We start from the raw sequence: 72,089 nt of genomic DNA on the forward strand, positions 1-72,089 counted from the left end.
TATTTTTTTGGTTTTAGAGTTTGTACTGTTAGTTGTTGCTTAGATCTCTGTTGAAACTGTTTTGTCTCACCCACCCTCCGTATTTTTAGCTTGTAGTTTAAATCACCCACCCTCCGTATTTTTGGCTTGTAGTTTAAATTTGGTGGCTTTTGCAGTTGCCCGCCCCACTGTAGATTTGATCTGGGACACTCCCCCAGTCCCATCTCTTTACCACATTCTACCTAATAAACTCTTTCTGCAGTTGCTTTTATTCCTTTTTAATTTAATTACATTTTTAAACTATGTTTGGTCTAATATTGCTACATACTCAAGTGTGCTAGCTTGCACTGCATGTGAATTGTTTTTAGTACTGTTTTTGCTACTTTTCTGTAAAAAAAAAAAAATGTAAGCTGTTTCCTACCTTTCTTGTAGCTAGTGTTCCAGATACAGATTTGCTGTTTCCAGGACTGTATGTAAGCTTCTGAGCCCCCCAAGCCTTTCTGTGTTGGAAGGAAGCCTTCTAGCTTATCAGTGGGAGTGGTAAGCACTTGGTAACCTGTCTACCACATAAGGAGTGGTTCTGGCCCAGAAATTGTAGTTATTGGCCGTTTGGGCAATCTTTTCCATCTCTCTCAACTTTCTGATTTGAAAGCCTGCATTTGCACTTGTTTCTGTCTTGTAACTCGTCTAGTGCAGATACAGATTCTTAGTTTTAATACTTAAATTTGCTTATTCGTGCGCAGCACTTGTTCAAAACTTGTAAGCACTAAATAACCTATTAATTACTACAGCACTCACCCTTCCTCATTACCTAGAGGAAAACAGTTTCTGTACTTACTTTTCTCACTTGCTTAGAGAAAAACAGCTTTTGTACTCACTTTCCTCACTTATCTAGAGGAAAATAGTTTTTTTTTTTATTCAGGCATGTCCAAGGGTCAGCTCCCAGTGTTCTCTCCTGTCTATCTGATGAATCTGGGCATCTTGAGGCAATGCAGAAATTGCTTCATGTACACAGACAACCCTCTCCTCCTACCACCCAACACTACAACCTGTGAAAGATGCACTTATCTAGCCAAACTGGAGGTAAAGCACTCTGCAACCAAGACTGAACTTGACAGTCATGAGGAGAAGATAAACATTATTTGCACCACACCACACCACACCACACTCATCACATCATCTCATTAAATCTACACCACCAAAATCCACACATAGTAACACAAAAACATTTGCGGAGGCTCTCAATAATAAACAAGTACCAAAGAAAACTGCAAAGTTACCAACACTCCACAAAAGGCAGCAAGCAGATGAGGAGAATCCACAAGGAGAATGGAGCCAACGGCACTATAAGGCACAACAATACTCCAGTAGATGAAAAACCATAGAAAGGCAAACTGCACGAAAAAGCTTTATTTTAACGCCACAACAAATCCACGTTTTCGTCACCAATGCAACTTCATCAGATAAAAGCCTAATGAACATCCCCACATTTATATACAATAGTTAATTAATTAATTGAATAAATATCCATATAAAGTGAAGCATTCTTAAAGCTGTAGCTACACTTACATTGATGTTAAGTAAATGTATGTAGACATAGACCTTACAAATTTCAAGCAAAAACTGGACTTGCAATGATAGTAAATAAACAATCTATTTTGACATAATTTTTTTTAAAAAAACAGATATATCCACAGTTATGCTGAATAACTTCCAAACATTGAATTGCACAAAATTAAAAATGAAAATAAAAATTAGGATAAACTGAATGTAAGCCTCATACCTATAAAAATACATGCAGACTGCTAAATTCCATACTAAAGTAAAAATATATAAAATGCAATATCTAGGCATATTGTTTTGTAAATGAATGCAGTGGTATTCTGTCCATCTACCATATATAAATGCAATAATGCATGTAATGTAGTTAAAATTGTACTAGAACCTCGATGTTACGCATATAACATCCTTACAATTGTTCTGCTTTAAGTTTTAGATAGGGCATAATAGAGATAAGGTCGTTAAGACCCGGAGGTTTGTTGGAAGCTAGTAAAATCTGCCAACAAGTCTCTCTGTGGGATAGTCTAGCTTCCCAATGCCCTCCCCTAATACTTTTAGGAACTGTTTCCAACACAAAAACGTGAAAAAAGCAGATTCGCACACCACTGTGTGCCTATAAAGGGCGTTGGTATTGCATTGTTTTTGAATTTCATAGCAATGTTCATAGATACGTCTCTTTAACTGTCTTTCGGTCTTGCCAACATAAAATGCTTGGCAAGACCGGCAAACAGCCAAATAAACTATACCTGTAGAGTTGCAATTGTGAAATCTCTGAGCACAAATCTTCCTTTTCCTACTTTCTAAGTAAACATATTCCTGATTAATGACATATTTACACTGCCTGCAGTGTCCACAATGAAAAGTGCCCTTTCTAGGTTGGTTGGAAATACTATGACTGGTGTTGTGTTCCAAAACCCTCTTGATGTTAAAACCCCTTCTATATACAAATTTACATGACAAGTCCTTTAAGTTGTTCAAATCAGTAAAGTCCTTGAAGGTATTCAGTTCTTTTTGAATAGCATACCTAATGTGCCCTACATCTTCACTGTGTTCAGTAACAAATACCAAATTGGAACCAAGTGTGTTAAAAGAGGAGGGAGAACTTTCATCAGATGCATCAAATCGTCCCTTCCCTAAAATAGGAGAAAATCTAGTACCCCTGACAGAACAAACCTCCTCACGAACCGAATTGATCAAGGATATAGGGTATCCCCCATCCACAAATAGGGAGCTCAATTTGTCCCCCTCAGTATGAAAAATATGGTCATCTGATGTCATGCAGGAGACCCTAACAAATTGACCCTTAATTATAGACCTTTTTTGGAATTTAGGATGTGAGCTGAGGTAGTGCAGGTAACTATTAGAAAATGAAGGCTTTCTATATATACATGAACTAAAGCTGTCAGCATGTTTGTAAAGGGTGACATCTAAATAATTGACTTGGTTGGCTGAGATGTCATGTGTAAACTTCAAAAATTTTGTTGTTGAATGCAGGTAGGTTACAAATTCTTCTACACAATGCCTTGGTCCTATCCAAAAAATACAGATGTCATCTAAAAACCGGGTGTAATGAATCCAGTACTTGGAAAATTCACTGTGAAATACATACTTTTTCTCCCATACTGACAAAATGATGTCAGCATAGGTTGGAGCACAATTAGCTCCCATAGAAACACCCGATGTCTGCTGAAAATATTCCCCACAAAAGTATACATAGTTGTTACTAAGAACCAGCTCTAGTAAATGTAAAACTAGTACTACGTCATTATTTGTGACACCTTCACATTCCCAAAGAGCCTCCTCCATCCAAGCCAACCCAATTGCATATGGGATTACTGAAAAAAGGTCTACCACGTCAATGGTTACAAACAATAGGTTGGGCCTATGAAGTTCATTGGTGATCCCCCGCAAGAATTCCCAGGAGTCCTTGAGTAAATGTTGTTGCTTACCCCACAGCTGCTTTAGCTTCCAATCCAAAAATTTAGAAAGGTTGTGGGTTTTGGACCCCTGGGCAGCCACAATTGGTCTAAGAGGAGGGTCTGTTACATTCTTATGTATTTTAGGCACCCCGAAAATTGTGGGTACTTTGGGATGTGGATTATCCAGAAAAGTATAAAGGTCAAATTCGATAACTTCCTGGTCCAAAAGATCCTGAATAGCCAGGTCAATTTTTTTATATGACATATGGACCTCGTTTAAAGAAGCAATAGTGTATTTTGCCATATCATATAGCAAATTGTGCATTTTAGCCTCATAAATTACTTGGTCCATAATAACTGTGCCACCCCCTTTGTCAGGTTCCATAACCCTGACAGAGGGATCAACACTAAGTTCAGTCAAAAGGGTACTCTCAGCCTGGTTAAGGTTAGAATTATATTTAGACTTTCTTACTCTACTCCGTATCATGTGTACAATCCTGTTTTCCAAATTACTAATTTGTGGATGTAGAGGAGGGTTGTAGGTACTAGACTTTTTAAGCATTAAACATGGGCCCATGGTAGTGGATCCAAACAAATGCTGAAGATTGAGCTTGCGTATAAAAAGTTTAACATCAAGTATGGTGTTAACAATACTACTACACTTACTAGGCACAAACTTAAAACCCTTTGTGAACAAAGAAAACCATGTGTCAGAAATAACTGCATCACTGTAATTGTAAATGTGATACCCATTCAATGTATGCATAGAATAATTACCAATGGCAGTTACCTCAATAGTCTCAGTTTCTACCAGTCCTGTTTTTGATTCCTTCTCCACCCCCTGGTTTTGACCCCCCCACCTGCCGAGGGGAGCGAGGTCCCAAATAATGTTGCTGCACCTGCTGGTTGTGAGGTTGTTGACGAAGGCGTTCTGATCTCCTGGGTAAAAAATCAGTGTCAGAATTAGCCTCGTCATCAAGGTGATGTTGTGGTGGAGGAGAGGGATACTCATGGGCAGGGGACTGTAAAGCATGTGCATTAGGAATATCCCTAGGGGCTTGCTGAAATGAAATACCACCCCTAAAATTAGGTGGATTGGGATACTGCCTGCCCTCCTGGTATTCCTTGATGTCCCTGTTAAGTTTCCTATATTTTCAATTCAACACTGTGTTACATTGTTGATCTATTTGTTTCCTTAAATCATAGTATTTTTGTTTTTCAGAATCAATGGTAAACATCAAATCAGAAGTGACAGTTTCATTCAACTTAAAAATATCCTTTTGCAAAGCTTTAATTTCAATGTCATTTTTTTTTTATTATAGCCCTAACAATACCAAATCCACACTCATCAAAAATCTTAACCAATTCAGAGTGAAAATCACTCCCACTAATAACATTGTTCGGGTATTTATGTACCCGCAAACCTTTAGGAACAATCTGTTTGTTAAGACATGCATTCAGGTAAAGATTGTCAAGCTCAAGAGTCTTATACCTGTATAGTTTTTGCTCAAGTGTCCGCATGTTGTCAGCAAAAGAAAAAGTCACATTAGAATTGCTTTCGTTGTTTTCAACAAATTGGAAAATAGGTTTGTGTTTTACCCAATCGGAAAAGGTAGAACCTAGGTTTGTCCCAGAGCCATTGTCGTTATGTCCAGAACCAGCAGGAACGCTTTCAGTGGCCTCCCGAAATACTGCGGGAGTTTTCAAAAAGTTAGAAAGTTCCATATCATCTGGGGCGTCCGAATTACATCCCATACCGTTCAAACTGCCTTGTGAAAAAGAACCCGTGGTTTTTAAATTAAGAAATTTAAGAAGCTCTCATTGTTCAGCCAAGACCGACTGTAGTCCTTGACCCAAAGGCGTAAGTAACTGGACCAATAAAGTGAGTTGACCCGTGAGTTGGCATGTGTCAGCTGAGGTTAACTGAACACCCTCTTCCACACAGGCGCTGGAAGTGCCAGAAGTGGTAGACCCCAAGCCTGCCTCCATAACAAACAAGTACCAAAGAAAACTGCAAAGTTATCAACACTCCACAAAAGGCAGCAAGCAGACGAGGAGAATCCACAAGAAGAATGGAGCCAACGGCACTATAAGGCACAACAATACTCCAGTAGATGAAAAACCATAGAAAGGCAAACTGCACGAAAAAGCTTTATTTTAACGCTACAACAAATCCACGTTTTCGTCGCCAATGCAACTGCATCAGAACTTGACAGTCATGAGGAGAAGATAAACATTATTTGCACCACACCACACCACACTCATCACATCATCTCACTAAATCTACACCACCAAAATCCACACATAGTAACACAAAAACATTCGCGGAGGCTCTCAATAATAATCTGTCTAAGCAACAGGGACTTCCAAAGCAGAAACGCAAGCAACCTCCATCCCCCAACACAACCCAAATGACACATAGGCCACAGACTCAGTGTGCCACTCAACCACAGCCAATAAGGCAAAACAACATACCCAACACACTAGTCATAGGTGACTCTATAGTCAGGCACACTGATGTCCCTCTCACTAGGCTAAACAAGAAGAAGGTTACGGTCAGCTGCCTGCCGGGTGCAAGGATCCGCCACATAACCCATGAACCAGGTCACTCCACAACAAGTACAAATATGACTCTGTCATTGTCCATGTTGGTGTGAATGACCTGAGATGTACCTCCCTGGACTACATGAAAAGAGACATGGAAGAGCTCTCCGATCTTGTAGCCCAGGCAGGTATGACCCTAGCCCTGAGTAGCATTCTGCCATCACCCAGAATTATACTGCAGTACAAGGACAAAATGATTGATTTCAACAATTGACTAAGCTCCTGGTGTCATTCTCATGGGATCCAGTATCTGTCTGCTTGGGATGACATGGTCGACAGACCACGATGCTTTGCCACAGATGACCTGCACCTGTCGCCCCTGGGATTCCGGATACTGGCTAAGGTTCTTGCTGCCCTTATAGTGCCTTTTTTAGGCAAGGTTCAAATAATAAATTCACTTCTGCCTTTGGTGTTTCAGTCTAGGTTACATGGCCGAAAAGTGTGGTATGAGTTATAGCCTGGTAGTGCAGGGGTGCTCTCTGGAGCCATGAACCAGGTCTCAGTCACTGCACAGATATCAATGTTCTCCATTTTAAGGAGTGCCTCGAGTGAGTGCATTTTGAGATTTAGACTTCTAGCATTGAGTAGCATCACCATCAGTTTTTGCTTGCCTGTTCCTGTTATGGTGGTGAATTTGTCATTTGAACCTTGCCTTAAAAAGGCACTATAGGGGCGGCAAGAACCTTAGCCAGTATCCAGAATCTCAGGGGTGACAGGTGCAGGCCATCTCTGGCAAAGCATCGTGGTCCGTTGACCATGTTATCCCAGGCAGACAGATACTAGATCCCTTTAGAATATCACCAGAAGCTTAGCCAAATGTTGAAGTCAATCATTTTGTCCTTATCTTGCAGCATCATTCTGGGTGATGACAGAATGCTACTCAGAGCTAGGGTCATACCTGCCTGGGCTACAAGATCGGAGAGCTCCAGAAAGCACCCCTGCACTACCAGGTTATAACTCATGCCACACTTTTCGGCCATGTAACCTGGACTGAAACACCAAAGGTGGAGGTGTGTCCATATTCATTAAGAATATCCACACCTCCAGGCTAGATGCTCAGCATAATGCATCCGAGGTTATCCAAGTGCAACTAACTCCGGGCAAAACTGCAATCCAAATTGTAGCTTGCTACAGATCCCCCACCATGCCCCAGGATTCCCACTCCTCCTTTCTTGATGTACTGGAAAATATTAGGGTTCAACCAAACATCCTAATAAGGGGTGACTTCAACTACCTCACAATCAACTGGGAAAACTACTCATGTACCAGCTCCTTAGCTCAACACTTTCTGGAATTCATAAACTCCAATGCCCTGGATCAACTTATCCACACCCCCACCAGGGGCAACAATATCCTAGACCTAGTCATTACCAACATGAGTGACTGATGTTCCACACCTGAAGTCAACTCCCCGTTGGTCCTATCCGACCATAAGCTAATCACCCTTGATATCCACATCCCACCCCCCATTAAGGAAACCATTGTAAAAATTTCACCAAAGCCCACTTCATGCTTCTTAAGACAGAAGTGGTGAACTTCATGACACCCATGCAGATGGACAATACAGCTACAACTGCTGAATCCTACACAAATGCACTCTATTAGCACACAAGTGCATGGATCGTGCTATCCCAAACAGAACCAGGACATTATCCTCCAAAAAAAGGAAGCCAATCTGGTGGTCCCCTGCCATAAACAAACTATACAACAGAAGGAAGAAACTGTTGCAAAAGAGAGTAAAGTCCTATGAGTGGAGGAGCTCCCTGGTCAGCCTCAGTAAGAAGCTGAGATCCCTTATAAGATCCTCCAAACTAGCTACGAAAACAAAATCACCACTAATTCTAAGGACAACCACAAAGCATTCTATAGCTATGTCAAGAATCTTGATTCCAACACCCAGATCTGATCTGAGTTACAGCACAATGGCATGAAAATTACAGAAGCAACTGATATTGCCAACATCCTGGCAGATAGGTTCAGTACTAACTTTAACCCCCCACCCCCTAAAGGGCCCATATCTGTACAGGAAGAATGCAGAGTCCCTGTAATCACAACTACGCAGGTAAAATCTGCACTCTCTAAAGCCAAAAACACAGCATCCATAGGACCAGACATCATCCCAGGCTGCGTTTTACAAGAACTTCAGAACAAACTGGCTCCCCACTTAACCACCATGTTCAATAATAGCCTTGCATCAGGCTTTGCGCCCACTAAATGGTGCACAGCAACAGTTATCCCACTCCACAAAGGGGGAGCCTCCACTGATCCGGGGAACTATCGACCTATTAGCCTGACGAGCCTGGTCTGCAAGGCCATGGAACGTATCATCATGGAACTCATAAACAAAGACATTGGTAACCTCCAAATTCTGGATCCTACCCAGTTCGTGTTTGTAAAAGGCAGATCATGCCCCCTGAACCTGATCTACTTCTTTGAGGCAGTCACCAAAGCCGTAGATGAGGGTAAGGTAGTTCACACAGCCTATCTTGACCTCGCCAAGGCTTTTGACACCATCCCCCATTCTGGAATTCTAGCTAAACTCACTAAACTAGGTATAAATCCCTACGTCACAAGATGGGTTGCCAACTGGTTCACTGACAGACTCCAAATCTGACCTCAAAGCAGTGATAAGTGGAGTACCACAGGGTTCCATCCTGGGACCTCTCCAGTTTGGTATCTACTTTTCTGAAGTATAGGCTAACACAGAAGGCCTCTGGCTAACAAAGTTCACAGATGACTGCAAACTAGGAGCCATAGTCTAGTCCCCAAATGATGTGGACATCCTACAGAAGGTCCTCGCTGAGACAGATGCCTGGTGTCAGAGCCATGGCCTCAATCTCAATGCCAAAAAGTGCAGTGCCATCCCCTTTGGTAAAAACTTTGTACCCATGAACTACCACATAGGTAGCAATCTACTTAACACCGAAAGTGTGATAAGAGACCTTGGGACCCAGGTGGACAGTAGTCTCTCCTTTGATAGTCACATCGCCACAGTAGTCAGGAAGTCCTTATATGTGCCATACCTCATCATAAAAGGGTTCTCATCCAGGAAAAAAGAGGCCATTGTTCCCCTCTGCTCGACGCTCATTAGACCCGTTATAGAGTACAATGCCCCTTTTGGAATGTACCTCACAAGACATCTGCAGCAGCTGTAAAGGCCACAGAAATACCTCACAAAGAGGATTACTAGCCTCAAACAAATGCCATACACTGACCGGCTCAAAAAACTCCAGCTTTACTCTGTAGTATATCGCCTACTCCAAGGTGATCTCTGCCTAACATATAAAGCTATGTCAAACCCAGAGCTGTTGGACATGCTACACCTAAAAAAATCCCAATCCCTCTGAGCTACACTCTCTAGGGACCTAAACCTTGTCACCACAATAATCAGGACATACTGGAGGGATAGATTCCTGTCCCAGAGACTTCCCATACTCTGGAACAGGCTACTCATCTATGTCAAGCAAAGTTCTTCATTAGCACTCTTCAAGAAAAATCTTGATGAGTGGATGGGAAATAGGAAATACACCCCGGGGATCACCTCTGTGTCTCTGCTCAACAGTGGCACAGGAAAATAACTTTCTTGAGTGGCGTAAGCCAGGGAACCTTGTTGGCTAGGCTTATGTAGGCCTTTGGGCCGATAGCCTAGTACCTACCTATGAACCTATTAACCTATGAAAATGAGATGTATGTCATTATTTGCTGCCAAAAGTACTGAGATCATCCCACTGATTTGCCAGGGGGACAGGGTAACAGGCAGAAAGTATGAGCCAATTATCTGGACATTCAGAACAAATCTGTACAGTTGAGAGGTATGATTATGCATACAGCTTACTACCACTCCCAGGATTCAAACCATGGCTGTGTCTGCTAAAAATACAACAATTTAAGTCACAGTAGAGTGTGCTATTTGGATATTGCTATTTATCTCTTCACTATTTTCTGTCTAAGTCTCTCTCGGTTGTACAATCTGACCTTGTAATTACAACAGTCTTATACAGACATTCCTAGACATTTTTAAGTAGCACAGTGTGGGTAACAGTGGTTAATACAATATTACTATTCACAGAATGCAACATTAAAATGCCATACGATACCAGAATAAACACAACCAGTCCGGGATTTAGAGCTTTATTGCCAGGCAGTTACAGTTTTATTTAAATGCAACCTATATGGAACTATTACTGTCATGTTGTCTGGTTTATTCAGTACAACCCATACACAAAACAGTTTTTATACTGGCAGCTGACTTTCTACTACTTTTATATTTATTTGGTATGACTACTACAAGCAGGATTGTTACTCACCAGCCTCATGACACAGCCTCTGCAGCCTACTCACATGGGCTTCCTGATTCACAGCTCGCTCAGCTGCAGCTGTAAGGGAAATAGAGAAGAAATAGAGAAATATTTATCCATACCTATCCATCATATACCTAGGCTGGACATTATTAAACAGTTACTGGTATGAGTACTTACATACTGCTGGGACATCACCCCTCTGCCTTGATTCTTGGATCCACTGGTCCAATATCTCCCTCTTCCTCTGATTCAGGTCAGCATAGTGTTGCCTGACCTACTCACCAGTCTGAGGGATACCAGTGGCACTGGTGAGGTCACGGGTGAGACAGTCCTAGGCTTCCACTTTATATTGGGAGCCTTGGTACTGGCCCTACAGCAGTCTCTTGTCATGTTTTTTTACCAGGAGTCCTACCATGACATTGAACTCCTGGATGCCCCAGAGCTGCACCCGGAAGTACATTCCCTCAACGATACCAGCCATGCTGCCTACAGTGGGAAGCTGCAACCAGTTATGAGCTGTATTCCTGCCTGTGGGGTTTAAATATGGCCAGTTTCCCACCCTTTGCTGTGATTTGAATGTTTTGGATATGCTGAGCTAAGCTAAGCTATGTGTAGACCTGCTTAGCTAAGGTTGGCATTGCTTAAAGGGACATGTTCAGCACTGCTTACCAGTGGGCAAATCCACTTAGCCTGGCTGCTCATTGCTTAGCAGTCATATTTACACAATGCTTACACCTGGTAAGCAGAGCTGTGCAATGCCTAGCATTGCTTATTTTTCATTTTATAGACTATCTGTTGTATGGCATTGATTCATCATTCATTACATATTATATATTTGTTTACTGTCCCTAACATCCCCCAATGTGCTTTCATTACATTTATTCATGTGTGACTATACTGTATGGGGCACTTGTGTTTATATGGAATTCCACAACTTTATTACACTGACACCTCACATCTGTACCTAACGCAGTACTCCAGTTAACAAATATATGTTATTTAGTAGGTAACAATAAAAAAAAATTGTTTATACACTGCTGTCACATTTAAAATGTAAATTGGTTGTAGTGGGGATCAAACCAGGAATGGCTGCTCGCAAAGTGTACACTGTAACCACTACACTATTGCAATACTAAGTATGTTGGATGTCTCTTGATGTTTAACTTCTTGTGGTGTTTAAGTTGAACTAGGCATAGCTAAGCAACGGGTACACCCACAAAGCTATGCTTAAACTTTATAGCATTTATATAAAAAAAGTTTTATTGTGTTATTTTAGCTATACCCTTCAGAATATCCCTGCTAATGCTACAAATTTAGATAGTTGATATACTGATAGATCTCTTGCATTAGCATGGATTTTCTGAAGGATGTGGAGTCTGTTAAACTCAAATGTTTGTCATTATTTAATGACTTCAATCCTCAGCTATTTTCTAAAAAGGTACAGATTTTAGGAGGAACACACCAAAAATATGAGACAAACATCTGGACATTCTTCGAAAATCTGTACAGTTGAGAGGTATATTCCTGATGTGTTGGGAGTGTTATGAGCATTCTCGCTCATTTTGATTGCTGAAAGGAAATTCTGGAGTGCAGGGGCATGTGTATTGTGAGAGTTCTGCTCTCAGACACCCCCCTGTACTCATACACAGCTCATGTAAGTTTAACAGCACAGCCAGCGCGCCTTCATGAATATGTAAATCACGCTGCCGTGTTGTACAGGAGCAGTCTCTGCTGTGCAGGAATAACTTATTCCTGCATGTCTGCTTGCTGAATCTCAGGGATAGATATAATTTAGCTTAAAAAAATTATATATGGGTATATACTTTTAATGTGAATAAGCTAGATTCATAGATTCACCTGTCATGATGTATGTAGTACACCAGGTGAGTTACTTTGAAATAAAGACCTCATGAAGGTTAGACCACATTTATCACATCTTTATGCTATTTACTAAGCCTTTTTACACACTATAACATTTTTAAGAAGTTTATTTAGCTAATTGTACAATGTTGTATATGTTTTTACTTCTTACTAACCTAGATGTAATTATTATGGAGATTTTCTCCCTGAGCTTCCAGAGAAAATGGGCCTAGCCCAGTGAACAAGATTGTTACCAAATGTAGAATAAAATACAATAAATAATAAAATACATACTGTTAATGATTCATTAGAAATATACTCGATATATGTTAAAAAGTATTATTTTCACAGTGATGTTCACTGTAATTTACTGATATACAGTGACAACGATTATTTTCTTTAGGGAAGGTCAGTGTGACAAATTCTGAGAACTTGTGGTAGAGCCAGTCACTTGTTATGATCAAAGAAGATACTGAAGGAGGTATAATGTAAGTAATGTCACTATGCCTGATACTGTTTGTGCAAACCTGCTCTCCAGTAATCTTGTACTAAGCAATACTACGTGACTGGATATGCATTACAGGATTAAAATGCATGCACTATGGTTGTATTGAGAAAGACAGATAAAAACCAAGTGCAAATGAACAGAATATAGAACCTCTTAAAAAGCATGCACTGGAATTGCATGAAATAACTCACTTGGATAAATTAAAGTAAAAAAGTCACTGACTGAGAAAGTACACTCTGAACCTTGAGCCAAAATGAGATTCCTCTTTAGGGGAATAAGAATACAACAGCTTCTTTACTGTCTTCTCCACCAGATTGAACTACAAGCCTACTTAGTCACATTAATTAGCAAAATGCTGAATCCAAGCAACCAATTAATTATGATCCATTGCTGATTTTGCTAAAAGACTTTCCTATATTCTGTATAAGTAATTTAACACTAAGTCAACCAAATTACTTTTAGACATATCATTCCTTGTTAAAAATAATAAATGTATTCATCATTGTACTCTTTTAGAGCTATTCCCATGCATTAAATCCTACAACAGAAATTGAGCAGATTTATTATAGCATGTAAAACTATACATTCTATTAGTTTTAGTACCTATAATTTTACATTTAATGACCATGCTAATGCACTCATAAGTCAGGCATAGATTTTTTTACTTTCTTTTTGAAATTGGATCATTTTCCAAATATCACTGAGGCCTGGAAGAAATGGTAACCATTTGAAGAAGCATTCGTTGCTGCCCCAGAATGACCACATAACTCTGCTGTAATCTACTTTATAACTAAACTTTGTATGAACAATAACTCTAGCAGTCACAGTTTTATTACTGAACTTGCAGGGCATGTCTGAATTTTATGTCTGTTTGTTTAGATTTATTTATTTGTTAAACGTGTAGTTGCATGGTCATATGGACACTTTTCATTCATGTCCTATGCCATTGGCTGATGCAATATTAGGCAAAACAACAAATATTGGTTCATTATAACTGCTACATTTAAAGATGTGCATTTAATAAGTTCCCTATTGATTCTGAGGCAGTTAATAAAATGAATAATGATTAAATGCTAAGCATAATTTGTCACTTCAGCTGCTTTGTAATTTTTTTCCTGCTTGGTTAACTTTTTATTGTTATTTACACAGTCTTGGGAGCTATTCTGTGTATTTCCTGTGCATATTCATAGATAGGTACAGAACTTAGGGCTGATGTTCATCGTGTTACCCTGCTGCAGTCATCACACTTGTGTTATCCTGCCATCAGGCGGTCCCGCAGTCGGCCTGAGTTCCAAAGTCTTGGTCCGGCGTCAGTTGCTGTCGCTTCTTCCCTGACGTCAGTATGCCAGGGGTATATAAGAGGCATCCGATGCCATTTTCTCCAGTCTTTCTTGCCACGCGGTGCCCAAAGCAGAAGCAGTTCGCAAGTGCCAGTCGGCCAACACCTGAGATTTTCGATTCGAATTTCAGTCCGAAGTCTTCAATAAAGCTAAGTACCCCGTTGGGGAACCTTTTCTTGCCTTAGTCCGATGTCAGAAAAAGTTAACAATTGCATTTCTTTTGGGAAGCAAATACCTCATAAGGACTTCCATTCTTATTGTATTCCTTACCTAGGCCCAGACCACGACGTCACAAGTTGTTGGTTTAATAAACGAACCATCAAACGCCGTTTTGACTTCGCACGACATTACTTTGGTAGGAAATTTAATTATATCATGCTGTCGGAGCAAAAAAAAGATAGCATACCTTGACATTTTATTGGTCAAGGATGTTAATGCTTCCTGTTTTACATCAAGGATTCATAGGAAAACTACCTACTCTAATACTTTGCTGCATTATACTAGTTGTCACCCCTTCAACCAAAAACGAGCGGTCGTTAAAGGTCAACTTGTTAGGGCCGCTAGAATTGTGAGTAGGGATGATGAATATGATGAGGAATGTATCAATCTAAAAAAGATGTTTGCGAGTCGAGGTTACCCTAACTGTCTGATTGAGGATCTCATAAACGAAATTACAATGAAAAGAAGGTCTAATGTTTATGTACCATTACTGCAAGTGAGAAGAAGTAGTGTATCTATGACATCAACCCTTTATCTTAACAGTTCGGTTAGTGAGAATGTGGATAGGGTTGATGTGCTTGACCTCCCTAGGTTTATCACCACCTTTTCAGTTGATAGTGCTGGCTTGTGGTGCATTGTTAAGAAAAACTGGCACTTGTTTCGAGCTGACCCTGGGGTGTCATTAAAATTGGGATCTTCTCCGAAGGTAACATATAGGAAGGCTAGAAACCTCAAAACTTGGTTTGAGATGAAACCACCTTCTGTTAGATGCCCTGGGATGTTCAAATGTCATAATTGCAACTACTGTAAATTTATAATTGAATCTAATAGGTTTACAGTTAGTAAGCACGAATTTAAACTTAAGCACAGATTCAATTGTAATTCTAGGATGCTCGTTTATTTAGCCCAATACCAAAACTGCTCTGCCCACTATGTAGTGAAAACTGAACGTAGGTTCAGAGAACGCATTTATGAGCATCAGTACGCTATAAGGAAGCAAAAGGTTACCAACGCACTTGCCAAACACATTCTTGACTTTCCCTCACATCAGTTTAAATTTATTGGGATTGACCAGGTAGCGTGTGACATTACGGGGGGGGGGGTCCTACTGCACTTAAATTGTTAGAACTTGAACTTCAGTGGCAGATTACGTTGGAATCATATCATTTCCCTGGTTTAAATGAAGCATGTTCTATTGCTTGTCTTTTAAGTATATCTAGTCTTAAAAGATAGATTTATGTGGTTATATACCACTCAGTAGCTCTAACATTTCTTTTAGAGGTTAATATTTTAATAGCACATTTTGCTTCTGATAATACATGTAGTATTTACTATTGCTGCATTGTTTTAATGTTGTAAAAGTTCTTGAATTTTAACTTTTAGTATTTGGTTATATGTACCTTTTTAAAATGTTAATTGCCTTTCATTGTGGGGCTTAATTGTGCCTAATTAATGTTCATTTCTGTATTTAAACACAGCACTGTGATGTAGGGTTATTCATTCTGAAGAAGTTTGCTCATTTGAACAAACGAAAAGCGCTTCAATTAAACCTGTTTTTGGACTTTATTCTTGGACTTTTTTATTCGGTTACCTGGTGGTTTGTTCCAGTATCATCTGTATGTTTTCCTACATTTGGTAGGATCGTTGGGCATCTGGTCTGCTGGCTCACATTTTGTGTTTTACTAGTTGACAGTCTTTTTGTTTTATGCTGTCGAAGCAACCGACGACTGGCATGCATAAAAAATGCAAGGATAAGGACAGGCAGCCTAGGAACAAGCCAGACGCCGAGGCCTCTGCTGGGCCTGTTGCTGGTTCTCCGGTTTTCAGTGAGGCGCCTACGCAGCCCCTGACGACCGCAGAATTGGAACCCCAGACAGCTGCGGATTCTCAAGCGGAGTGTACTAGGCCAACGCAGCCATCTTCATTAGGCCCTTCTGACACCGGAGCAGGAGGAGACCCCGATGCAGTGGAAACACCTTTGGTTGCAGAAGGTGTCTTCAGACTGACTACACTCACCATTAAATTTTATGCTAAGCTTAAAACTCCTTTAAAACCAAAAAAGACTGTACATCAGTCTACAGTTCAAGGCTCCATGCCTAAGAAACAGATGCTTAAGATGGCTGAAGATTTGATTACCCTAATCAGGGGTTCCCATCCCCCTCCAGATAAAAGACCAAGACAAGAGGAGGATTATGCTTCCTCTGACCAGGTTTCAATTTCCTCAGATTCTTCTGAGGAACAGGATTACACTTTTCCTCCTTATGAAGACTCTGATGCTGAAGACTATTCCCTCAGCATCTCCCCCTGAAGACTACTCCTTTGGGGAAACTTTACATACCATGAGGGAACATTTCTACTGTGAAGGCCAGGACTACTCTGATTCTAAGAAAAAGCTCCGAGAGTTCCTTTTACTACCCCAGCACAGTCCACTTGCTATCCCTCCAGTTTTAGATATTGTGGATGATGTTTACTTGGAGTCTAGTCTAAATCCAGACTCACTACCTCCTGCTCCAGCCAAATCAGACAGATACTACAGAGTACCTGACTCACACAAATTCCTTTATAAAAGCCTGTGGCTGACCCGGAAACAATGTCCCAGGGTCCCAAGGGGGCTAAAGCTTCTATGGCTAAAAATCCTGTGCCCTCTGAAAGGGATTCCAGAGCCCTAGATATATGGAGAAGGAAAATATACACCTCAGCAACTCTGGCTATGAAAGCATTAAATTGTCAGTTTCACATGCTAAAATATCAGCAATTCCTAATGTCTCAATTAAAACAAAAAATGAGCACATGTACTGAACAGTCTGAATTCAAGGAAATGCAGGATCTGTTGCATGCAGCTGAACAGGTGGGCAAACATACTTTACAATGTGGATTTGATTCATTGGAAGCTTCCTGTAGAGCAGCTGTTACTGGGTCTGTCATACGTAGACATGCTTGGTTAAAAGAACAAACCCTACCTGATCAGGTTAAAGCAAAATTATTGGATACACCTTTACAGCAGGATGTATTATTTGGTGTCAAAGCAGAAGAGGTTTTAAAGAAAATGGAGGATAAGGCAAAGTCTATGCAAACGGTCAAGGATTTTTTACAGGAACAACCCCCTCGTTTCAGCAGAAATTGGCCAATAAAAAAACTGGTCCTTTCCAGCTTCTGACAGATCACAGAGGGGCAAATACAGATGCCCAAGGGGCAGAGGTCAATCACAAGGCCCTTACAAACCTTGCCAATGGGGTACTGCTACCCAGAAAGGAGGAGAAGACAGGCCCCAAGCTAGCAGAAGACAAACACAATGACTCAATCCTCAAACTACCAAGCAAATCTCTCCTGGCAGCTCCTTTGGGAGGAAAATTAGCATTTTTTGCAGACAACTGGCACATCATCACAAAAGACAAATGGGTCCTAAACATTGTCTCACAAGGATATAGATTCCACTTTCATATCTTGCCAAGGATAAAAGGAATACCAAACCTGCCACCAAATCAATGGGCAGAGGCACAAAAACAAATTACAGCTCTCATGGACATGAGAGCCATTCAACAGGTACCTACACAGGAGCAAGGACTAGGATTTTACTCAAGACTCTTTCTAGTCCCAAGAAAAGACAAAGCATGGAGACCCATTCTGGATCTTTCAATTCTGAACACCTATCTGCAAGTACCAAAATTCAAGATGCTAACACTACAGTAGCTTCTTCCCATGCTGGGCAAGAATGCTTGGCTAGTAACGTTGGACCTCAAGGAGGCATACTTGCATGTCCCTATCAGACAAAATTGCAGAAGGTACCTCCTCTTCATTGCAGGTTCAACGCATTATCAATTCTCTGCACTGCCCTTTGGCTTATCTACTGCGCCCAGGGTCTTCACAAAATGCCTGGCACCATTAATTGCATACTGCAGACAAAGAGGAATTCAAATATACCCATACCTGGACAACTGCCTTATTCAAGCAGAAAGCAAGGACATTCTTTTAAAACATCTGGCATTTGTCAAACACCTTCTAAGTTGCCTAGGGTACACAGTAAACAAAAAGAAATCAAAACTAGTGCCCTCACAAAACATAATATTCCTGGGTGCCAACTTGAATACACCGGCCCATATGGCTTATCTCACGCCAGACAAGCAACAACAGCTGACTCAATATTTCAATATTTCAAAATAATGGCAACAAAGACTCAACTCCCTGCAAGAAAAATTCTACAGGCCTTGGGATTCATGGCATCTTGCATACTACTAATACCATTTGCAAAACTGCATATGAGGAAATTACAATGGCACCTGAAAAGCGTATGGACTCAGCACAGTCACAGCTTGGAATCAATAATACCACTCATTCCCTGCCTTCAACAGGAGTTTCTATGGTGGGCACAGGCATGTCACCTGAACAAGGGTCAGCCTTTAACCTTACCCACAGCCAGGCAAACTATGACAACAGATGCATCGGACTATGCCTGGGGAGCAAACATGGCAGGACAGTACATTCAGGGCAAATGGACTATAGATCAAAGACATCTGCATATCAATCAAAAAGAAATGCTAGCAGTACAGAATGCCCTAACAGCTTTCAAGGACCTCTTACACCCAGGACAACTAATAATAAAGACGGACCATACCACAGTAATGTGGTACATAAACAAGCAAAGGGACACACATTCCTACCCTCTATGCAGGCAAGCAATGACCTTGTGGAACACAGCACTGTCTTACCAGGTTCAATTGCAAGCACAATTCCTGCCAGGAAAGAAAAACACATTGGCAGACGACCTAAGCAGAAACATCATGGATCCACATGAGTGGAAACTAGATCCACAAGTATTTGCAATTATAGCTCAAAAATGGGGCCGCCCAGACATAGATCTGTTTGCCAGCCCCCAAAACTATCAACTTCAAAAATTTTGCACAAGGACATTCCATCCACAAGCTTGGAAAGTGGACGCCCTCTCATTCAGTTGGAAAACATTAACAGTGTATGCCTTTCCTCCACTGCTTCTTCTAGCAAATGTACTGCTGAAAGTCAGATTAGAGAGGCCACAAATGATACTCTTTGCACCAGACTGGCCATGCCAGCATTGATATCCAATTCTAAGGAACATGGCCCACAGCCCACCATGGATTTTACCACAAATTCCTCACCTGCTCACCCAGCAAGACAATCAGATTCTACACAGCCAGCTCAAGACTTTAAACCTGGCTGCATGGCAAATTACCTAAACAACCAGCCAACACCTCTACCCAAAGCTGTTATGGATGTCATTCTGGAGGCCAGGAGGCCCAGCACCAGGAAAACCTATTCAGACAAATGGAAAAGATTTTGCGCCTGTAACCAGGCTAAAGGCCAAAATCCCCTTGATCCAAACATTTCTCAGATTCTACAATATTTAACTGAGATGTTGCACAAAGGACTTTCCTTTTCATCTATTAAGATCCACGCCTCAGCAATTTCAGCTCATTACAACACGGATCCTCCTTTATTCTCACATCCACTCCTAAGACAGTACCTCAGAGGGGCTAAGAACATAAGACCGCCCAGGAGAGCACCAACACCTACTTGGGATCTCAACTTTGTTCTGGAAAAGCTTACACTGCTGCCCGTTGAACCAGCTTTTTCAGCTGATTTACAATTTCTTTCATGGAAAACTGCCCTGCTACTAGCAATAACCTCAGCTAGAAGAGTCTCAGAGCTACAGGCACTAATGGCAGTGGAGCCTTTCCTCATTTTTCATCAAGACAGAGTCTCTCTACAAACTAACCCTTCTTTTATGCCAAAGGTGGTATCCAGTGTGGCCCTAAACCAAACCATTCATTTGCCCACCTTTTTCCCAAATCCCCAGAACAAAGGAGAAAGACTCCTGCACTCTTTGGACATTCACAGGCAATTACGTTACTACTTGGATAAAACTAAGGCTTTCAGAAAATCTGACCAGCTCTTTGTAGCCTATGCTGCAGCATCACAAGGAAAAGCTATCTCAAAACAGACCATTTCTAAATGGATAGGGCATTGCATACGTTTCTGCTACACGCATCATGGGAAACCGGTACCTGCTAACATTAGGTTCCACTCCACCAGGGCTACAGCTACATCAGCAGCCTTTCTCAGGGGAGTGCCAACCAAGGATATTCTGGAAGCTGCAACTTGGAGTTCAGTGCACACCTTCACCAAACACTATCACTTACCTCTATATTCTAAGACTAGAGCTGGTTTTGCCACTACAGTTTTGCAGGGCCTACTAGCTTCTTCTACCCCTGTTTAACTCCACCACCCATCCTTAGCTTTGGGATTCAACCCAAGTGTGATGACTGCAGCAGGGTAACACGATGAACATAGTACAGTTTTGTACCTACCATGAATATAGATGTTCGAATGTTCACCCTGCTGCAGTCCAGGTTACCCTCCCTCCATCCCCTCTGAACTAGCTGAACTTATCTATACCACTCTATCCTATACAACCTCTGTGGTGTATTTGCTTGTGCCTGAAGGTATTGTTTTATTTTTATATAGTTATATACATATATATATATATATGCCTACCTATTGGGGGCACCTGACATCTGGGGCAAGAAAAACTGAAGAAAATGGCGTCGGATGCCTCTTATATACCCCTGATGCACTGACGTCAGGGAAGAAGTTACAGCAACTGACGCCGGACCAAGACTTTGGAACTCAGGCTGACTGCGGGACCACCTGATGGCAGGATAAGCCAAGTGTGATGACTGCAGCAGGGTGAACACTCGAACATCTACATTTATGGTAGGTACAAAACTGTACTTTGGTTTGCTTGGTTCCCTGATCTGGTTCCTGACTGGGCACCTTGTGTGAAGTTTGCATGCGCTCTGTGTGCCTCTGTTTCACCATTGCCTCTGGTTGCCTTTCATTCATATCCTAACATACACCAATAGATGAACTGGAAATCTTCTGAACTACTAGTAGGTGTGCATGCACTGCATCTGTGTGTGTGTGTGTGTGTGTGTGTGTGTGTGTGTGTGTGTGTGTGTGTGTGTGTGTGTGTGTGTGTGTGTGTGTATGCATGTGTGTGTGTGTGTGTGTGTGTGTGTGTGTGTGTGTGTGTGTGTGTGTGTGTGTGTGTGTGTGTGTGTGTGTGTGTGTGTGTGTGTGTGTGTGTGTGTGTGTGTGTGTGTGTGTGTGTGTGTGTGTGCGCTCAAGTGTCCTATGATGGACTGGTGTACTGTCCAAGAATGATTCTCTGCCTTATACCCGCTGCTTGCAGGCAGAAGCTGTTGTTCCTGTATAATCTTGAACATGATAAAACAAGTATTGAAAAATAGTTTATCCTATATTCAGATGAATGCTACTTCAGAAAACATCTTTTATTCATATTTTTTTAGAATATTTGGTCTTGGTTAGTTAAAAATGTATGCACTTTTATGTGCTGTTGTGGGTGTTTCACTTGTACCCCGTTATTTAATACTTGATGGTGGAATTATTAAACATAAGTTAAGAGAGAGAATAAGCTTCTCCATGCAAAAACACTTTTTTTTCCTTTTTCATAGTAGTTTTGAGTTAACGTTTTATTGATATCAGAATATGTGAAACTTAACTCGCACTACAGAGATTCAAATTAGTGTAGGTAAACACTGGAAAATGAATGAATGACCATTTCTAGATAGCTTATCTGTAATTGTTTGGCAGGTGTCACTCTGTGTTGTGGTTCAGAAAAAGTATCAGCAATGACATGCATGCACCTGCTTATGTGCACACAAATCTAAACACACACACGCGTGCGAGCAGAGACACATACAAAAAAACACATACTCCCACTGTCTCTCGCTGAAAAATTATGCACGCACACACATACATACACACCCACACACTCACTCATGCATGTGTGTACACCCACATGAAAACAAAGGCACATATAGACACACCATACACACAAACTCAGACAGGCACACAGACACAGTCATACTTATGGCTTGAAAATATCAAACAATTTCATTATCCAAAAGAGTTGACTATATATAGGTTCATAGGTAGATACTAGGCTATCGGCCCTGGGGCCTATACAAGCCCAGCCAAAAAGGTACCCTGGCTTTTGCCACCCAAGAAAATTATTTTCCTGTGCCACTGTCAAGCAGAGCCACAGAGGTGATCCCTGGGGTGAATTTCCTATCTCCCATCCAATCATCAAGATGAGGAGCTTTGTTTGAAATAGATAGGTAGTTTATTCCAGAGTATGGGAAGTCTCTGGGACAGGAGTCTATCCCCCCGGCATGTTCTGTTTATTGCGGTGACAAGGTTTAGGTCCCTAGAGCGTGTAGCTTGGAGGGATTGGGATTTCTTTAAGTGGAGCATGTCCAACAGCTCTGGGTTTGACATAGCTTTGTATCTTAAGCAGAGATCACCTCTGAGTAGGTGATATGCGACGGAGTAAAGTTGGAGTTTTTTGAGACGGTCTGCGTAGGGCATCTGTTTGAGGCTGGTAATCCTCTTTGTGAGGTATTTCTGCAGCCTTTCCAGTTGTTGTAGATGTCTTGTGAGGTACATACCAAAAGGGGTGTTGTACTTTATAATGGGTCTAATGAGTGATGAGTAGAGGGGAACAATGACCTCTTTATTTCTGGATGAGAAACCTTTTGTGATGAGGTGTGCCACGTAGAAGGATTTCCTGACTACTGTGGTGATGTGATTATCAAAGGAGAGACTACTGTCCACCTGTGTCCTAAGGTCTCTTATCACACGTTCGGTATTAAGTATACTACCACCTATGTTGTAGTTCAAGGGTACAGAGTTTTTACCAAAGGGGATGACAATGCACGTTTTAGCATTGAGCTTGAGGCCATTGCTTTGACAACAGGCATCTGTCTCAGTGAGGCCCTTTTGTAGGATGGCCACATCGTTAGGAGTTTCGATTATGGCTCCTAGTTTGCAGTCATCTGCAAACTTCGTTAGCCAAAGACCTTCTTTGTTAGCCTGTACTTCAGAAAAGTCGATACCAAACAGGAGAGGACCCAGGACTGAACCCTGTGGTACTCCACTTGTCACTGGTCTGAAGTTGGATTTGGAGTCTGCTACTTTCACAGTTTGGGTTCTGTCAGTGAGCCAGTTGGCAACCCATCTTGTGACATAGTGATTTATACCTAGTTTAGTGAGTTTATCTATAATTCCAGAGTGGGGGATGGTGTTGAAAGCCTTGGCAAGATCTAGATAAGCTGTGTGAATCACCTTACCCTGTCTACGGCTTTGGTGACTGCTTTAAAGAAGTCTGTTAGGTTTAGGAGACATGATCTGCCTTTTACAAACCTGAACTGGGTGGGATCCAGAGTTTGGAGATTACTAATGTCTTTGTTTATAAGTTCCATGATGATACGTTCCATGGCCTTGCAGACCAGGCTCGTCAGGCTAATGGGGCGGTAGTTCCCGGGGTCCGTGGTGGCTCCCCCCTTCTGGAGTGGGATAACCATTGCTGTGTGCCATTCAGCAGGCACAAAGCCTGAGGTGAGGCTATGATTGAACATGGTACTTAGGTGGGGTGCCAGTTCATTCTGTAGTTCGTGTAGAACGCTGCCTGGGATGTTGTCTGGTCCCATGGATGCTGTGTTCTTGGCTTTGGAGAGTGTGGTTTTTACCTGTGCAGCCGTGATTGCAGGAACTTTGCATTCTTCTGGTATAGAGATGGGCTCTTTAGGGGGTGAGAGAGGGGTAAAGTTAGCACTGAACCTATCTGCCAGGATGTTGACAATATCAGTTGGTTCTGTATATTTAGTGCCATTGTGCTGTAACTCAGAGCAGATCTGAGTGTTGCCATTGAGATTTTTGACATAGCTATAGAATGCTTTGTGGTTGTCTTTAGAATCAGTGGCGATTTTGTTTTCATAACTAGCTTTGGAGGATCTTATCAGGGATTGCAGCTTCTTACTGAGGCTGACCAGGGAGCTCCTCCACCTGTGGGATTTTACTCTGTTTTGCAAGAGTTTCTTCCTTCTGTTGTACAGTTTGTTTATGGCAGGGGACCACCAGATTGGCTTCCTTTTTTTGGAGGATAGCGTCTTGGTTCTGTTTGGGATCCATGAATCCATGCACTCATGTAAGTGCTTATAAAGTGCAATTGTGTAGGATTCAGTAGTTGTAACTGTATTGTCCATCTGCATGGGTGTCATGACATCACCACTTCTGTCTTAAGAAGCATGAAGTTGGCTTTGGAGAAATTTTTTACCATGGTTTCCTTAATGGGGGGTGGAGGCAGGATGTGGATATATAGGGTAATTATCTTATGGTCGGATCGGATCAATGAGGCATTGACTTCAGGTGTGGAACACCGGTCACTCATATTGGTAATGACTAGATCTAGGATATTGTTGCCCCTGGTGGGGGTGTGGATAAGTTGATCCAGGGCATTGGAGTTTATGAATTCCAGAAAGTGTTGAGTGAAGGAGTTGGTACATGAGTAGTTTTCCCAGTTAATGGTGGGGTAGTTGAAATCGCCCATTATTAGGGTGTTTGGTTGAACCCTAATATTTTCCAGTACATCAAGAAAAGAAGAGTGGGAATCCTGGGGCATGGTGGGTGATCTGTAGTAAGCTACAATTTAGATTGCAGTTTTGCCCAGAGTTAGTTGCACTTGGATAACCTTGGCTGCATTATGCTGAGCAACTAGCCTGGAGGTGTGGATATCCTTAATGAATATGGACACACCTCCGCCTTTGGTGTTCCGGTCCAGGTGACAAGGCCGAAAATTGTGGTATGAGTTATAGCCTGGTAGTGCAGGGGTGCTCTCTGGAGCCTTGAACCAGGTCTCAGTCACTGCACAGATATCGATGTTCTCCATTTTAAGGAGTGCCTCGAGTGAGTGCATTTTGAGATTTAGACTTCTAGCATTGAGTAGCATAACCCTCAGTTTTTGCTTGCCTGTTCCTGTTACGGTGGTGAATTTGTCATTTGAACCTTGCCTAAAAAAGGCACTATAAGAGCAGCAAGAACCTTAGCCAGTATCCGGAATCCCAGGGGTGACAGGTGCAGGCCATCTCTGGCAAAGCATCGTGGTCTGTCGACCATGTCATCCCAGGCAGACAGATACTGGATCCCTTTAGAATGGCACCAGAAGCTTAGCCAATTGTTGAAGTCAATCATTTTGTCCTTGTACTGTGGCATCATTCTGGGTGATGGCAGAATGCTACTCAGGGCTGGGGTCATACCTACCTGGGCTACAAGATCAGAGAGCTCTTCCATGTCTCGTTTCATGTAATCCAGGGAGGTACATCTCAGATCATTCACACCAACATGGACAATGACAGAGTCATATTTGTACTTGTTGTGGAGTGACCTGAGTGCATGGGTTATGTGGCAGATCCTGGTACCTGACAGGCAGCTGACAGTAACCTTCTCCTTGTTTAGCCTGGTGAGTGGGACATCAGTGTGCCTGACTATAGAGTCGCCTATGACTAGTGTGTTGGGTACGTTGTTTTGCCTTATTGGCTGTGGTTGAGTGGCGCACTGAGTCTGCGGGCTATGTGTCATTTGGGTTGTGTTGGGGGGTGGAGGTTGCTTGCATTTCTGCTTTGGAGGTCTCTGTTGCTTGAGCAGATTATTATTGAGAGCCTCCACGAATGTTTTTGCGTTTCTATATGTGGATTTTGGTGGTGTAGATTTAGTGAGACTATGTGATGAGTGTGGTGTGGTGCAAGTGTTTACCTTCTTCTCTTGACTGTCAAGTTCAGTTTTGATTGGAGAGAGCTTTACCTCCAGTTTGGCTAGATAAGTGCATCTCTCACAGGTTGTATTGTTGGGTGGTAGGAGGAGAGGGTTGTCTGTGTACATGAAGCAATTTCTACATTGCCCTAGGATGCCCAGATTCTTCAGATAGACAGGAGACAACACTGGGAGCTGACCCTTGGACATGCCTGAATAAAAAAAATATTTTCCTCTAGATAAGCAGGGGCGGCTCGTGGCATCGGTCTGCCGGACTGCAGCCCCCTCAGCCACAAATTACTACTTCACTGTGTTTTAAAAATAAAAAAAAAAAATAAATAAATAAGCTTTTTTTTTTTTTTTAATTCGCGTCCGTGACTCGCGCATGCGCAGTTTAACTGCCTCGAGCTGCGGCGGTTTCAACAGTTTTTTTTTTTTTTTTTTATTTTGATTGCAGCCCGGGGGAGCTATGAAGATAGCATTGTGATGCCCAGAAGTCTATGCGGTTTGCGGTTCCAAACCGCATAGACTTGGAAGGGGCTCGGACTGTGACGTCCGCAGGCACGTCTTGACATGCTTGCTGGGATGCATGCTGATTGGTTCTCGCTCTCTTCCCGGGCTTTGTGCTGGGAAAAAGCGTGAATCTGTCAGTTGGAGTGATCAGTGGACTGTGGTGGAGGATTTATTTAGTGCAGCTTTTTTTTTTTTTTTTTTATCAGGTCTAGTGTGGTGTGGAGGTTCCATTTATTTAGCCAATCCTCGGGCCGGTAAGTAAGTGTGTGTGTGTGTGTATGTATGTATACTCTCCACAATATTTTTTTAAATATTATTTATGTGAAAAATAACTAAAATCTGGCAACTCGTAACATAAAAGCAGAAGCAATGACAATAGCAAAACACAATGCACGCTGTACTAGTTTTGTTTCTTATTAAATTTCACACAATATGTCTATCACATGACAAAGAGTTTGCACCCACATTTCTCAGTGGCAACATTATTTACTTTCATTCACTGCTATAGAATAGAAAAGTGCTGACACATTATTTTCCAGTTTATTTCATTCCATGAATTAGTAATGATTCCAAGTAGACAATCCTCTGTTTTCACTGTTTTACTGCGACTTGCCATGCTGAACACCATCTTGGGACATAATCCAATGACAAGAAAGAAGCTATGCATCAATTTAAGTATGGCATTCAATATAGTTTGCTATCTCTTGAAATGATGTAGTCATTTTCTGAGATTTCATAACACAACCTACAATACCTGCACAAGACTGGCCTATTCTACCCCTCACAACCTTCACTCCAATCTGTCAGATTATACTTCAAAACTGCTTCTCTGATTAGTGTCTCTTTAAATGTACTTTTATCTTCATTTTTGGCTTAATTTAGTCTTTGCTCCCATGTTACAGTTTTTAAATAAAGTTCTGATGAGTTATACCATATTTGTTTTCTCAGGCATTTGAAGATGCTACACACATAACTTGTGTGCCTCTGTGCTTCCTATACATGCTGATCTCTTCTCCCTTGCTAGACATGCATCCATACTCCTATGAGTGTCCTATACATTTTGTCAGTATTACAACATGCTTTCTCACCCCTTGCAATAATTGTCATCTTCTGTAGTCGCACATTTTGAGACTCTTTTCTGAAGGCTGCACTTCTTGTATTGTATTTGTATCTTGCTGCTACATTAATCATCTAACATCAGCCAATTCGCTGAACAGTACAGCATATCAAGAAAAGTATTTATTTCTGTCTGCTGTTATATTCAGTTAGTTCAAATAAGTAAGTACAAAATGAAGTTTCAATGTTCACTGTGATACTGTGTAAAATCCTTTATGATGCAGGTAGTGAAAATGGAAAGAGGAGCACGAGAGTGTGTGTGTGTGTGTGTGTGTGTGTGTGTGTGTGTGTGTGTGTGTGTGTGTGTGTGTGTGTGTGTGTGTGTGTGTGTGTGTGTGTGTGTGTGTGTGTGTGCACGCACAGTGGAGCAGCAGTTAGTGCTGTTGCCTCACAGCAAGAGATACTCCGGTTCGATTATTGGCTGGAGTGCCTTCTGTGTGGAGTCTGCATGTCTTGCCTGCATTTGCATGGGGTTTTCTTTGGGTGCTCTCTGCTCTGTTTTCCTCCCAGATTCCAAAGACATGCATCTGGAATATTTCTCCCTGAGCATCCGCTGAAAATGGCCTGTGTCCCAGTCGGACTTTCCTGGTAAACAAATGTTAAATAAAAATAAATAAATATGTGTGTGTGTCTGTGTATTTGTGTGCACATATGTGTGTGTGTGTGTGTGTGTGTGTGTGTGTGTGTGTGTGTGTGTGTGTGTGTGTGTGTGTGTATGTATGTAATGTTTTTAGAAACAGTTGCTTCAGCTCGCCGGTCATAATGTTGGAACTGTTGCTTCAGCTCATAATATTTTCAGAAACAGGTGGAAGTTCTTGGAACTGCTTCTTAAGCTCTTTTCTCAGACTAGTGCACTTTGTGGCTTCTTTCAGCTGGTTTGCTTTGGAGGTGTTCAGAATCATTTTGGAAGGAAGGAATAGGATTTCACAGGTAGGATTATGTCTGGCAGTAGGGTGTGTGTGTGTGTGTGTGTGTGTGTGTGTGTGTGTGTGTGTGTGTGTGTGTGTGCTGCAGTGTAAGTGTGCAAGTATCCCCCCATCCAAGATATTCACAAGTACTACAGTGGCTTTTCATCCGTCCTTGATTTTGCAGAATATTCTGGTTTTCTGTCATATTTTTATACTGTTGATTTATGCTTCTTATTCAGAAAATGCATGTTGTTGCAGTACCTGTTGGTCTGTGTTTAACTAGCAATGCTTTAATGACCATCAGGTAAGCTTGTCTGAGATTATAAGATGCAAGTAAGCTTTAATAAGCATACTGTTAAAGAATTACCAACATTGAAAGCCTTTTTGTTGTTGCCATGCAGAGAATATTTACATAACTAGATAGCGTATAAGCCTTTGGCTTTGAAATGCATATGATAGTATTTGTAATAAAGAACAGGATTACAGTATTATCAGAACCTCGTTACATTTGTTGGAAACTTGCAGTCATCTCTGCAGGCTTTACACGTCCACGTAAACTAAACAAAATGCAGTCTATCATGTGTGGTCCATAACCTGTGCAGTAATCCTTTAAGCAATTTATCTTGAGTTTGTTTTTTTGTTTGTTGTTCATTTTTTACTTTGATTTTCCCCATGAAACAAGTAGGTAGTTGTTGTTAAGCAGCAGGTCTTTTTTGGATAAGAAACATTTTTACAAGTGGGGATATCACAGCAATTGCTACTTTTAGCATGTTACTTGGTACATTTGTAAAATTGAATATAAATTATAATTAGAACTGCAGTGCAAGGAGAAATGGTTTGAGTTGAGTGCTGCTTGTTTTTTTTATACTTGATTTTGACTGGCATTCCAGTAATGTATTTAAAAATTAATTTATTTTTTCAAGCCTCACAACCTTTTTGTTTCAATCTAGATATTAAGTAAGCTGTCATGTAGCTGATGCATTGAAATACTTGTTTTCTTCTACACTTCATTTTGTCTTGATTGGACTCTCATAATGATGGTTTGACACCCAGGGCGGCGTATTTAATTAAAGTCCCAGTTTTCGCAGTTTTCAGCATAGCACTACCCTTTTCAAGATGGCCACACCCCTTCTCATTGGCCCCACCCATTCAACTGTCTCCTGCAGCCCCCCTTTGATTTGAAGTCACCAGCCGCCACTGTAGATAAGTGAGGAAAGTGAGTGCAAAAGCTGTTTTTCTCTAAGCAAGTGAGGAAAATAAGTACCAAAACTGTTTTCCTCTAGGTAATGAAGAAGGTTGAGTGCTGTAGTAATTAGTAGGTTATTATTATTAGAGCTGTATTTATGCCTATTCAATTTTCTAGTCATACTGTAAGGAGAATAACCAATAAAGCATGTGTAATGAAGGACTTTAATTGAATGACAAAATAATAGACCATCAGATGCATGTTATTACATGCATCTGATGGTCTATTATTTTGTAATTTCTCTGGACTGGTGCACTGTTGGACATTTGGGACAGTCACTGACAATCACGCATCCATATGATATGTAGGGTGATGGCTTGGGTGACATATATATCTCTATTGGATGTAGTATTGCTGCATGATGGAGGTCTCTTTGCCTTCAGGATTAAATCTGGGTTCAGGGCGAGGGGGTCTTTTTTATCCTTGGTGTTAATGTTGAAGGTAGGATGTGGTGCATTTTTGGGGCTGAAGAAGAGGGCACAGAGTAGGGGACTGAATTCTGTTGCTATCACTGCTGGGTGTGGGTCAGAGTGTAAGGTTGGAGAATGTAAGTCCACAGTGTGATTGTTAATTCAATGGTGTGGAGTGTGGCACAGACTGTGTGCCATAATTGTTACATGATCGAAATTGAACTGTGAGAAAATAGGTATCCTTATTGCCTGGATGCAGCACAGGAGACTGGCTTCTCAATGACAATGAGTGTCTTTGGTGTGACTTTGTACAGATGAATTATACTTCATACACATTATGCAGCATGGTGTAAGCATCTAGACACCACTGAATGATTCTGCTCCACTGGCTGACATAAAGCTAAAACCTGCCATGAAGCCTTCTATTTGAAGGTTGGTCTTCCTGGATGCTTCTTCTTTGAATTCAAATGGCTAAGCATAATCAGCTCATTTTCACCTGGAGCAGAGAACATCACTGGGCTGCGTTTATGACACTGCAGTAAGAGAATGAAGTTGTTTGTAGTGAGACATGATTAGAGGATTGGTGACCTAGTGGCCAATTGACTGGAGCTCACAAGCATAGACATTAACCTGCGTTGGTGTTCTTCCCATAGAAAGACCACTTTGAAAGGAGTGTGGCTTTATATCAACAGTGCGGTAACACTTTTATTTTATTTTGTTGCACTTCAGTATGCATGGGCTTGTGTGTGTGTGTCTGTGTGTGTGTGTGTGTGTGTGTGTGTGTGTGTGTGTGTGTGTGTGTGTGTGTGTGTGTGTGTGTGTGTGTGTGTGTGTGTGTATCTGTGTGTCTGTGTGTATTTGTGTGAAACTGAATGAAAGTGGACATGGTTACTTGTTATATTCTGGTGTCTGTTATTTGTTTCCCTGTTCATTGCACCATTTCTTACCCATTTGTTTTACTCAGCAGTAGTGAGGAGCACTACAAGTGTGGTGAGATCACAGAGTATTTCTTGTTTTTACACTCAACTCATTACCTTCCAATTTCCAAGGTTCATAGTATCCCAGGACCTGTAGGGCAGGTGGCCACATGCACTCCAGCTTTTACTGATCTGACTAGCATGAATCACTTTGATTCACTGACAAATTAAAACCTTATTATTTGAGTATTCCATTTTCCATTAGAAACTTTGCTGCACCTGACCCCCTTACCCGCTCTCAGAATGAAACAAGCTGTCAGATAGCAGACTGGTTTTCCAAACATGCTACTACCATAACTCAACCCTTGTACTCAGACTGCAACTCATAGTCCTCTCTCACACAGTCCATCCACCTCTTTGCTGGATGCTCTCGTTTCCTCTTGCCTTCTTCCTGTATATCTCAGATTTTCTCCAACAGACTGCCTCCTGCTTTTCTGCACATGTGCCCAAACCAGCATAATCTGCTCTCTTTTACCTCATCTGCAATTGGAGTTACTTTGGCTTCCTGATGCAAAGAAACATGAGTCAATATGTTTATGTTCTTATTCAACATGCATTGACACCATAGCCAGTCAAAACTGAGGTGACCTATATATGCATGCGCACACACACACACACACACACACATTCATATATATATATATATATATATATATATATATATATCACAACTATAGGTATATACTGTTTTCATTTTTTTAAGACATTTTCTAAACTGCTTGCCCTCGTAAGGTTCAGCTTAGTAGCATCAGCATCCATTTCTATCTGTGTGATGCCTAGACATTCCAAGTTAAGCTGAAAGACATAATCCTACTAACATGTCTTGCATCTGCTTTAGAGCCTCCCCAGTGGTACATTTTCTATGGGTGGTGCCTTGGGAATATTCTCACAAGATGCTCAGACCACCTCAAGTGACTCCTTTCAGCAGGACAGAGCAGTGGTTCATAGGTTCATAGGTTGGTACTAGGCTATCGGCCCTAGGGCCTATACAAGCCTATCCATAACAATTCCCTGGCTATTTCTTCCCACACTATTTACTACCCTGGACCCCTGTCTAGCAGGGCGACTGATGTGATCCCCGGGGTGAATTTCCTTTCTCCCATCCAATCATCAAGGTTCTTTCTGAAGAGGGCCAAAGAGGCACTCTGCTTGACATGTATGGGCAGTCTATTCCAGAGTCTGGGGAGTCTTTGGGTCAGGAACCTATCCCTCCAGCATGTTTTGTTTATTGTGATGACAAGGTTCAGATCCCTGGAGCATGTGGCTCTGAAAGATTGGGATTTCTTTAAGTGTAGCATGTCCAACAGCTCTGGGTTTGACATGGCCTTGTATGTTAAGCAGAGATTGCCTCAAAGTAGACGATATGCAACAGAGTATAGCTGGAGTTTTTTAAGGAAGTCAGCATAGGGCATCTGCTTTAGGCCTGTGATTCTTTTAGTGAGGTATTTCTGCGGCCTTTCCAGTTGTTGCAAATGTCTTGAGAGGTACATACCAAAAGGGGCATTGTATTCTATAATAAGTCTAATGAGGGATGAGCACAGTGGGACAATGACCTCCTTTTTTCTGGATGAAAAGCCCTTAGTGATGAGGTGTGCCACATAGAAGGATTTCCTGACTGTTGTGGCGATGTGGTTATTGAAGGTGAGACCACTGTCCACCTGTGTCCCTAAGTCTCTTATCACAGTTTCAGTGTTTAGTGTACTGCCACCTATGTGGTAATTCACGGGTATATGTTTTTTCCCAAAGGGGATAACTATACATTTCTTGGCATTGAGCTTGAGCCCATGGCTCTGGCACCAAGCATCTGATTTTGTAAGGCCCTTTTGTAGAGTATCCACATAATTTGGGGATTCAATAATGGCTCCTAGTTTGCAGTCATCTGTGAACTTTGTTAGCCAGAGTCCCTTAGTGTTGGCCTGTACTTCAGAGAAGAAGATGCCAAACAAGAGAGGTCCCAGGACAGAACCCTGAGGTACTCCACTTGTCACTTGTCTGGAGCTGGATTTGGAGTCAGCTACTTTTACAGTGTGGGTTCTGTCAGTAAGCCTGTTGGAAACCCATCGAGTGATGTAGGGATTAAAGCCCAGCTTAGTAAGTTTATCTATGATTCCAGAGTGGGGGATGGTGTCAAAGGCCTTGGTGAGGTCCAAATAGGCTGGGTGGACTGCCTTACCCTCATCCACGGCTCTGGAGACCGATTCAAAGAACTCATTCAGGTTCAGGAGATAAGATTGGCCCTTCACAAACCCAAACTGGGTGGGGTCCAGTGTTTTAAGGTTGTCAATGTCTTTATTTATAAGTTCCATGATAATACATTCCATGGCCTTGCAGATCAGGCTTGTCAGACTGATGGGGCGGTAGTTCCCAGGATCCAGGGTGGAGCCCCCTTTGTGGAGTGGGATAACTGTAGCTGTGTGCCACTCAGTGGGCACAAAGCCTGAGGTGAGAGTATGATTAAACATGACACTTAGGTGAGGTGCCAGTTCATTTTGTTGTTCATGTAGTACACAGCCTGGGATGTCATCTGGTCCCATGGATGCTGTATTCTTAGCTTTAGAGAGTGTGTTTTTTACCTGTGTGGCCGTTATTACCGGAATTTGGCAATCTTTCGGTATTGAGATAGGCCATTTAGGGGATGAGAGGGGGGGTGAAGTTGGCAATGAATCGATCTGCCAGGATATTGGCAATATCCTTGGGATCAGTATATTTAATGCCATTCTGTTGTAGCTCAGAGCAGATCTGAGCATTGCCATTTAGATTCTTGACATAGTTATAGAATGCCTTGTGGTTGTCTTTGGAATTTTGGCAATTTTATTTTCATAACTAGCTTTGGAGGATTTTATGAGGGATCTCAGCTTCTTACTGAGGCTGGTAAGGGAGTTTTTTGCATCCTGGGATTTTCCTCTTTTCTGCAACAGTTTCTTCCTTTTATTGTAAAGTTTGTTTATGGCAGGGGACCACCAGATTGGCTTCCTTTTTTTGGAGGAGAGATCTTGGCTCTATTTGAGATGGCATGATTCATACATGAGTGGATGTGCTCGTACAGTGCCTTAGTGTAGGACTCAGCAGTTGAACTTCCAGTTCCCATCTGTATGGGTGTCATGAAGTTTGTAACTTCTGACTTGAGTAGCATGAAGTTGGCAATGGAGAAGTTTTTTATGGAGGTTTCCTTACTGGGGGTGGGGGTGGGATGTGGATGTTAAGTGTGATTAGCTTATGGTCTGACCTGACCAACGAGGGGGTGACCATAGGTGTGGAGCAGCAATTTCCCATGTTGGTAATAACCAGGTCTAGGATATTGGAGCCCCTGGTGGGACTATGGATTAGTTAATCCAGGGCATTGGAATTTATGAATTTCAAGAACCGTTGGGCAAAGGTGTTGGTACATGAGTAGTTTTCCCAGTTAATGGCAGGGTAGTTGAAATCACCCAGTATTAGGGTATTTGGTTGCATATTAATATCTTCCAGTATGTTTAGTAAGGTGTAGTGAGAATCTTGGGGCATGGTAGGGGATCTGTACAAGCTACAATTTGGATTGCAGTCTTACCTAGTGCTAGTTGCACCTGGAGAATTTCAGACACGTTGTGTTGGGCAACTAACCTGGTGGTGTGAATATCCTTGGTGAATATGGACACTCCTCCACCTTTAGTGTTTCAATCCTGGTTTGGTGGCCGAAAAGTGTGGTAAGAGTTTTAGCCTGGTATTGCAGGGGTGCTCTCTGGAGCCTTGAATCAGGTCTCAGTTACTGCACAGATATCAATGTTCTCCATTTTTAGGAGTGCCTTGAGAGAGTGCATTTTGAGGTTTAGACTTTTAGCATTTAGTAGCATTACCTTCAGATTTTGAATGCTTGTACCTGTTACGGTGGTGGTTTTGTCCTTTGAATTTTGCCTAAAAAAGGCACTATTGGGGTGGCAAGAGCCTTAGCCAGTAACCTGAATCCCAGGGGCAACAGGTGCAGACCATCTCTGGCAAAGCATCGTGGTCTGTCGATCATGTCATCCCAGGCAGTCAGATACTGGATCCCCTTTGAATGACACCAGAAGCTTAGCCAATTGTTGAAGTCAATCATTTTGTCCTTATGTTGTGGTATCATTCTGGGCGAAGGCAGGATGCTACTCAGGGCTAGGGTCATACCTGTCTGGGCTACATGATCCATGAGCTCTTCCATGTCTCTTTTCATGTAGTCCAGGGAGGTACATCTCAAGTCATTCACTCCAAGATGGAAAATGACAGTCATATTTGTGCTTGTTGTGGAGTGACTTGAGTGCATGAGTCCCAGGCAGACAGATACTGGATCCCCTTTGAATGACACCAGAAGCTTAGCCTATTGTTGAAGTCAATCATTTTGTCCTTATGTTGTGGTATCATTCTGGGCGAAGGCAGGATGCTACTCAGGGCTAGGGTCATACCTGTCTGGGCTACATGATCCATGAGCTCTTCCATGTCTCTTTTCATGTAGTCCAGGGAGGTACATCTCAAGTCATTCACTCCAAGATGGAAAATGACAGAGTCATATTTGTGCTTGTTGTGGAGTGACTTGAGTGCATGAGTTATGTGGCAGATCCTGGCACCCGACAGGCAGCTCACTGTAATGTTCTCCTTGTTCAGCCTGGTGAGTGGGACAACAGTGTGCCTGACTATAGAGTCACCTATGACTAAAGTGTTAGGTACGTTGTCTTGCCTTAGGGGTTGTTGCTGGGTGGCACACTGGTGGTGTGAGCTATATGACACTTTGGTTGTGATTGGTGTTTGTTTGCATTTCAGCTTCGGAGGTCCTTGTTGCTTGGGCAGGTTACAGTTAAGGGCCTCCACATATGTGGATTAAGTGTTGCTATGTGTGGTTGTACTCCAATACTGTATTCTAACTTTATCATACCTTTATATATGTTCTTATTGTTAGGATATATATATATATATATATATATATATATATATATATATATATATATATATATATATATATATATCTACTAATAATATCTGATCCAAGGAAATGTCGATATTGTATCAACAAAAACACATTGCCACTCTTCAGCTGGTTGTTATTTTTAGTGGAGAAAAATAGTTGGGGGGGGGGTTGACATACTGCAGTGTGTTCCTTCATTCATGTTGGCTGAGTGCATAATTTCCCTGTTAAATAATTTGGCAGTGTGATTGCTCGGTAAATTACCAGTTCAGTGTTGTCGTCTTGGTAAATTCAGTCCCTTCGATTATTAGAAGTAGACCCATATATATATATATATATATATATATATATATATATATATATATATATATATATATATATAGATATATATATATATATATATATATATATATAGATATATATTTATATATATATATATATATATATAGATATATATAGATATATATAGATAGATATATATGTATATATACATGTAAGTAAAGTAATGTCTTTCAGCTTTTCCCAGTTAGGGGTCGCCACAGCGGAACTCCAGTCTACTTGTGATTGGCAGTGGATTTTTATGGTGCTGAGTTGCCAGCCCAACACCCAACCTTCAAAGAAGGCAAACCCATTCATGCATGCACCTACCTGCATGTCTTTAATGTCACTCAACCACAGGGAGAACATGCAGACTCCACACAGAAGGTGCATATATATATATATATATATATATATATATATATATATATATATATATATATATATACATACATATATATATATAAATATATATATATATATATATACACATACATATATATATATATATATATATATATTACACATGCACACACACACACACACACACACACACACACACACACACACACACACACACACACACACACACACGGAACATAATTATGTTGACAGCCATATTGTTAGCCAGTGAAAATGGTTTAACCAGGCAGTACCTGCAAGTGGCCAGTTGTAAATAGTGTACCCCCCTGTTAACATACATAAAATAAAACAAAATAAAGCTGTTTGTACGATTTGTCAAAATTAAAGCAAATGTTTCAAAGTGCTGACTTTATTATTTTACCAAGATTAACTGTGCTGCCTGCAAATACAACAGTTTGTGGTGTTGAAGACTTTCCTTTGGTTATTTAACTGTAGAGTTAGTGTATATAAGTAAGGGAGGTGTGACTTGCTTTTCCACATGGGGAGTGCCGTGGGACATAGCCCCCCTACTCAAAAGTGCTTTCTTTCATGTTTGGATGGTCTCTATTATTTACTTGCTGCATCACATGTTCCTGCAACTGCAACAATAACTTCCCTAAATATGTACTGTCTCATTGCCAGCATGTTGATCAGCAGAGCTTTCATTAGTGTGACATCAATAATTTGACTTTTACTGTGGTTTATGTCAATTTAGTGACATGAAACCCTGCATATGTATAAATACTCTTACAAACACAAATCCACACACATAGCAGCTCTGTGAAACAGATAGAGTGCATCTCATGGTGCAAAAGATAAAAATATCACACAACTAGTATTCATAATGCAATACTTTTCCTGTTTGCCCTTTAAACACTAATTGTATGCTCCCCTCCTCATCACCCCTAAAGTTCCTATTATATCCCTATTAACTAGTGATTTCTATAATTTCAGTCCTATAAAAATACTGCCACGGAAAACCAGAGATAGCCACTCTCAGCCTCATCAGAGCAAATGTGGTAGGACACAGACAATGAAATATATGATGGTTTTGCAAGCGAGCATGCCTGTGTGTGTGTGTGTGTGTGTGTGTGTGTGTGTGTGTGTGTGTGTGTGTGTGTGTGTCTATGAATATACATGTGTGTTTGCATGTGTTTGTCCATCATTTTAACCACCCTCAGCCACCAAGGTGAAGGAAGTTAGTGAATGAAACATAAAACACCCTATCTAAATAGATAATGGCTCACAAAAAACTAAGAATGGGAGAGTGTGGATGTTAATTGTGTGGCAAGTGAGATTACAGTGTGTAGGAAGTGAAGAAAGAAAATGATACAGAAAAGCCTCTTGTTATGGCATATCAGAGAAACAGGAAATTTTCATCCATCAAAATCTGTTTTCAGATGACCTTTTTTACCCAGAATACCTGATAGATTCAGCCATCATGAATGTGTCATTGCCTAGTGATTATACATATTTGCTCTGCCATAGTAGAAACAATGAATATATACTAATGAAGTTAAGACCTATTTACATGCTATTAGGTTACCTCAGTTAAGCTTTTGTAGTAAGTAGTATTTGTCAACTAAAGAAAAATATGGATCCTCTTTGGGGACTACCAGTAAATCATATTGTTTGGTTTTATTTACTCACGTCGGATTTCTGTTTAGCTTTTTTTAGACAGCAGTTTGGCATTCCCTATGTAGCCTTATGTAGGTCCTGTGCTTGATTTCCTTGAAACCTCAGACGGTGCTTATGGCAGTCCTATAAGGCTCGCACTGTTACCAGCTCCTTTTCTTCTCACTGCTTTGAGTACTTGACATTCTACATCAGTGCTTGGGCATTTTTGGCTGCACAGTGGCTCATACTCTTTACCATTATCACTTTTTAAAGATATTCATTCAAGTCTTCAACTATATCAGAAATTATGTTTGTGGTAGGATACAACCATTCTTTATATCAATGTATTTAAGTCAGTTCTGGACTGTTTTTTTTTTCTGCGCTTAGTCAATGGTCTCTGCAGTGAGTTATGGTTTATTGAATTTTCAAGATTAAAAAACATAACTAATGAAAAAAAAACATACCCCATGCCCTCCTAATCATTATTATCATCATCATCATCAACCCCTCTTTTTCCATTTTCTATATGGGGTTGGGGTGTCACATAGTTGTCGCCATCTCTCCCAATTCAGAAACAGTCTTCTACCTTCGTCATGTCTGACTGTCACAGTTCTTCTCTCAAACCATGAATTTCTTTGCTGGATGCCCTGTTTTCATTGTCACTTAAATTATATATTAACTAATTTGCCAGCAATTTCCTTTTCTGCTCACAGTCAATGTAAAACAAATAAAAAATAAGCTTCTTTACTTTTAATTTATAGCAGCAAAGCCCATCTGGCTGTTGTTTCTGACTTGTGGCTTTTGCAGTCTGCAGTGCAACATATCCAGGTTGCTTTTAAGTTTTGCAAACTTTGTGTTTTTTTTTTTTTTTTTTTTTTTAATGAAATGGTCGCCTGACTCCTGGCCTTGGATCTGGCTAGACCTAATGCATGTATTTGCAGTAGGCCTTCTCCTAATATGTTGCCTGCTGCATTGCTCTCCATTAGGTCCTGTCAATACATTCTCTATTGTTATTGGCTGAATTTCACTTGGGTAAAGGACCAGAAAATCAGGACAATCACTATACAACCTGCTGGTGTTGCAGCTTAGTTTAGAGAAGCCTTATCTTATTGTAATATTCCCTGTTTTTGAGGGTCCTAGACATAATAAAATAAAAAGGATCTGTATCTGCCTATGTTTTCTATCTCTCTTGTCCAGTTTTGCCTTGATGCCTATGAGCAGAGCAGCTTGACTTGAAATTGCAAACAGGTGAATTGGCAGCCGTAATCTAGAGACTGAAGACATCATTTATTTTATTCATAAAATATAAAAATATATGAATGGTTTCTGTTCTAGTAGTGTAACTGAGAGTCTATATGACTGGGGGAAGGGGGGAGACTCCTCAGAATAAGCCCTGTTTGACATTAGTGAGCCAAACCAGTCTAGAGTCAGATCAGATCAGGTCATCAGGACCAAGTAGGAGGACTCAGTAGACGGTACTTGGCTTGCTGGCTGGATGAGACTTCTGCACCGCTATGCCTATGTAGAGACAGAGAGTGAGAGTGTTAGAATGGTGATAGACCAATGGGTTTTGCATCAACATTCAATCTGTATTTTCTGAAGAATAACAAGTATGAAACTCTCTGACTGCAACCCTCAGTGATTTAGCAGGCAAACATTTTAAGTGGCAAAATCAGGGATATTCTGCAAAATCAGGGACAGTTGAGAGCTATATGTGTGGAAAGAGACAGAAAGACAGAAGTCTGAAAAAGGGATACAAGAGAGAAAGAGAGGAAGAAGGAAATGCAGATGTGTGTGTGTGGGGGGGATATCGTGAGAAATATGGATACAGAAACAAAACAAGCCTGGGAAAATAATGGTCTGCTGTAGATGAAAATTAACAGAACAGGTTTTGCAGGTCAAATTGGAAAAAGCTCTAAAATGTAGTACAGAGCATTTAGAAGTCCATGGCTTTTAGGCCCCCAGATTCCTGGCTAAATTCATTTCTTTCTCCAACAGTTTTTAAAATTACAATTTTGACCACACCTACTATGATGCCTCAAGTTTGGTCACACCTCCTACCTCCCACTTTGGGGATATGAAAAGATGGTAGCCCTAGCTTAGGACAGCCAGTATTATTGTAATGCATGCTTAAGTAAGAAGGAGCCATATGTTTTCACCTGTGCAAAGAGACAGAATCACTGGCAGACATTTTTGCAGATAGTTCTGCATCTCTCAGTAACACCTTATCATTACTGTAGACTTGATTGGTAGATACACTGAATGAGCAGGTAACATTGTTTCATGAATATGAGTTGGATCCAGGCATTCAAAACAGATTATCGAAATGTGGGAACTTCCAGAGATAGATCTCTTTGCTACACACTACTACAATCAAGATATTTTGTTCTTCCATTCCCCATAATACATTATGGAAAATAAATATATTCTTCTGCAAATGGACTTTAATATATGCTATCCTTCTCCCATTTATCTCTAACCTAGAACCTGCATCTGAGTGTAACACAAGACAACAGTTAAATTCCAGTGGCTCCTGCCTTGCTGAGACAACCAGTAGCATTATATATCAATGAACTTATTTCTTGCGGATTGTGACAATTGATTCTATTCAAATTCCAACTCAGCAAGAGGACAAAATGCTGCAATCCACTCTTTCATCATAGAGAATAGAATTCTGATCTCTAACAGTGACTCATATTTTTTCCAAGTCTTTCTTAACTATCTTGAGGAATGTTAGGAAACATTCAATACGGAAATTCTACGCAAAAACAGATTTGCTTCATGAATTATGTCTCTAGACTTGGTCTCTTGTCATTTTCTATTCCCAAGGCTATGAGACTAATAATTTCAGTTTGATTCTAGTCTAACATACTCATCCATCAAAATTCATGTGCCTGCAATTTATGCTTGTTTTTCGATATCCTCTCTGATTATGACATATCCAACTATTGATAATCTATGTTTGAGGACACCAAACAGCCATATTTCTTACACTTCAGAATATATATTTTTGTTAGAAAAACTATCTTGATCTAAGATTTTAAAATACATTAGATACTTTTAAAACAAAAATGAAAGGCTATCTCAGGCAGGAACATACATGCATGTTCCTAAGGGATGCATCTGGAGCGTTTCTCCCTGGGCCTCCACTGAAAATAGGCTCTGTCCTAGTTGGACTTTCTCAGTCAACAAATGTTAAATAAATAAAAAAATGTGCTACACAGATAATGATTAGGATCAAATTAAAAAGCAAGTATACATGCCTTGTATATTTAACAACATACTATCATATGCTGTAGGTAAACATCATTTTATATATGTAAACATACTTGTTATATATGCTGTCCTTGCTTGCATTGATGCACACTGATTTATCTTTCAAATATGTCATTAAGCCTTTAATATGTACCCAGAAGAAAATGGTAACTCGAGGCACTCCTTAAAATGGAGAACATCAATATCTGTGTAGAGACTGAGACCTGGTTCAAGGCTGTAGAGAGCACTCCTGCATTACCAGGCTATAACTCATACCACACCTTTCAGCCATCTAACCTGGACTGAAACACTAAAGGTGGAGGTGTGCCCATATTCATTAAGGATATCCACACCTCCAGTCTTGATGCTCAACATAATGCATCCGAGATTATGCAAGTGCAACTAACCCTGGACAAAACTGCAATCCAAATTGTAACTTGCTACAGACCCCCCACCATGCCCCAGGATCCCCACTTCTCTTTTTGTGATATACTGGAAAATATTAAGGTTCAACCAAACACCCTAATAATGGGTGATTTCAACTACCCTACCATTAACTGGGAAAAGTACTCATGTACCAACTCCTTCGCTCAACACTTTCTGGAATTCATAAATTCCAATGCCCTGGATCAACTTATCCACACCCCCACCAGGGGCAACAGTATCCTAGACCTAGTCATTACCAACATGAGTGATTGGTGCTCCACACCTGAAGTCACCTCCTCGTTGGTCAGATCTGACCATAAGCTAATCACCCTAGATATCCACCCCCCCCACCCCCATTAAGGAAACCACTGTAAAACATTTCTCCAAAGCCAACTTCATGCTTCTTAAGACAGAAATGGCAAACTTCATGACACCCATGCAGAAGGACAATACTGTTATGACTCCTGAATCCTACACAAATGCACTCAATAAGCACTTACACAAGTACATAGATTGTGCTATTCCTAACAGAACCAAGATGCTGTCCTCCAAAAAAAGAAAGCCAATCTAGTGGTCCCCTGCCATAAACAAAGTCTACAACAGAAGGAAGAAACTGTTGCAAAAGAGAGTAAAATCCCATGAGTGGAGGAACTTCCCGGTCAGCCTCAGTAAGAAGATGAGATCCCTCATAAAATCCTCCAAAGCTAGCTATGAAAACAAATCACCACTGATTCTAAGGAAAACCACAAAGCATTCTATAGCTATGTCAATGATCTCAATGGCAACACCCAGATCTGCTCTGAGTTACAGCACAATGGCATGAAAATTACAGAGAAAACTGATATTGCCAACATCCTGGCAGATAGATTCAGTGCTAACTTTACCCCCCTTTCACCCCCTAAAGGGCCCATATCTATACCGGAAGACTGCAGAGTCCCTGTAATCACAACTATGCAGGTAAAAACTGCACTCTCTAAATCCAGAAACACAGCATCCACTGAACCGGACAACATCCCAGCCTGCATGTTACATGAACTTCAGAATGAACTGGCTCCCCATCTAAGCACCATGTTCAATCATAGCCTCATGTCAGGCTTTGTGCCCGCTGAACCGTGCACAGCAACAGTTATCCCTCTCCACAAAGGAGGAGCCACCACTGACCAAGGGAACTATCGCCCTATTAGCCCGATGAGCCTGGTCTGTAAGGCCATGGAATGTATCATCATGGAACTTATAAACAAAGACATTGGTAACCTCCAGACTCTGGACCCCACTCAGTTTGGGTTTGTGAAAGGCAGATCATGCCTCCTGAACCTGATCAACTTCTTTGAAGCAGTTACCAAAGCCATAGATGAGGGTAAGGTGGTTTGCGCAGCCTATCTTGACCTTGCCAAGGCTTTCAACACCATCCCCCATTCTGGAAATATAGATAAACTCACTAAATTAGGTATAAATCCCTATGTCACAAGATGGGTTGCCAACTGGCTCACTTGCAGAACCCACACTGTAAAAGTTGCAGACTCCAAATCTGACTTCAAACCAGTGACAAGTGGAATACCACAGGGTTCAGTCCTGGGTCCTCTCCTGTTTGGTATCTACTTCTCTGAAGTGCAGGCTAACACAGATGGTCTCTGGCTAATGAAGTTCGCAGATGAATGCAAACTAGGAGCCACAGTCAAGTCCCCAAATGATGTGGACATCCTACAGAAGGGCCTCACTGAGACAGATGCCTGGTGTCAGAGACATGGCCTCAACCTCAATACCAAAAAGTGTGTTGTCAACCCCTTTGGTAAAAATTCTGTGCCCATGAACTACCACATAGGCAGCAGTCTACTTAACACTGAATGTGTGATAAGAGACCTTGGGACCCAGGCGGACAGTAGTCTCTCCTTTGATAATCACATTGCCACAGTAGTCAGGAAATCCTTCTATGCAGCACACCTCATCATGAAAGGGTTCTCATCCAGGAAAAAAAGAGGTCATTGTTCCCCTCTACTCATTATTCATTAGACCATTATAGAGTACAATGCCCCTTTTGGAATGTACCTCACAAGACATCAAACAGATGCCCTACACTGACTGTCTCAAAAAACTCCAGCTTTACTTTGTAGCATATCACCTATTCCGAGGTGATCTCTGACTAACATACAAAGCTATGTCAAACCCAGAGCTGTTGGACCTGCTACACCTAAAGAAATCCCAATCCCTCTGAGCTACATGCTCGAGGGACCAAAACCTTGTCACCACAATAAACAGAACATGCTGGAGGGATAGATTCCTGTCTCAGAGACTTCCCATACTCTGGAGCAAACTACCCATCTATGTCAAGCAGAGCTCCTCATTAGCACTCTTCAAGAAATATCTTGATGAGTGGAAGGGAAATAGGAAATTCACCCTGAGGATCACTTCTGTGGCTCTGCTCAACGGGGGCACAGGAAAATAACTTTCTTGGGTGACGAAAGCCAGGGAATCTTGTTGATTAGGGCTACTTAGGCCCTTGGGCCGATAGCCTAGTACCTACCTATGAACCTATGAACCTATGAAAGGGGCGCTGAAGGAGACAGTTGAATGGGTGGTGCCAATGGGAAGGGGTGTGACCAACTAGAAATGGGTGGAGCTATGCTCAAAACCACAAAGACTGGGACTTTAATTAAATATGCTACCATGGGTGCCAAACCATCATTATGAGAGTCCAATCAAGACAAAATGAAGTGTAGAAAAATATATATTTCAATGCATTGGCTACATGACAGCTTACTTAATATCTAGATGGAAACAAAAAGGTTGTGAGGCATGAAAAAAATAAATTACTTTTTAAATACATTACTAGAATGCCAGTCAAAATCAAGTACAAGAAAACAAGCAGCACTCAACTCAAACCACTTCTCCTTGCACTGCAGTTCTAATTATAATTTATATTCAGCTTTATAAAAGTACCAAGTAACATGCTGAAAGTAGCAATCTCTGTGATGCCCCAACTTGTAAAAATATTTTTTATCCAAAAAAGACCTGCTGCCTGACAACAACTATCTACTTGTTTCATGGGGAAAGTGTGATCAAAATAAAACAATGAACAGCAAACAAGAAACAAGCTCAAGATAAATTGCTTAAAGGATTACTACACAGGTTATAGACCACAAATGGTAGACTGGCATTCTGTTTAGTTTACGGGTAAAGCTTGCAAAGACAGCTGCAAGTCTCCAACAAATGTAATGAGCTTCTGAAAATACTGTAATCCTGTCCTTTATTACAAATACTGTCATATGCATTTCAATACATAAGGCTTATACGTTATCTAGTTATGTAAATATTCTCTGCATGGCAACAACAAAAAGGCTTTCAATGTTGGTAAATCTTTAACAGTATGCTTATTAAAGCTTACTTGCATCTTACAATGTCAGACAAGCTTACCTGATGGTCATTAAAGCATTGCTACTTAAACATAGAGCAACAGGGACTGCAACAACATGCATTTTCTGAATAACAAGAAGCATAAGTCAACAGTATAAAAACATGACAGAAAACCAGAACATTCTGCAAAATCAATGACAGATGAAAAGCCATTGTAGTACTTGTGTCTACCTTGGATGGGGGGATACTCTGCACACTTACACTGCATAACTGCTCCTTGCCTTGCTTGGACACATCCAGAGTTACTACATGGGGGAGTGGGGTGCAACAAGTATGTCACAATTTGAAATGTCCCTGGCTGACACATTTGTCAAACCTCTCAACCTCAGAGCAAGAAATCTGGACAAAGCCATTAACAAAAGTGGGGCAAAGGCCCAAAAATAAGGACAATTTTTAACTATTGCTCTTATAAACTTAGAAAGATAATAGAATAGTAGGTCTTGCATTAGTATGAATTTTCTGAAGGGTATGAAATCTGAAACTCAAATGTCTGTCATTATTTTCTAACTTCAGTCTTTAATGATTTGCTACTAATTTGCCAGAAAACCACAATTTTATGAAAAATGGACAAACAATGTGATGCAAAAATATAAAATAGCCACACAATACAGCTGGGAACCTATCAAAGAAGGGACACTTTTTTAATATTAGTACTGTTAAGTTGAGCAGCTGACAAAACAAGAGAATCTACATGCATTTCTGAAATTAAAGTAATCTATAACTCTGATCATTACAATTCTTTATTAATTGTAAATCCTCCACATTTTCTTCCAAAATTTCCATTTTGTGAAGGGATTATTAAGGGGAGAGCAACATTTTGAGCCAAAGTCGGGGACAGTTAAGAGGTATGGATATACCTAATTCTATAAAGCTATTTATTTACATACCTCTCAACCTCTTAATGCAGGAAATCTGGACAAGGCCAAATATATTTGGGGAACATACAGACAGTACTAAAAATTGCTCTTGCATAAACTTAAGACAGTTGACAGAATAACAAGTCTTGCTTTGGCATGCATTTTTCTGAAGGATATGAAGTCGGAAACTCAATGTTTGTCATTATTTAGTGACTTCATTCCTAAATAATTTGCCAGAAAACCACAAATTTTATGAGGAACAAACCAAAAATAGGAAGCAAAAGTCTATTAATTCTGTGAAAATCTGGACAGTGGAGAGGTATAGTTCAGCCGGTGTTTGCCGCCCTTCCCCCCTCACAAAATTATGGTCGAATGGGGCCTTCCTCTACAGCCATTCCAATGTCCCATTACTTGGCTATTTCACCACATTTACCATAAACACTGTAATATGCATACTGTTTTACTTCTATGATGATCTGGATTTCATTTAAGTTTTATTTTACATTTTACACCACAAACACTAATAGACATCTGCTAAACAAAGCAATGCTGTCTCACAATGACAATAGACTTAGCATTAAACTTCTCTGCCCTTGACATTCACATTAATTGAAACAACATTGAAACCCACATTCAAAGAAAATACATCTGGCCAGTGGCAGGTAAAGATTAACTATGGCTGTTTTCAAATCATAGGCCCCTTGCACATGAAACATACATGTGTTATTTGATATACCTTCCTGATTGTATTAAATTATATTTCTTGTATAATACAGTACAGTTGTTAGAGGTCATTTTAAATTTATTGTTTTGAACATTTTTCCAGTAAACAATCAAACAAATTGCATGCACAAATAATGACAAAACTGTCCAGTTCAGAACATTTCCATCATAAAAGTCTACTCAAACTTCTACAATCCACTAGTATCAGTAAATATGCACAATCTCTGCAGAAGTAAAAGTCATCTAAATAATTCCACATTAAAGAGATCTGTAACTAATGAAGAGGTTGCTGCAAGCAAATACATTTATATATCATTGTTTCATCTACAAATAAAGTGTCTGCTGCCCTTGAGGAATAAATTGCCCATGTTACATTAAAAAATGATAAGTTAGTAATATTGTAATAGGGAATGGATGGCAAACTGAAAACAGGTTGATAGTTACTAGGTATCTGTGCCAAAAAGGACATTCTCAGGACTGCAGCATCCACCCCCTTTAAAAGTACAACACAGTACAGTATCAGCAATGCATCTAAATACTGTGGGAGTAGAACTCACAGCCTTCTGCATCTAAAGCAAACACACTACCTGTTGAGCTATTAACAATGCAAACAGACTCAGTATAAGCAGCACTAAACTTCTCTTCCCCTCTCGCTTAGCTCCTTGTAAAATTCACTTGTCATACTTATAATGCACAGAACAAAACCAAAACTTGTCACTCAACTGCATCTCTCAACTTTGCAGCACATGAGCACAAGAAATCTGGAAAATGCCAAAATCTATTGGTGGGGGAGGGACAAAAGCCCAAAAACCAGGGACACATTTTAAACATTGCTTGTATAACTTTGGAAAGTTGCTAGAATAAAATGCTGTACTACCACCATGCATTTCACTGTCAAGTCTTGAACCCAGAACCCTGTGCCCTATAGTCAGAGCAACATGCCACTATGGCAAATCAGCTATTTCTTGAAAGGCAGGAAGACTGAAACTTAAATGGCTATCATTTAGTGAATTCAGTTCTCAGCATAGCTCTCAATGTCTTAGCACAAAACACCTGGACAAAGCCAATAATGGGGGAATACAGCCCCCAAACATATTCAATGAATTCAGTTCTCACCATAGCTCTCAACCTCTTAGCAAAAAAACACCTGCACAAAGCCAATAGTGGGGGAATTCAGCCCCAAACACAAGGGCAAATTTCAAATACTGATCTTATAAAGTGAAACAATAAGTGAGAAGGCTGCTGAAAAACTAATTAGTAAAAACAAAATGAAAAATCCAGCAAAGCTAGAACTTCCACTGAGTGACCTTCCAAATCTCAGAAGCACATGGGATATATGCAAATGATCCTTATGAACATCAGGTGTTTCAGCTAGTTGGCGATTCTGAATGCCCCATGACTTTTTTCGTCACTTTACTGGATAATTTCAGAACAATAAATCCAAACGCCACTAGCTGTGGTTATGCATAGCTTGGTCTTGTTATGACCACATCAGCATGGCACAAGCAGAGTGTTTGACTAAGCATTAGAAACACAGGGCTGTTATATCCAGCTGATGTCCATTATCATTAGGGTCACTGCAAAAATATCCCAAACAACAAACTAAAGCAATGAGTGAGAAGATCACTGAAAAACTAATCAGTCAAAACAAAATGAAACCTCCAGCAAAGCTAGGACTTCCACTGAGTGACCTCCCAAACCTCTTGTATCAGAGGCACATGGGATATATGCAAATGATCCTTATGAATATCAGGTGTTTCAGCTAAGGATCATCATCAAGAGTGTGTGTATTTGGCAGAGCCTGAATGGCTAGCTGAAAAGCAGCATTTTTTAGAGCTCCATAGATTAGTACTAAATTCAGGAAATTAAATTAACTATTACTAACAAAAATACTACAAATATTTAGTTAATAGTCTAAAGCAACTAAATATAAATTTTGGTGGATTTCTAAAATAAATTTCCTGTCAAATTACTTAGAAGTCTATACACAGCATATGAAGAGATGAGCAACCTAAAGAATTCTCATGCTGACTTGACACTAAAAAAGGAACTACAACTGGTGACTACCACATTACAAGAATTATCAACAAAAATGGATGATTTTAAGATTAATCTACAGAACCTAGAAGAGAACTTACAGAAGCAAACAGAAGTCTTCAAAGAAATACTTCAGCAGCACCAGTCAAAGTTAACAAACATTGAAACTTCTTTGACTGACATTGATCAAAGGCTCAAAGAGGAGGAAACACAAACAGAGTTTCTCTTGAAGCAAAATACCTGGTTATCTAACAAACTAGATGATCTTGAAAATAGAGAGAAGGTCAAACATCATTATTTTTGGTTTACTGAGAAAGCAGAAGGAGGGAACACTATATCTTTCCTAAACTCTTGGATACCAGAGGTTATAAATCTTAAAGAAGGTTTTTCCTTTAGGATAGAAAGGGCCCATCGTGCTCTTGGGAATAGAACTTCAGCAACAACTTCAGCAACATCCGTCATACCACCAAGATCAATTATAGTAAAATTCTTATTTTTTATGGACAAAGAACTGGTGTTAAAAACCAGAACACATTAAGATTTGACAATGACTACTCCACTAAAGTGCTGGAACAGAGAAAAAAGGTATGGCCTCTAATAAAAACTCTAAAACAGAATAATATTAAAGCTCAAATAGCCTTTCCTGCAAAAATTAAAATAATGCACCTAAGTGACATCAGAACCTTCAACACTCTGGAAGAAGCTGTGCATTTCATTCAAAACAATAACATTATAACCATTTCTGAAGATATGGAATGGGCATCCCCATCCCTGAAGAGAACCACTGACAAAAATGGCTGGACTGATGTCAAAAAAAAAGAATCAGAAAACTGAATCCAAAGTACCAACTTCTATGAAATCTCTCAAAGTGTCAACTGCAACCTAACTATTAAATGCATCTAAATGGTCTCACTATGTATTAATACCTTTAATCTCATGCATTTATTCACAACACATATATACAAGAAAAGGTATGTTTCCTATAACTATTTATAAATGTCTTATCATCCTATTAAGATTCTCTTCTTCTCTTTGTTTTAATAAATAAATATTAAACATTTCTACTACTTAATATAGCTATTTATTTAATCTAGTAATATCAAAGTTAAATTATTATGTTTTATAACTATGTTTTTCAGCCTACTAGCGTCATGTCTATTATTTAATTAGTTAATTTCCTTTTATTAAAATGCTTATTGTTATTTTCAGTCTGAATCTCATACAGTAGCACTTATAGCCTTTTTAGACTATATTAATGAAATGATCCTCGTAGCTATGAAACATTACCATTTTAAATGGAGAAATGCTATTGAGATCTGTCAGTTAAAATTAAAGTAACAAGAAGGTATTTCCTCATTGCTGAAGTGAATGAGGATGTTAAGAAAGAGACTCGTTTCGAGTTGCAGTTATTACATGCAGTAAATTGTCTATAACATAAAACTGGAGTTTACCTTGCTTATCATTTAGTAATGGTAGAGTAAATATATATATATATATATATATTAATATATATATATATATATATATATATATATATATATATACTTTATCTGATTGGCTTTGATTGTTCCAAATTGTTGTGAGGTTGTCAGTCTAGGTGCGTATAAAACAGTTATTTACTTTTTTTTCTCCATTTTTGTTTTTACATTTTAAATATGCTACCTAAATTTCATTCCATGTTAAAACGTTAGATCGATTAGTAACTAACATAATGTGATTGAGAACAGTATAGAATTATTTGAATTAAGTGAAAATGAATGTCCTGCCTTTGGACGATGCATTAGTGCATTAGAGTAATGTATGGAAGAGGTGATCTAACGAACTGCAAATACACACAGACTACACATTAATTTATATTCATTACAGTATTAAAACATCAACTTCCTTCCCTGGCATAAATGATAATTATTGCATACCTATTTATTTTGACCTTTGTTATACTGCCCACAGCCTATTGCATAATATATACATTGCAGTCATTGATAATTAGCTGGGGTCTTCGCAATGGCCTTAAACAATGTGTATGCTTCTGGAGAGTATTGCCGTAATCATCGCTGTTGGTATTATGGTGAAAAACATATTTTTTTGCTTTTAGCCTCAGATGCACTGATGAAGAAAGGTTGTACACCAGGGTTATGCCCTATTTGAAATCTTGTCCGGTCTGTCATTGTGTGCTTGCTGCAAGGACTGGGACTATTGTTGCAGCTAGAGGAAAAAATTGTTACTGAAAGTAGGGCTTGGGTTTCTTAGATGGCTGCATTACTGAAATAGTTGTTACTTGGAATGGCTTGACGATTGTTCCTATTTCGGGAAGTTGGCTGACAGTGGAGTGATTTTCTGGGCAGGGTTTGTTGAAGTATCTGGCAATCTCTACTTATCGGGGATAATTGGTGGGATTTCTCTGTGGAATAGAGGCCGGGAACTGTTGTAATTCTGGTGTTGTACTGCTTTGCCTTCTGAATTGATAATGAATGGTGCGTTTGTTTTTGGTTGTATTTGCAGATTATGTGGAACTGATATACAATTGTGTCGGGTCAGATTGGAGAAGCACTGTTGGTCGAGTGAATTGGTGTTGTATGAGGTCAGATAGTATGCAGAGTGTGGGGTTAAAGGTGCAATGGGCATGATGTGAGCTGACCCTGGTGTCTTTGGGTCAGGAGTGGTGTGCTCCTTGCGAGGGAGAGTGTCAGTGTTTTGAGACTTTTTTTTTTCTTTCTCTCTTCCGTTTTCACAGCAGTTGTTTGAGCGGGAAATAAGTGCTTGTGAAGTTTTATAAGTCTATTTAGACTGTAGTTTGCACAAGCTAGGGAAAACGTTTTCTCCTATCTTTACAATCGCAAAGTAGTTTAATGGTGTCATAACAATGAGTAGATAAGGTTTTGATTGGCTGTTGGTATACTCGTACCCTACAGAAGCACGTTCACAACACACTTTAGGAAACAAGCTAGATTTCCCTTATCTAGTTATACCCCGTACAAGAGAATATAAAATTAAATCTGATTGTTGTTTGAACCATATTTTAACAAAACCATTATTAAAGTAAACCAAGCAACTAAAATGATATAAGTACCTGATCAACACATGCATAGAAACTACTATGCTTTACACCACTTAGATAATTTAAACATATGCATTTTTTGACTGCCTTTCTAAAGCATTACTATAACTATTACCTGAAATATAATAAGATTAAGCCTATGTTCAGATTATAAGGTAATTATACAGTCTCTTTTAAATCTGATGAATAGTTCTTGAAAGTATATGTTTATATATTATAAGATGTGATATTCTTTTTTAATTTATGTTATTGCTTGCAAGCCTTGTGATTAAGGATTAAAGTGTCTGTGTGTTTAAACAAGTGAATTCATATCCAATATGGAAAGTTATGTTGATACAATGAGCTGCATAAGTTAATAATTAGTATAATTCAACTGCATTTGTTTTCTATGTTAAGATGGTAATGATGTAGTAGTTAATTCATATTAAACAATGCCTTCTACAACCAAATGTTTTTAAATCACAATAATAGTTGTTTATTAGACTTCTTGATTATTTACAGTATATATGGAGCTCAAAGGAATGGGAAAAGGAAGTTAGAGTGATAGTTCACCAGATGTTTCAATCTGTTGAACTAGGAATGTATTTCATTCCATGGTGGGTAGGGATTAATGAGCTAACTACTTTAACTTTAGTATTTATTTTAGTTTTTAAATTGTTCATTATTTTTACCGAGCCTGATGTATACTTATTGAGTACCTTAGTGATAACATGCTTCACTGATATAATTGGTTATGTACTAATGAATAATACTTTATTTTTAAGGAGGGGATAATTTCAGGTAAAGTCAATGACACCTTTAAATATTTCCTCAAAATAATTTGATATGGATCTTTCTATATTATCATTAAACATTAATGGTCTAAATAGTCCAAATAAAAGATCTAACTTACTAAGATATCAAAACTTAAACAGATCACACAAATATTTTTTTACAGGAAACACATTTCAAGAGTAATGATAATTTCACATGGAACCCAAGTGAGTTCAAGACCTTAGCATGTTCCAATTTTAAAACAAAGAAGAGGGGGGTAATCATTCTATGGAGAAACAATTTATTAAATCCTGAAATAATACATAAATATATAGACAATGAGGGCCTTATAGCTATAGTCATTCTGAAGTTTAGTAACAGGTTGTGGACACTAGTAAACCTATATTGGTTTCTGGGTATTGGGATGGGGACAGTCAAAAAGCATTTAGATCAAATTACAAGCATATTTAAAGGTAATTTAATAATAGGGGGGACTTTAATTGTATTACAGATATGTCTGAAAATACTAATAAAAAAATCTCCATGTCTAACAGCTACTGCAAAATTACTAAAAAAATGGACTGAATCCTTAATATTAAAAGATACCTTTAATATTATAGATAGTAATTCCTTGGTATTCTCCCATCAAGATTATATATATGGTACCCAAACCAGAATTGATAAGATATATATTTCCCAGGATCTTCAAGCAAAAATTACTTCCTTTACAATAATTCCTTGCCCCCTCTCAGATCATAATTCTGTAGTTCTAAAAGTGCAAATAAATTTTAAATCACTTGCTTTTCTTACTAGAATTCCTTCATATATTACACAAATTAAAGAATTTAAGCAATGGTTAGTGAATGAACTCAATTTCTTTGTAGATGTAAACTACAACTCGGAAGCAAATATAATAATGGTATGGGATTCATTAAAAGCTTGTATCTATGGAAAAAACAATTGCTTGGTATAAAAATAAAATCAAGGAATGGGAATCAGAACTTCAAGAACTACAAAAGAAGCTCACATTATTTAAATCTAAAAAATCTCCTAATTTATTAGAGAATAAGAAGACAATAGAAGACTTAAATAAAAGATATATTGAAATCTTAAATCACAAAACTAATTTAGCCATGGAGAGGTTAAAAATAAATTCTTATGCCACCTTTCCAAAACACTTACATAACTTATCTGTTAAAGTTAAAACGCAATCTAAAGCTAATACTATTGTTAATATACTACATGAAAAAAAGTAAGAACATTTCAGAAATAGGAGATATTCTAGATGCTTTCAAGTGTCATTTCAAAAATCATTTTAAAAATAACAATAATTTGCCAGAACATCCCCTTTTAGAAAATGTGTTTTTAAATATTAAACCAATCCCTGAAAGTTTACAAAATGAATTACAAAAATCCATTGCGCACAAAGAAGTCATAGATACAATCAAAGAAAGTAAAACTAGTAAATCTCCCAGAATGGATGGCTTAATCACAGAAATTTACAAACTATTCCCCAAAAATATAACCTCATTACTACATAAAACATTTATTGAAATTCAAACTCATGCATTAATTCCTCCTTCATGGAGATACTCCTTAAGCATACCCATTTTAAAAGAAAACAAGGATGATAGTCAATGCAGCTCATATAGGCCAATTTTATTATTAAATAATGATTATAAACTATTTATGTCTATATTGGTTAAAAAAATAAAAAATCATATGAATGAAATTATCAACTATGACCAAAATGGGTTTATACAAAATAGACATCCACATGATAACATTAAAAGAATATTGACATTAATTGATTATTTAAACAAAGAAAATATAGAAACTTTTTAACTGGACTAGATATTGAGAAAGCTTTCGATTCCTTGAACTGGGATTATTTAATTAAAATCTTAGAAGCTTATAAATTTCCCATCTCCTTCATTACATTTATTAAAAAGGTTTATGAAAACAATTTAACCTATGTTAAATTAGGACCCTTTACCTCAGAAGCTATACAAGTTATGAGAGATACTAAACAAGGATGCCCTATGTCACCCATTTTATTTGCATTAGCTATAGAACTATTGGCAATATTAATACAAAACAATTCAAAGATAAAAGGAATAAATATATTTGGTCAATATAACTCCAAGATCATGCTCTTTGCTGATGACATACTTCTTACACTATTAAATTCAAAAGAAACAGTTGAATTAGATAATCTGATAAAGCTATTTCATAAGATCTCAGGACTCCGATTTAATAAACAAAAGCCTAAATACTTATTATTAAATAAAAAAAAGGATTTTCACATAGATAAGAATCATATCATAGGAGAACATGTCTCAACAATAAAATACTTAGGGATAGACTTGTGTGAAAATGTTCAAGATATATTGAATATTAATTATAGAAGGATCTTAGCTACAATAGACTCTCTAGTGGGTAAATATAATAAGTTATTTATAGTTTTTGAAAATAGATTACAGTTAATTAAAATGATTCTTCTCCCTAAAATTGTGTATGTTGTACAAGCCACTTTGTTAATTCCTGAGAAAACTCACCTTAACAAAATAACATCAATATTGCTAAGATTTATGTGGTTTCCTAAAAGAAACAAAATTGCATATACCCATCATATCAGACAATGGGACCAGGGAGGAATAAATTTCCCAGATATTGAATCTTATATAAGAGCAACTTTACTTAAAATTGTGGTTGAATGGATCAATCCAAATTATATGTCTAATTGGAAATTGTTACATACAACTATAATAATAAATTAAAATAATTTACTTAAAAATTCTACTTTTCTAGACAAGGACAATAGATTATGGTGCACACTGGCCTTAAATTATCAATACAATATAACTAAACTAACTAGGACAAATTTACTCAGCACAGCTCCTCGTGGTATCCAGCAGAGTTCCTAGAGCAGCAGAGAAAGGAAAAAAACAACTTTCCAGGTTTTAAGTATTTTTTCTTGCATTTTTCGACCATTTGTGTTATTCAACGACTGTTTCTGTCTATTTTATAGTGGTATTACCTGTTTTTCCTGTTTTTATAAGCTTTAATTGTTGGTTGCACTTCTTAGTTTAAGTTTGCTTAAAAGTTAAACTACAGGCTAATACACTCAAGTGTACTAGCTTTTGATAGCATTTAATCGAAAAGCAAAGCATTTATTGTGTTTTCTGTTCTGTCTGTGAAAAAAAACTTGAAAAAAAAAACAAAAAAAATATTCTTGTTCTCCTAACTTTCCTGGCTAGTTTGTTCCAGTGATCAGATTTTGCTGATCCCTGGGCTTTGTCTTGGTTCCTGTACTTCTCCATTTTCTTTGTTTGGTCAGGGGGAAGTTTCTTTACTCACCAGTGGGAGTGGGGAGTACTGAGCTGCCTGTTTGTCCTCAGAGGAGTGGTTTAAGACAGTAACTTGTAGTTCAGTGGCCATTTTGGGTCATTTCCTGCCTTTTCCAGCCCCCAGTTGCCACTAGAGCAGCATCGGGCAGCGCCGGTTTAACAAGGTTAAACTTTTTCTGGCTCCATAAAGTCTTTTCTTCATTTTTTCCCTTAGAACTGCTCTACTAGTAAACTAAACAGTATATCCCTTGACTAAAAAGTGCAGCACTTGTTCCTAAAAGTTTTTTTTTTTTTTTCTCAAAAAAAAAAAAAAAAGCTCAGCACTTGTCACTTCCATATTATACAAAGTCCCTCACTTGCGAAACCCCCCCCAGGAGTACCCACTTCCTTACTAAGTCCTCTCTTATTCAGTCTCATACCTAACTTCTTAATTTTTCTAGCATGTCGAAGGGCCAGATGCTGGCGTCCTCTCCTGCCCAGTTGGTGAATCTGGGAATATTGAGGCAATGTTACAATTGCCTCATGTACACAGACAACCCTCTCCTCCTCCCACATAACACAAATACTTGCGAGAGATGCAGCTATTTAGCCAAACTGGAGGCTGAGCTCTCACAACTCAGGACTGGCAAGACCAGACAGGAGGAGAAGGAAACTACACACACACCACAAAACCAGCCTCACATAATGCTACCACACCACTGAATCAAACACATAAACACACAAAGACATACTCGGAGGCTCTGAGTAAAAATTTACCTAAACAGCAGAGGCCTCCAAAGCAGACACCCAAACAACTGCTACCTCAAGACACCCCACAAGCAACACATAAACCACAAAATCAGTGTGCAAAGCAGTCACAGCCCTTAAGGCCAAATACAACACCAAACATACTTGTCATAGGTGACTCCATAGTCAGACACAGTGACGTCCCACTCACCAGGCTGAACAAGGAGAGGGTCACAGTAAGCTGCCTATCAGGCGCTAGAATCCGCTACATAACACAAGCACTCGGGTCATTCCATGGCAGGTACAAATATGACACAGTCATTGTCCATGCTGGTGTGAACGACCTGAGACGTACCTCCCTGGACTACATGAAAAGAGACATAGAGGAGCTCTCTGATTATGTAGCCCAGGCAGGTATGACCCTGACCCTGAGCAGTATCCTTCCTTCACCGAGAATGATGCCACAATATAGAGACAAGATGATCAGCTTTAACAATTGGCTTAATGTCTGGTGTCATTCAAAGGGGATCCAGTGTCTGTCTGCCTGGGATGACATGCTTGACAAGCCACGCTGCTTCGCAAGGGACGGCTTGCACCTGTCACCCCTGGGATTCCGGATATTGGCTAAGGCTCTTGCCAACCCCATAGTGCTTTTTTTAGGCAAGGCTCAAATTCTAAACCTACCACCCTAGAAAACAAAAATGGGAAGAAACTGAGGGTAATGCTGCTCAATGCCAGAAGTCTAAATCTCAAAATGCATGCACTCGAGGCCCTTCTCAGTATGGAGAACATCGATGTCTGTGCTGTAACTGAAACCTGGTTCAAGGCTCCTGAGAGCACCCCGGCACTATTAGGTTTTACCTCATATCATGCATTCCGGCCCCAAAATCCGGACCACACCTCAAAAGGAGGGGGTGTATCCATATTCATAAAGGATACCCACACCTCCAGGTTGGTGGCAATGCACGAAGCTTCGGAAACCATCCAGGTGCAACTAACCATAGGCAAAACTGCTCTACAAATTGTAGCATGCTACAGGCCACCCTCTCAAACTCAGGAACCCCACACAGCCTTCCTGAAGACACTGGAGGGTATAAATTTATCTCCAAACACCATCATATTGGGTGACTTCAACTACCCGAATATAGACTGGGAACATTACTCAAGCCCTAACTTTCTAGCCCAACGGTTCCTGGAGTTCATAAATTCAAATGCCATGGAACAGCTAGTCACTGTTCCCACGAGAGGAGAAAATATACTAGATCTCATTATCACAAACATGGGGACAAAATGCTCCACCACGGAAGTATATCCCTCATTGGTGAGATCTGATCATAAACTAATGTCACTGGAAATCCACATCCCGGCCCCACCCCAAACAAAAAAGACCACAGTGAAGAACTTCTCAAAAGCAAACTTCACACTACTCAAGACTGGTGTGGTATCCTTCAAGGCCCCTGAGCCAGTGGAAACCACAACCCAAGCTGCGGAAGCCCTTACAAATGCCTTCTATGAACACCTCCAGGACTGCATGGATCAGGCAATCCCAAATAAAACCAAGACTCTTTCCACAAAGGGCAAACGTCCAGTCTGGTGGACCCCAGCCATTAACAAACTTTACAATAAGAGGAGAAAGCTATTACATGATAGAACAAAATCCATAAAGGGAAGTCACCCCTGATCATTATTAGTAAAAAAATACGAGCACTCATAAAATCAACTAAGGCCAATTTTGAGAGAAAAATAGCCATGGATTCAAAGGACAATCATAAGGCCTTTTTCAGCTATGTTAGGAACCTGAGTGGAAACTCCCAGATATGCTCAGAATTAGTCCAAAATGATACAAAAATCACTGAACCCACAGACATTGCCAACATACTGGCAGACAGGTTCAGTGCAAACTTTACCCCCCTCTCCCCCCCTAAAGGAGAGATAACTATCCCAGCGGAGTGCAGCCTCCCAGACATCTTAAATGCGTAGGTGAAAGCTGCTCTCTCTAAAGCTAAAAACACAGCATCAATGGGACCGGATGGTGTCCCCGGCTGTGTGCTACACGAGCTAAATGAGGAATTAAACCCGCATTTAAGGCAGCTGTTTAATCTCAGCCTTACCACAGGATACGTGCCCAAGGAGTGGCGTACGGCAACTGTGGTCCCACTCCACAAAGGCGGTGCCTCTACGGACCCTGGTAATTACCGCCCCATACCGCACTAAACACTTTAAAACCGACCTTTTTCAGAACGAACTCAGAACTTGCAACTGGAACCCTTTAAAGACTCTTCCACTTAATGAAGCAGTATTATTCTTTAATTCTACTTTCCTTTCTATTCTAGACAATCATGCTCCCGAACGCACTATTAGAATGAAATCTAATACAGCCCCTTGGCTCTCAAATGAAACTAGAAAACTAATATTCTCCAAAAATAAGCTCTGGAACAAATGGCGATCCCATAGAATCAGCTCTGATTTTCATCACTTTCGCCAACTTAGAAATCTTACCAAAAAAGCCATCCTCACTGATAAAAGAAAGTTCTACTGCAACCTACAACAAACTAACCTAAATAAACCCAAACAATTCTGGTCTTCTATTAATAGACTCCTTTCTCCTGGTACTGCTAAAACTCCCTCCCCACTAAATGCCAACCCAGACACCCCTCTTCAAACTGCAAATACTTTTAACTCATTCTTCTCTGATACTATTCAATCTCTCGCCAGACAATTAAATACTAATAACTTTTATCCTCCTAACAATCACTTAAACTCTAACTGTAGCTTCTCTTTACAACCCATCTCTACCTCTACCATCTTCAAACTACTTCTCAAACTCAAACCATGTACTCCCTCTGCTGACAAGCTCCCTCCCCTATTCTTACAAAAAGCAGCCAAAGTAATTGCGTACCCAATTTCTTTACTCATAAATAGAACCATCCAAGAAGGAACCATCCCTCCTATCTGGAAAATTTCTCATATTATCCCACTACATAAAGGTGGTAACTCTACTGATTATTCCAACTTTAGACCTATTGCTCTTCTCTCTCCATTAGCAAAAATTATGGAGAAATGTATACATCAGCAACTGGTACAGTACCTATCTATTCACAATATTTTAGCTCACTGTCAGCATGGCTTTAGACCACACCATAGTACTACCACTGCCCTCCTTTCCTTTGCAGACACCATTAACAGCAATCGCAACAAGAACCTACTCTCTTCTGCCCTATTCATTGACCTCTCTAAAGCTTTTGACATGGTCAACCACTCTTCTCTAATTAGCATTCTCAACTCCCTCTCATTTGACAGCCTTGCCATCAACTGGTTTACATCATACCTCAGTAACAGACAACAAGCCGTTCTTTGGGAAAACCATATCTCCTCCTTACTTCCCATTGCAATAGGTGTCCCTCAAGGCTCTATCCTTGGCCCTCTCCTGTTCTCCCTCTACATTAATGATCTCCACTCTGTAATTCCTCAAGCTACCTGCATTCAATATGCAGACGACTCGACTATCATTTGTTCAGCATCCACCTCTTCTGATCTAACCACTCTAACTCAAACTACATTCAACACTGTAGAAACATGGTTTACTAGACGGTATCTACTTCTCAATGCCAAAAAAAACAAACTTCTCCTCTTCACCCCCACCACTCGTACCTCTACACTTAACTTCTCTATCTATTCAAACAACAAAACTATCATCTCTCCTGACTCCACAACAAAACTACTTGGTGTTACCATTGATAACAACCTCTCTTTTGACCAACACATCAACAACATCATCAAAACTGTTAACAGAAAAATTGGATCTTTATACCGTATAAAACCATTTCTTACCCCATCAACTAAGGCTACTATTGCTCACTCCCATCTTATATCAACTCTTTTCTATGCCTCTCCTATCTTCACCAACCTTAAAAAAACAAACCTAAACAAACTAGCAACTTGCTATAATAACATTGCCCGCTTCGCCACTGGTAACCCTTTTAGAACACATCACTGCCTCAATTTGAAACAGTTAGGCTGGCTGGAACTACAAAACTATATTAATATTTCACAACTTACAATTGCCCACAAATTACTGTACCAACCTAGCAACACACCTATACTTTCACAACTTCTACTCCATTATAACAATCTCACCTCTCTTCGTTCCTCCTGTAAACTGATGACCAAACCCATAAAGGCCCACAACTTAGCTGGTGACTCTCTTTTCACCAATACTGTAGGCAGAGTATGGAATTTGCTGCCTACAGAGTTAACACTAATCTCATCCCTACCCCTCTTCAAACAACAAATCAAACTACATTTCCAAAACCACTGGCTCTGTTCTTGTAATACTCCAGGCTGACTTCCCTCTCCTTACTCTCTCCTTACCTTTTACCCTTCTTTCTGCCTCAAATCAAACTTCTACCCTGCTTCCCTTCCCAGCTGTCCTCTTATGCTCTGACCTACATCTACTATCTCTCCCACCTCGTCTTGACTGTCTTCTTTCTTCTCCTCTCTTTCTTATGATTCTGGCCTTGTGCCTTATCTTTTCTTTCCTTCATACTCCTTCCACTTCCCTTCCCTTCGAGCTTTTACTGTAATCTGCTTGGCTGTTGCCTTACTGCATTACCTTTTGCTTTAGGTAACCTTGCTTTGAAGACGACAGAACATTGTGTATGAGTTTAAATTGTTGAGTTCCTTTAATGTATGCTGATTTTGACTACAAGTTGATTTAAATGTATATTTTATGTGTAAGTCTTTATTAACAATTTGTCTATCTGTATTGCTAATGTTATGTGTGGAGCTTTTCTCCCCGGGCCTCTACTGAAAATGGACATATATCCAGTTGGACTAGCCCGGTCAACAAATGTAAAATAAAATAAAAATAAAAATAAGCTTAACAAGTCTAGTCTGCAAAGCTATGGAGAGGATCATAATGGAGCTCATAAACAAAGATATAGGGGACTTGCAGACATTGGACCCGACCCTGTTTGGCTTCGTCAAGGGCAGATCATGCCTTTTGAACTTGGTCGACTTCTTCAAAACAGTCACCAAGGCCATTGATGAGGGAAAGGCAGTCCATACAGCCTACCTTGACCTTGCAAAGGCTTTCGACACAATACCCCACTCAGGTATTGTAGAAAAACTTACCAGCTTAAATGTAAACCATATGTCACAAGATGGGTTGCAAACTGGCTTAAGGACAGAACCCACAGGGTTAGAGTTGCTGGCGCTATGTCAGACTCAAGCCGGTCACAAGTGGTGTCCCACAGGGCTCGGTCCTTGGCCCCCTATTGTTCGGCATCTACTTCTCAGAAGTACAGGCCAATATGGGAGGACTTTGGCTGACAAAGTTTGCAGACGACTGCAAACTGGGCGCCATAGTGGAAAGTGCATCGGACACGGATATCCTTCAGAAGGGACTCACGGAAACAGATAGCTGGTGCCAGAGCCATGGCCTGAAGTTAAATGCCAAAAAATGTATAGTCATACCCTTCGGGAAAAACAAGGTAACCCCAAGCTACCATATAGGCAGCAATCCACTAAGCACAGAAGAGGTTATCAGGGACCTGGGGACCCAGGTTGACAGTGGCCTTTCTTTTGACACTCACATTGCTAAAGTGGTTAGAAAGACCTTCTACATTGCCCACCTGATCATGAAGAGATTCACATCCAGATCTAGTGAGGTCATTGTTCCCCTGTACTCTTCACTTATCAGACCAATGATCGAGTACAATGCCCCATTCGGGATGTATCTCACCCGACATCTGCAGCAATTGGAGAGACCCCAAAAGTTCCTCACCAAAAGGATAAAGGGACTCCAAAATCTGTCATATGCTGCCAGATTGAAGAAACTCCAGCTCTATTCAGTTGCATACCATCTGCTCAGAGGTGACATGTGCCTGACATACAAGGCCATGTCCAACCCGCAATTAATGGACATGCTCCACCTCAAAAAATCCAAATCCACCAAAACCACTAGAGCAAGCGACTTAAACCTTAGCACGGATATAAATAGGATGTGCTGGAGGGATAGATTTATCACTCAGAGACTCCCTATGCTGTGGAATAAAATCCCGGTCCATGTGAGGCAGAGCACCTCGTTAGCTCTGTTCAAGAGAAATCTTGACCTGTGGATGGGAGATCGTAGGTTTACCCCGGGAATCATCTCTGTGTCACTGCTGGACAGAGGCACAACAAACTAATGGGCACAGTATTTTTTCATATAAGGGGTGGCGTAAGCCACAAAACTTTGGGCTAGGCTTATAAATGCCTTAGGGCAGATAGCCTAGTATAAACCTATGAACCTATGAACCTATAATAAATCATTTATTTGACTATTTTAGGAAATTTACAAACATGAATATGGATTTAAAGCTTTGGTTTGCAACATTAATTCCCTTCAGCATTACTAAAAACTTTCCAGATAGAATTCATAGAGATATATTCCTCTCTTGGGAACATAAAAATCTAATATTTTGGTTACACTGTCCAAAAAATCAGCAAGTATGGGATTTACAATATATGATGTCAACTTACAAAGTGAATTCTCATGAATGGTTAATGCTTCAGAATATATTGACATACTCCAAGGATCTATGTAGGATAATAAATAATTCTTCTTTTTCAAATACACCAAATTTTATATCTAGACTGTTTGAAATATTATATAATAATAAAAAATTGGAACATGGTACTTCATATTTATATAATCTAATAAAAAATTACAAAACACAACCTAAACCAGCATATTGGCAATATATTACTAAAGGATATATGATTCAGTTAACCTCAGAAAATAAATCTAATTTACTTCTCTCAGTAAAATTAACTTCTTGTTCTCATTATTGGAGAATATTTACCTGGAAATTCCTTCATAGATCCTTTTTAACCCCTGATAAAGTTTCAAAAATCAATCCTTCTAATGATGGGTTATGCTGGAGATGTCAACAGTATAATAAAGCTGATTGGTCTCACATTTTCTGTGACTGTATAAAAATTAAACCCTTTTGGGAAAGTATTAACAATTTCTTGCAGGCTATTTATACAGATAATTTTGTCATGACCAAGGCTTTGTTATTACTGAATATAACTAATAATGCTTATTCTTCAAATAAGACTGACCTTCATATGCTTTGGACTATACTAGCTATAGCTAGGAAATGCATAACAAAGAGATGGAATTCTATCACAGCTCCTAGCAAAGAAGATTTCATATGTCTATTGAAGAGGACAGCCTTAATGGGAATAAAAAACAAAGAATTAAGACTGTTTCCTAGACCATTAACTAAAAACCCTTGGAAAAAAGTTTAACTTTGATTGATACTTTGCAAATGGATCTAACCTCCTCATGAAGCAAGTACTATTTAACTTTAATTAAACTATATCTGTGTAATTTGTTAACACGCAAGTTTTAAAATGTCAGGCTAAATGTAAATTTGTATATAGTTAATAACTATCTAACTTGATTGTAAACCGTGATACGTTTTCATTTATTGTTTATGGGAAATTTTAAATAAAAATTATCTGAGTAAAAAAAAAGAGTGTGTGTATTTCTTTCTTGTATTTTTTTTATTTTGGCCCTCATTTGCTCTTCAACTTAATGGGGTTGTCATACTGGGGGCTGTCTGTGACAGTGGCTACAGTATCTCTTAACCAGTCACTACAACTACCACAGTACAACTACTAGTCAACTACTATAATGATAGAAACCATTGGCTGCATGTATTAGCTACACACAGACATTTCAGATATTTCACAAGAAGAACTAAAACTCAGAAAAACTGTTCAATTGCTTGTTTTCATCAATAAATACACACACACACACACACACACACACACACACACACACACACACACACACACACACACACACACACACAACACACACATTGTCTAAATGGTTGGCCTATTATAGTGCCTTCTGTTAAGATAAATATGATAACATTCTACAAGGCATGATTGGACAACATTCTACTAGCTTAGCTGTAGCACCAGCAGCAGATTTCAGGTTTCTGAGTTAGGTATTTTACAAGTTCCCATGTGCTCTACAGTCAAAACCTTAACTAAACGCTGCAAGCTGGATTCACGTTCTAGGGGCAGGCAGATATTGGTGCAGCTGTGCAAAAGTGAATTCTATGACTGTCCACTTTCCACGGTTATATCAATACTTCTTGGGATTCCACCCTCATGTTATGATTTATTGATAGTGACCTTTCCTGAGGAAGATAGCACATCTGTGTTTATTATACTTAGCATAATAGTAGACTTTGAAGGAGTGCCTAATGTAACAGAAAATTTACCCTCCCTCCTTCTCCATGTAAAACAATATAATTTACAGCTATTTGTTAGAACGCAAGTATTATTATTTTGTTATGTTTCAAGTATTACTATGTAAGTTTATAGCATGCTACAGTCACAATTTCTCCATGGTGTTTATGGGGGGTGGGGTAAAGAACTAAAGAAACTATCTCAAAATACTGATCTTAGGGAATGATTTATGCACCTTCCAAGATTCCATGGATTGCTGGTAAGGACCAAGCATAAGCCCTCACAGGGAATTTGAAACTAACTGAAAAGCAGACTGAGAAGAAGGCAAGTGAGTGAAATAAGACCCTAATATTAGAGTTTACAGTGATCATACCCTCAAGGTCTACAACCATATTAATATCTTCCCCATAACTTTATTAGCTTGATGGCAGGCTTATTTCTCATTGGCTCACCTACTCACAGTTCTTGAAAAGATGTCTTTATGTCAACCATGTGTATTCCATAATTCAGCTTTGATTTTTGACCACACACTCTCTACAGAAGTTGCTTTAATCATCAGTCACCTTTCCTGTGAAAAGAATACTTCCTTGTATCTCACCTGAGCTGTCAACCTTGTATTATTAAACTGTGTCCTGAAAGAGCTGTTTTCTTAAACATGGTACCACTTGGCCTATACAGATTCCATTGAGGTACTTAACATTTGTAGCCTGTCTTATTCAACATTTTTAGCATGTCCAGTTATTATCTTACAAGATCTAGTCTCCCTGTTTCAACAGAAGGACTGGCCACCACAAGTGGTAGTCTTCCAACGTATTCAGGGCTTCTCCAAAACTCTTTCCCTTTCTTCTGTAATGCATCTTACTTCCCTCTCTCTGTAGATGTCATTTGTCGCTAATCTCTTCAGATGGCTCTTCCTAAGCTCATGCATGTTACTTTATGTTTTATTTTTCCCGTTTATGGAAGATAAGTACTTATTTCTTATAATAACTTTAGGTTATTAGTTAACAATAGCCTAGCTTAGCTAGTTTCTCTAGTTTTCTGTAATTTTTTTTTTTTGCAAAAATATTTGTCTTCCCCAATATTCCTGAGTCAAGTCCTGCTTTCGGACTAGGCCCCAATAGTTCCCCTTCCCTTTGTTTTTTGTTGATACTAGGGAGTTATTTGTAGAGCTATGGATTTGTAAGTGTACACAATTTTATCTTGCTAAAATTATTATTTACAGTTTTTGTAACTTAGTATTGTATGTTAGTTAACAGGTCTTTTTACAAGTATTTGCTGTTTTTCTCCATGTGGTATGTTTTGTGGCCCAGTTCTTTTCATGGACGTGGATAAGACCTCAGGTTTTGAGACATGCTCAAAGTATTGCCACAATATCTGCCCCATGACACATACGATCTTTGAACTGTGCATCTGGAGTGGGCCATCTAAATTCTGATTGTGTAATTTACAGGAACTTTGTCCCCTATGTGTTACAAGAGCATAAAATTAGTTAATTCGTAAGGGCCTTTTGCTGTCAGATAGTAAAAAAGAGGAAGAGAAGAGACGGGAAGAGAAGAGAAGAGAAGAGAAGAGAAGAGAAGAGAAGAGAAGAGGCAGGAAGAAGTAGACAGACCTCCACCCAAGATAGCTAAGAAGGACCCTTTACCTACCTGTACTGTTCAGGCTTCTCAGGAAAATGGAGCAGTCTCACCAACTAGAATTTCATAACTGGCGATATCATAAGTAGCCAGTTCCACTCCCAGAAGCCTCTGTAGCTTCTTTTCAGAGTGGGAAGTATCTCAATACTTTGAGTCTAGGTCATTTTCGGTGATATCATTGAGGTCAACTAGGCTGGTACAAAACCGTATAGTTCATTTAAATTAGGTCAGGATAACAAAGGCCTTGGACAAGTCCCTAATTAAGCTTAGGTTCATAGGTTCATAGGTTGGTACTAGGCTATCGGCCCTAGGGCCTATACAAGCCTAGCTATAACAATTCCCTGGATATTTCTTCCCACAATATTTACTTCCCTGTACCCCTGTCTAGCAGGGCAACTTACACGATCCCCGGGGTGAATTTCCTATCTCCCATCCAATCATCAAGATTCCTTTTGAAGAGGGCCAAGGAGGCACTCTGCTTGACACGTATGGGCAGTCTATTCCAGAGTATGGGGAGTCTCTGGGTCAGGAACTTATCCCTCCAGCATGTTTTGTAAATGGGGTGACAAGGTTTAGATCCCTGGAGTGTGTGGCTCTGAGGGATTGGGATTTCTTTAAGTGGAGCATGTCCAACAACTCAGGGTTTGACATGGCCTTGTATGTTAAGCAGAGATCGCCTCTGAGTAGACGATATGCCACAGAGTATAGCTGGAATTTTTTTAGACGGTCAGCATATGGCATCTGCTTTAGGCCTGTGATTCTTTTAGTGAGGTATTTCTGAGGCTTTTCCAGATGTTGCAGATGTCTTGTGAGGTACATACCAAACAGGGCGTTATACTATATAATGGGTCTAATGAGGGATGAGTACAGTAAGACAATGACCTCCTTTTTTCTGGATGAAAAGCCCTTAGTGATGAGGTGTGCCACATAGAAGGATTTCTTGACTGTTGTGGCAATGTGGTTATCGAAGGTGAGACCACTGTCCACCTGTGTCCCTAAGTCTCTCATCACACTTTCGGTATTTAGTGTACTGCCACCTATGTGGTAATTCATGGGTACATGTTTTTTTCCAAAGGGGATAACTATACATTTCTCGGCATTAAGCTTGAGCCCATGGCTCTGGCACCAAGCATCTGTTTCTGTAAGGCCCTTTTGCAGAATATCCATGTCATTTGAGGATTCAATAATGGCTCCCAGTTTGCAGTCATCTGTGAACTTTGTTAGCCAGAGTCCCTTAGTGTTGGCCTGTGCTTTAGAGACATAGATGCCAAACAAGAGCGGTCCCAGGACTGAACCCTGAGGTACTCCACTTGTCACTTGTCTGGAGCTGGATTTGGAGTCGGCTACTTTTATAGTCTGGGTTCTGTCAGTAAGCCAGTTGGCAAACCATCAAGTGACATAGGGATTTATGCCCAGCTTAGTAAGTTTATCTATGATTCCAGAGTGGGGGATGGTGTCAAAAGCCTTGGTGAGGTCCAGATAGACTGTGTGGACCGCCTTACCCTCGTCCACAGCTCTGGAGACTGACTCAAAGAAGTCAGTCAGGTTCAGGATTCAAGATTGGCCCTTCACAAACCCAAACTGGGTAGAGTCCAGTGTTTGGAGGTCGCCAATGTCTTTGTTTATAAGTTCCATGATAATGCGTTCCAAGCCCTTGCAGATCAGGCTCGTCAGACTGATGGGACAGTAGTTCCTGGGATCCAAGGTGGATTCCCCCCTTGTAGAGTGGGATAACTGTAGCTGTGTGCCACTCAGTGGGCATGAAGCCTGAGGTAAGGCTATGATTAAACATGACACTTAGGTGAGGTGCCAGTTAATTTTGTAGTTCATGTAGTATACAGCCCGGGATGTCATCTGTATTCTTATTTTTAGAGAGTGCAGTTTCTACCTGTGTGGCTTGGTGTTCTCTCTTCTCCCTCTGAACCTAGGGTAACTAGAAAATAACCTGTTTCCTCTAATTCACATGCTCCTACCTTGGGCCATATTTCAACAATGGAAATGTTAAAGCTGAATCTTTTTCTCTGTGTGATCTAGCTTGGAGCCAATGGTTCTTCTTCCATTAGCACAGGCATTCTTGATACTAGTAGCCCCACAATGACTCCCTTAGTGATGTGAATGTCTTTGTCTGAATAACCAGCATCAGTACCAGTCCATTTGATGCCATTGTCAGTGTCAGCATTGCCTGTGTTTAAGACCCTAGTGCCAGAAATCTTCTTCGTTCTGGGCAGTGCCAAATTAACTTGATATCATCCTCTTGGGGGTCGATGTTGACAAGGTGACTGAGAGTTTTGGTGCTGATAGTTTTGACTCTGGCAGCCACATTTGATGAAACTGCAACAGGGCAACCCAATATCAGAGTGATATGTTCTACTTCAGTTCTACTCTACAACACCTCTCAGTTTAGATCCTTGGGTTTCTCATCCTTACCTCAACAGGACTAGACACGAGTCACCTCAGACACTGGCTGTCTGGGAAAGATTCCTGTGTGGAATGTTCAGATGAGTCCACCTGATCATTCTAAAAAAGAGGAGGTGCAAAAGAAGGCACCTTGACTCTCCACCAGAGGCTCCCACCCCAGACACAGATCTCATTGAAGGGTAGGCTTCTCCATCATCCCCTCATGAAGATCCCAGATTTGGGGAGAGCCTCAAATTGATAAGATCAGGGGGACCCTCACCTTTTGACCTCACCTCTTTTAAAGATGAGATCTTGCAGGAGGCTTTTCAGTCCATCCCACCAACACCTTGAGGGGTCATACTTGCCGAATGCATGTTTAATGTAGTCATTGACAGGGCATGGTGAGAACCTAGCATTGTTGATCCTATTTTGGGAAACTGGACAAGATTATTCATCCTCCCAAGGGCAAACCTGATGTGAATATGGCTTTCCTTGCACACTGTATTGTGGTAGGAGCTGCAATCATGAGATAGCACTATGAAAAGAGACCCTCAATTCATCCCCAAGGTAAGGATTTTGAGGTTGTGAATCAAATGGAAAATTATGCCTTTCAATCTGGTACTTTTACATAAGTGCTTTGAACCACCTGATGCATGTGATCTGTTCTCAGTTTGACATAGTAGAGAAAATGCTGAGTACAATAAAAAAGCAGAGAAAATGCTGGACACACTGAAAAAGTTGCCACACAGTGATCTATGCCACAGATTAGAATTGCAGTTGGCAACTGTTGCTAGCATCATATCCATTTCCTTGAGGCCAATTCATAATGTATGGATGGAGCAGCAAGGGTAGCTGAGAGAGGTATTGCAATGAGGAGGGAGACCTGGCTCAGTCTGTATGGATTTATGGAAAACATTAAAGTGTCCTTTGTCACAATTTCCATGATGGGTTCTCATTTCCTGGACCTCAGGTGAAAAAGGAATTGCTCAATAGCAAGCAAGCAAGAGGAGAAGATGATTATGACTGTTGAGGTAAAGTTCTTCACTCCACAATGGTCTTTTACTAGAAACCGGAACATAGTAAAGAATTTATGGTTTCACAAGTTGCAGTATCTACCATTCAAGCAACTATATGGCAGAAACTCCCAAAATCATGGGTCTCTCCAATGGTTGCCACCCCAGAGGCAGGGGTTCCATGGCCTTCCCAATTTAGTCAACCACAGCATTTCTGAAGACTTGCCCATCTATCCACATCAGGAGTCGGATACCTCTGCATCTGACTGTGTGGCTGGACATCATGCAGGGCAGATTGATCAAGAAGTAATTCCCAGAGGCTATGCAATCTCTTTATCAGTAATTCTTGGGCCAACAACATTCCTGCTTCCAGACATTTCTCCTCACCAGAAGCAGGCACCAAAATAGAAATGTCAACCTTATCGCAAAAAAATGGCCACCCAAGAGATATTATCAGGCCAGACCAGAAAAGGTCCAGGGTTTGTTCCAGACAAGTTCCAGATGGTTATATTGCAATTAATCATTCCCAGTCTTCAGCAAGGAGATTGCATGTGCTGTTTGCACCTCCAAAATGCCTAGCAACATATAAAGATAACAAAGGCATCCAGAAAGTGCTTGCTATTTTGGGTTTAAGCCAGTCTTTATCATTTCAGAGACCTGACCTTTGGTGTCACCACCCCCTTGAGGCTGTTTGGATTCAAAGTATTCCATTATCAAGATGACTGGCTCCTGGTTGGAACCTTAAGAGAAACTTTGTTTTGTGCATGGAACTACTTACTTTGGCTGTATTTGTCCTTAGAAATTTTAGTAAATGCTATAAAGTCCTAGCTAAAGCCATCTTAAGCACGGATATTTATACACTGTCACCTAGACACAGTACAGAAATTGGACAATTTTATTTTATTTATTTTTATTTTACATTTGTTGACCGGGCTAGTCTAACTGGATACATGTCCATTTTCAGTAGAGGCCTGGGGAGATAAGCTCCATGGAAAAAAAATCTTTCTCAAAACAGATAATATCAATATGAACTTCTGTTAGGCTACTTCTGAAACACCCTGCCAGCAGCCGTGGATCTCATAGCAACTACAATTCATACTGTGTCTTTTGTGAAACTTCAATGTATTGTGTATGTAACAATGGTCTTAGATGGGAGCCCCAATGGATCAAGTCATCCATCTACCCAAAGCATGTCGCAGACATCTCCAGTAATGGCTATATCTGGCTAGTCTCAACAAGGACTATCACCTCTCCCTTCCCACGGTCATTTTCACTGTGAATATGTCTACCTTGGGGTGGTGGTGTTGGCATTGTTTAGGACAAATGGTTCAAAGGACTTGGAGTCAATAGGAGGCCTTTTTGCAGATAACTATCCTGGAGATGATGGCAGATGTCCTGCTGGAGTTTCAGGCATTTCAGGACCAGCTTCCCCATGATGCAATTACAATATACTTGGACAATATGTCACTTATGTGGCACATTACAAACAGGGGAGATCCAGAGCATACATCTTGTGTTGAGAGACAAGGAGACAATGGGAATGGGTGTTTAATTTACATTGCTTTCTTATAGCACCGCACATAGTTTCTCAGGGCAACTTGTTAGTGGACAGACTCAGCAGGTGCCTTCTGATGCCACATGAGTGGTCCATTGGCCTAGTAACAGTGCAGATGATTTTCCTCACTGGGAGAATCCTTGCTGTAACCTGTTTGCATCCCTAGCCAACACCAACAGACACTGTATTTTGCCAGTCACCAATGAAGCTACTGTACACCAGCCCTCCACTCACCCTAATAATGAGACTTTTACAGAAGGCTAAGGTCACTGTCATAGTCCCTGTTTGA

This window comes from Protopterus annectens, chromosome 9.part0, assembly GCF_019279795.1.
Source record: "Protopterus annectens isolate FY-2018-M chromosome 9.part0, PAN1.0, whole genome shotgun sequence".
In the NCBI taxonomy this organism is placed as follows: Eukaryota; Metazoa; Chordata; order Ceratodontiformes; family Protopteridae; genus Protopterus; species Protopterus annectens.